Source organism: Urocampus carinirostris, chromosome 2 (genome assembly GCF_059441175.1).
Source record: "Urocampus carinirostris isolate Australia breed hairy pipefish chromosome 2, RoL_Ucar_1.0, whole genome shotgun sequence".
NCBI classification, from domain to species: Eukaryota; Metazoa; Chordata; class Actinopteri; order Syngnathiformes; family Syngnathidae; genus Urocampus; species Urocampus carinirostris.
Window position 1 is genome coordinate 114,527 of NC_142350.1, and position 72,089 is coordinate 186,615.

At 43.4% G+C, this 72,089-nt stretch overlaps 2 pseudogenes; one reads left to right on the forward strand and one right to left on the reverse strand.

Moving 5' to 3' along the window:
* Positions 1–18,419: 18,419 nt before the first annotated feature.
* Positions 18,420–21,113, reverse strand: LOC148370541 (uncharacterized; annotated as a pseudogene).
* Positions 21,114–22,728: 1,615 nt separating this feature from the next.
* On the forward strand, positions 22,729–25,036 carry LOC148370542 (uncharacterized; annotated as a pseudogene).
* The last annotated feature ends 47,053 nt before the right edge of the window (positions 25,037–72,089 follow it).

A 72,089-nucleotide genomic window follows, 5' to 3' on the forward strand; every position in this document is an offset into this window, starting at 1 on the left:
AGTCTCAACAGAACAGCTTGTGTGGCTTTGACACATTGTGTGGGTGTTTCTGCAGCAATTAGGAGGTCGTCCACATATTGGAGTAGCACAGCCCCCTGTGCGAGGGAGCACGGGGCAAACACATCGCTCAAGATTTGATTGAAAATGCCTGGTGAATTTTTGAACCCTTGTGGCAGTCTCGTGTATTGCAATTTGACCCCTCTGTATGTGAAGGCAAACACGTGCCTAATGGCGCGGTCCAATGGCACACAAAAGAATGGATGTGCCCAATCAATCACTGTGGACCACTGCTGGCGGGGGTTCAAGGAAGATAGGATGCGGTGGGGGTCTGGGACAGGCAACACCGGAATGTTTTTGACTTTGGCCATTCTCCAATCGACACCGTTTGCCTTTTGGAAGGGTCCCAGAGGAGTGTTCCACGTAGATACTGATGTCTCCTACACCCCCCGCATTCCATAGTCCTGTCAAAGTGTCCTCCATGCCAGCTTCAGCTTAACTGGGCCAACAATATTTAGGACGGTGAATCGGACTGGATCAACGGAGTGACAGTGGCCCACGTCAAAGGGGCCCTGTGCCCACACCTTTTGCGGCATTTCTTCCGACATTTCCTGAGCCTTCTCATGATCTGTGTGTTCTCGGCCATGATGCCGATTCAGAAAAACCATTTCCAAAAGTGCCTCATCCACCATGTTGGCCATGGTCGATATGATTTTGTCTATGGTGAGTACCACATATCTGAAATGTGTGATTTGTGCCAATCTTGTAATTTCGTCAGACGCAGGACCATGGGCCTCATGACCTGGGGCGATCGCTAATGACACATGTGGCGGCCCCTCATGTGCCATTTTAAACCATCCTTTCTAGTCTGGTGTCAATTGGGTATAGGCTGCTACGCCTTCAGGGCCCACAAAGATGCATGGTGATTCCAACCTCGAATTATTACCTTGAATTTTTTCAAAAGCATCTCTATACACTTCATCTGATTCTCTATCATAATTCAGAGTGCAGTGCAACAGGTCCATTGTGGGGGTGGTATGGGGCCAGGGAAACAATCCAAGGTTTCCACAAAAGGTACGTGCAGTAGATACCTCCCCCAATGGGGTCTCTGGGTCCAGCTTGGCCCAGTAGATTCATTCGGTGTCTTGGACAGGGGGCAAAGGTGCCATTAACCATTGCCCTTCCCCCACTGTTTGTGTACACTCCACAGACTGTCCATCCGGAAAAGTCACTGTGACCCCAGTTGGTCCACACAACACTTGAGCTCGCAGCGTTGACAACATGTCTCTTCCCATTAAATTAATGGGAGCTTGGGTGGCATTGATGTACGAATGCTAAAAGTTCTGACCAGTTTTTGAAATTGTCGTTTGCAATGGCCCCGGGAGAGGCAGCGTCTGAGGTTGTCTACCAACGTTGTGTGTCGTTTTGACAATGCTGTCCTTGGCAGTGGCAAGTTAATGGATGAATGAGTCGCCCCTGTGTCCAACCAACATCTGGAGGGAATGGTCTGCCACTGTCAATAAGCATTGGCTCTGCCTGGCCAGTACTTCCCGAGCTTCTCAGGCCCCCCTATTCACTGGTGTCATACCTGCCTGGGGGGGCACCGCAGCCACGGCCTCTGTATCCACCCCGAAACCGTCCCTGACCTCTCCCAACCCCCACAGGAGTCTGGTACATTTGATCAACTTTATTTTTTGTTTTTTCCTGTTTTGCTTTACCATGCAGCTTTGCCTACCGTAATCTTATCAAAATTTTAGCCAGATTATCAGTTTCACTTTGTTCTTTAACTTGTTTCTCACTATGAGCCCGGCAATAATGCAACAAATGCCTTTTGAATCTTGCTTGTGGGCAAACCAGCAAATCAGCTTATATTAAAGCTTGTACTTCATTTGGCAGTCCACCTACTATCGCCGTTCTCAACATCATTTCCGCCTCTGGGTTGCACCCTGGGTACTGTACTGTCAATCCACAAATCTATACATTGTGCATAATGTTGTTCTGGCACTGTATCTGAATCATACACAAAAATGGTAGGCGCCAAATCAGTTGGGTGAGGAAATGCTTGCCGCAGTTCCCTGAACAAGGGCTCCGCCACCTCCACCAAGGAGACCTTTCTCGCCAAATGTCGGGTGTTTGCTCCTTCCTCGATTCCTTGTAATTTAATCAATGAACAAGAGCCTGATGCTATTTGTCTGAATTTACCTAAAGTGACCCCTTGTCCTGATATTACAGCCAAAAATTCCGTCACCCACTGCCTTGCCCCTTTGTGAAGGGGTGGCATATTTTTTCACAATTGCTGCTACATCACGCAACACCAGCGGTGCAGGACAAAGAGTAGGAACCTTCCCGTGGTGTCCTGCGAAGGGCTCTTTCCCGGGGGAGCCTTACGAATCCAACTCAATCCACTCAGACTCGCTCTCTCTTTCTTTAATGGTCTCTCCTTTTCTCTCTTCCCCCTTTACACTCTTGTCTCTCATTTTCTCTATCCCTCTCTTTCCTACTCTCTCCCCACCTCTCTCACTCTCTTTTCCCCCTTTTTGCGTTTTACTGTCTTTCTGTCTTTCTATCTCTTTCTCTCTCTTCTACTCTCCTCTCTCTGTTCTTCTTAGGGCGGGCGACTTCGAGAGCAACCCTGGCCCCCAGTCCAAATGCCGTTCGCTGCGACTGCACCCCAATCACCTGTACTACCTGCCCACGGGGCTTCCATAAATCATGCACCGGCCTGTCCGAACGTACTAAGGACTTCAGAGGCTTCGTATGCTTGGTTTGCTTGGGTCACACCCCGTCAGGCCTGGCGGCACAGGACAGTCGCAGCCCCCTCTCCCTCCGAGAACTACGGAGCCTCCCACGAGCGAGTCTAGCGCTACTAAGGATTACCTTAGGCGCCTTGAGTAACTCAACAACAACAACACCACCAGCGGTACATACCGCGGACCATGTGCGGTCTCTACCAAGGGTGCCATGTGTCGTGGTTTCTGCTGAACCATCTGCTACGCGTACCGTAGCCTTTTGTTTCCCCCTCGGGGTCTTTGCCCTCCCCCTCATCTTTTTACCCACATCATTAAGCACTTTCTACATATACTTTTGTTCCCGCATCAACTCATCTTCACTTTCTTCTTCCTCATCACTGTCTACTTCTCTGTCTCTTATCTTATCTATTTATCTATTTGTGACTTCCCTTCCTCACGCACCCTCTCACACTGACTCTCAAACCGCTTCTTTTTCAATTCTTGTTTTCCTGTTTTTCTCTCTGTATTTATCTCTTGGCTCCCTATTACTCTGCCTACTGTCCCCGAGACTCCTGGTGTAGTCATCGGGGTGGCTTCCTGAGTTTGGACCACGCCTCGCACTCTCGCTCGTTCCTGATTTATTGGTTGCTTGATCAACTGGACAGTGGCAAGTCCCATTCGCGACTCACTTTCTTCCACATCCATAAGCAAACGTCCTCCTAAAGTCACCACCGGTGCCATAACCTGCTTTTGCAGGTACGGTGGTCGCTCCCCACTGAATACATGTAACCTGTAATCAATCGTATAAAATCCTTTCTAGTCAAATGTAAAAAATCCTTTACCGCCAAACTTCACCATCTGAGGCGTATTTAGGCCAGGTTTGAAAACACCAACCCGAGACAGGTCTGGGAAGGTATTGGGGCCATTACAGACCACAAGAAGAAGTTATTATCCACATCAACTGGTAATTCCACTTTGGCTGAGGATCTTAACTTCTTTCATCCCCGCTTGGACAGGAAAAACGCTGCCCCCCTTACCCTCGACTGACCTCGCTCACGCACGCGTGAGGTGAGATGTGCCTCCCGCCATATTAACATCAGGAAAGCAGCCAGTCCAGATAAAATACTAGAACTGGTGCTGAAAGATTGTTCTGCTGGCTAACATCTTCACCTCCATGTACAACAACTCGCTTTCTTGGTCACTGGTCCCTGCCTCTTTTAAATCAGCACCCACCATTCCCGTCCCAAACCAGTAAAATGTCACTTGCCTTAACGATCTCCAGAACTCTGATGGCAAACTTCAACAACTCAATCAGGAGTGTACTAATGTACGGATGCTTAGTGTGGTTTTTCAACTGTCAAGCAGGCTTTCCAGCGGTTGGTGAAAGCTTCCGGGAAAATTATGGGAAAAACTCTCCCTGAGATCAGCACCACCAAGACCACTCGTTGTCTGAGAAAAGTCCTAAACATCTTGCGGGACCGTAACTATCCTGCTCACCACCTCTTCCACCTTCTGCCCTCAGGGGGCAGACTGGCCAACAGTCTATATCAGGGGTGGCGAGCATGCTTCTCTAGAGCCACATGCGGCTCTTGGCCAATAAGAATGCGGCTCTTTGCCTCATCATATTTTCTTTATACAGTGGAACCTCGGTTCTCGACCATAATCCGTTCCAGAACCCTGTTCGAAAACCGATTTGGTCGATCACCGAAAATCGTTTTTCCCATTAAAAGTAATGTAAAATCGTTTTAATCCGTTCCAACACCCTGAATGTTTACCATGAACGTAAACATGAAGCTAACCCAGGCTAATCGTACGTTCGTGTTAGCGTAATCTTCCGTACGAAAGATTACGCTAACATGAACGTGTAAAAATTAAAAAAATTAGGTTGATAACACGTCATTTAGCACCCGGGTCTCCACAACAAGTGGCTAGCGCTTCATTGGAAAGGGAGCTCCGTTCCAACACCCTGAATGTTTTACGTAAACAAAGCTAACTCAGGCTAATTGTACGTTCGCGTAACCGTAATCTTCCGTACGAAAGATTACACTAACATGAACGTGTAAAAATAAACAAAGGGTAAAGAAAAGAATTAGATAGATAGATAGATACTTTATTCATCCCCGAAGGGAAATTAACATTTCCAGCAGCATAACTGAGCTGAGAACAATACAATAATAAAGCAAAAAAAATACAATATACAAATACCCAGTGTGACGTGCAAATGCCCACTGTAGCGTGTTATGTAGAATAACTAAATAGTGCTACACAGAAGACATATTGCAATAAGATTTGGTAATATGCAATGTAGGTGGTGTGGTTTACTGTGGGCTTTTACTCTGCCGGGTAGAGTTAAAGAGCCTCATGGCATGAGGAAGAAAAGATCTCTTCAGTCTGTCCGTAGTACAAGACAGTGACAGCAGTCTGTCGCTGAAACTGCTCTTCTGTCTGGAGATAATGCTGTGTAGTGGATGCGATCCATGATTGACTGCAGCTTTTCCAGTGCCCGTCTCTCAGCTACTGTTGATAGGCTGTCCAGCTCTTTGCCCACAACAGAGCTCGCTTTCCTAGCCAGTTTATTGAGACGAGAGGCATCCTTCTTTTTGACGCTGCCTCCCCAACACGCTGTCGCATAGAAGAGAGCGCTTGCCACTACTGTCTCATAGAATATTTTCAGGAGCTTTTTGCAGATTTTGAAGGAGGCCAGCCTTCTGAGGAAGTAAAGTCGGCTTTGCCCTTTTCTACATAGAGCTTCTGTGTTGGCAGTCCAGTCCAGTTTGTTGTCCAGCTGCACACCCAGGTATTTGTAGGTCTGGACAAATTCTACACATTCTCCTTTGATGGTTACAGGAGTTCTGGTTCTCCTGAAGTCCACCACCATCTCCCTGGTCTTGGTGGTGTTCAGGTGCAGGTGGTTTGCGTCGCTCCATCGGACAAAGTCCTGAATCAATTTCCTGTACTCCTCCTCCTGCCCATTTCTGATACTTCCCACGATCGCAGTGTCGTCGGCAAACTTTTGCATATGGCAGGACTCAGAGTTGTACTTAAAGTCCGATGTATATAGAGTGAATAGGAACGGAGAGAGCACGGTCCCCTGCGGAGATCCTGTGCTGCTAACCACAGTGTCCGATGTACAGCCCCCCTGTTTCACATACTGGGGTCTGCCTGTCAAGTAGTCAGTAATCCATAAGGTGTGAGCTAACTCCCATCTCTGTCAGTTTCCTACTCAGTAGCAGAGGCTCTATGGTATTGAAGGCACTGGAGAAGTCCAAAAATGTAATCCTCACAGCCCCCTTAGCCCTATCCAGGTGAGAGAGGGATCGGTGTAACATGTATACTATAGCATCCTCCACTCCCACCTTCTCCTGGTAAGCAAATTGCAGTGGGTCGATGGCGTGACGGACCTGTAGCCTCAGGTGGTGCAGCAGCAACCACTCCATGGTTTTCATCACATGTGATGTCAGGGCGACTGGCCTGAAGTCGTTGAGTTCCTCGGGTCTTGATTTCTTTGAGACTGGATGATGCAGGATGTTTTCCACAGCTGAGGGACCCTCCCCTGTTCAAGGCTCAGGTTGAAGATGCGCTGTAGAGGGTCTCCCAGCTCAGACGCACAGGCTTTCAGCAGTCGGGGATATACTCCATCTGGACCAGCTGCTTTGCTGGTTCGCAGCCTTCTCAGCTCTCCACACACCTGGGCTGCAGTTATTTTTAGTGGGGGGATGTCTTCACTGCTAGTGTCCAGAGGGGGAGGGGGAAGGACAGCTGCAGTACTCAGGGGTGAGGATGAGGCGGAGTGGTCAAACCTGTTGAAAAAGTTGTTCAACTGGTTGACTCGCCCCACAACTATATCCACAGTCACACCCTGCTTTATGCTGCAGCATGAATAGGATTTCTTACCTTTGTGGTGCTCAGCAGAAGCCATGCTGTATGTATAGCAAGATCGGAAACTCGCACACCTTCTTCATATTTTGCTATTATTTCTTTCTTAAATGCAATAGTTGTACCGCTACTCTTCTTTTTTCACCTGTAGCAACTTTGCTGCTTGCACCGACCTTTTTCGGAGGCATAATTAGGGGCTAAAGCACTTGGTACACCTATATTAAAAGCGAAAGCAAAACGAAACACGTCCGCACGTGATAACAGTTCTTTACGAGGGGTGGGGGCAATCTACACGATCTACACCCGTACGCGGTTCAGCATCGCACCCTAGCGTACCGGCGTTCGAACCGATTTGTTCGAACTGAGAGGCATTTGAAAACCGAGGTTCCATTGTACTGTGGCTCTTTGCATCGTTTTATGTTTAGTTTTTTTTTCCCTCTTCAAACACACTTGAATCCATCAGTTAATAACAAATAATAAATAATATTTTTAAATTAATTAGGCAGATGTTTTGTTTTTATGCTCCCCGGGACACAACTGACTGCCAATTATCTGCATAGGTTACGTCTAATGCGGATCAGTGCGTGGTGTGGCTCTTTGTCTCTCACGGTTAAAAATTTCGGCTCTTTGTGTAAAACTTGTTCGCCACCCCTGTGGGCTGTAAGTCTATTGAACTCTGTCCCCGCCCCTCTTTGCCTCCCACTCACACACACACTAAGGACATCAATCACACCCACCAACTGACAATAGCTTAACTGGTCGCACTACTGCAGAACTCGAACCATGTCTGCACTTTTACTTTTAATGTGTACAGTGGCTTGCAAAACTATTTGGCCCCCTTGAACTTTGTTACCTTTTGCCACATTTCAGACTTCAAACAGAAAGATATAAAACTGTAATTTCTTGGGAAGCATCAACAATAAGTGGGACACAATCATGAAGTGGAACACACTTTATTGGTTACCTTAAACTTTTTTAACAAATAAATATCAAAAAAGTTATTATTCTGCCCCATTGAGTTAATACTTTGTAGCACCACCTTTTTGCGATTACAGCTGCAAGTCCGTGGGGTATATATCTATCAGTTTCGCACATCGGTAAACTGATTTTTTTATCCCATTCCTCCTTGCAAAACAGCTCAAGCTCAGTGAGGTTGGATGGAAAGTGTTTGTGAACACCAGTTTTCAGTTCTTTCCACAGATTCTCAATTGAATTGAGGTCTGGACTTTGACTTGGTCATTCTAACACATTGATATGTTTTTGGTGAACCATTCCATTGTGGCTTTTAAACAGACCTGTGAGACTATTACAGTACAGGTGCATTTATACAGAGACTTGATTACACACAGGTGGGTTCCATTTATCATTGTTAGTCATTTAGATCAGCGTTGAATCATTTGGAGATCCTCACTGAACTTCTGGACAGAGTTTGCTGCACTTAAAGTAAAGGGGCCGAATAATTTTGCACACCTACTTTTTGTTTTTTTATTTGTTAAAAAAGTTTAAAATATCCAATAAAGTGTGTTCTACTTCATGATTGTGTCCCACTTATTGTTGATGCTTTACAAGAAATTACAGTTTTAGGGGCCGGTCACACAGACATTTGCGGCTGAATCACGGCCAGAAATTTCTGCCTTTCAGGCGGACGCCATTGGACGCGTTAAGATCGCCATTTAGACGAGATACAGCGGTGCTTTACACGCAGTCGGAAATTCGCGCGCAGGCGGCAGCGCGAAATTATTTCACGCTGCTCAAGTCTTCAGAGCGCGGGCACACAGACTTTCACGAGCGTAATGAGGCTGAACCACGGCCAGAAATTTCTGACCGTGAAGCAGATGCTGTTGAGCGCTGTTGGACGTTTTGAGACCGCCATATAGACGAGATAGAGCAGTGCTTTACTCGCGGTCGGAAATTTTCACGTGGTTGGCCGCGTTCAAAACTTTTGAGCTGCTCAAAAGTTTGAGCACGTGTTAAACCGCGTGCCGCACACGTGGTCAACACGAGGAAATGACGCAGAAATGACGCGGAACGACGTGCTCTGGCCGCGGCCAGGGCGTGCTTACACATGGGTAGGACGGGAAATTTCAGCGGGTAATCGTGGGTGGAGCATGGTAATAGCATGTTCTGCGCCTGTATCGCGGTGTTATTACGTGAAATTAGCGTGTTACGCGTGTGACAGTCAAACGCCTTTCTCCGCGTATAAACAGCGCGAATGCCGAGCACACGTCATTTGTTCTCGTGACGTCAAGGGGGTGAACATGGATCCCTGTCAGCGTAGTTTCTCTTCATTTCGAATAAATCGTTCGGTGCATTCGCAGCAAAAGTTTAATTCTGGGACCTTAGCTTAGCCTTTTGGTTGAGAGTAAGAGTCCCGGCTCCTGAGCTTTGTAGCGTATTATGAACTGATCGATAATGGATAATGAATAAAGAAGGTAGAATAATCTCCCCTAAAAGGTCACAAAGTCTAAGGGGGGCAAATAGTTTCGCAAGCAACTGTATATTGGGTTATCTTTGGGTGAAGTGTTTTTATCTATGTTCTTGTCAAGACCGGAGCAAACAGTGGACCCAAATAGTGTTGTGTGAAACGTTACCTATTTTTTTTATAACTTTTTATTTCTGGCACAAATTTTGACATAGGTTTGATTCCACCATCATACATCAGCACAAACACAAAACATATACACTTAACACACCCCTAAATAACACAAGGAACAACAGGAAAAAAATGAAATAAAAAAAATAAATAAATGTTAATACAATACAATAAAAAATGAGGGGGAGGTGTTTAGACATCAAGTAAAATTTGTGTGATAGGCTTCCATCTTTTCTCGAATGGATCGAGTTTCAGTTGAAATCTTGCAGTGATTTTTTCCATAATGTACAGTTCCTCCAGGTGTCCCTCCAGATAAAACGGGACACGAGAAAGCGGCCATGTCACTCAGGTCAGGGTGACACAACACACTCTTTTGTTCAGCAGCAGGGCCCGACAGCTTTCACTGGTTTACCCCTGCTTCATCATACGGGTGCCCAGCCCATCCTTAAGAACGCGTCCACAATCCCACTATCCTTTCACAACACCTCTCCACTCCTTTCTATCACCGACAAGAGCTCTAGCTTCCATTATATTTAGACCTCTTTCCTGCAGTGCACTCATAACACCATCCATCCACGTCAATCGCTGCCTTCCTCTTGGTCTCCTTCCATTGACTTCTGCACTGTAGATCCTCTTCAACATTCGCTCCTCATCCATCCTCTCCATGTGTCCAAACCAACCGAGTACTCTCTTATCAACACGCTTGCTCAGTTCCACGACTACTCCAGTTCTGTCTCTCACAATTTCATTTCTCAGTCTATCCAATCTTGTCACTCTTAACATAGTCCTCAAACACTTCATCTTAAAAACATTCAACTTCCTTCTTAAATCTGCGTTCAGGCTCCAAGTCTCTGCACCATACAACACAGTCGGCACAATCACACTCTCATACAGTCCCCTCTTAACATCCATTCTCATACTCTTGTTGTTCATCACTCTCCTCAGAGCACCCAAAACCTTGCTTCCTTGATTCACTCTGTGCAATACCTCACAATCCATTCCACCAACTGCAGCCACATCACAACCCAAGTACCTAAAGCTTTCAACTTCTTCCAGCACCTGTCCATGCAACCTGATTTCTAACGTCATGCCCACTCCATCACGTGAACACTTCATCATGTTACTCTTCCCAACATTGACACATAACTTACCCCTATCACATACTCTTGCAAACTCCATTACCAACCTTCTCAATGTTTCCTCAGAATTAGCCACAAGCGCTGTGTCATTTGCAAACAACAACTGACTTACCTGCCACACTGTTCCACTGTTGTCCATCATGTCAACCCCTCTGCCAAAAACTTGCATTTACCTCTCTCACCACACCATCCATGTACACATTAAACAGCCATGGTGACATCACACACCCCTGTCTCACACCAGTCAACACGGGGAACCACTCACTTGTCTCACTCCCTACTCTTACACATGCTCTGCTGTTCATATAAAAACTCTTCAATGCTTCCAACAACTTTCCACCCACTCCATACATCACCATCACTTGCCACAACGCCTCTCTATGAACTCTGTCATACGCCTTTTCCAAGTCCATGAAAGCCAAATAAACATCCTTACCTTTTGCAAAATATTTCTCACACACCTGTCATACTGCAAACACCTGATCCACACATCCTCTTCCTTTCCTGAAACCACTCTGCTCCTCCATCTCCACCTCATTCGTGCTTTCTCTCACTCTTAATCAAGACTCTTCCATACAGCTTACCCGGCACAGACAACAAACCGAATTGCTACATTCATACTTATCACCTTTACCCTTATACTATGGCACCACATATGCGCTACACCAATCAACAGTAACCACACCACCTAAAAAGCATACATTCAACAAGCGTACTAACCAGTCAATCATAGCTGTGCCACCTTTTTTCAGGCATTCAGCAGTACAACCAACCAGCCCAGGTGCCTTCCCCCCTTTTATTTCTTTCACTGCCTCTTGCACCTCCCATGTTTCCACAGGCTTCACATTTAAATCACCCAACACGGGCATTCTCTCCATACAATCGATCGCCTCGACTCTCACTTCTCTCCCATCCTCCACATTTAGTAACTCCTCAAAATACTCTGCCCATCTCGTCCTGACTGCACTACCGCTAACCAGCAATCTACCATCCTCATCTTTCACTTTCTCTTCCTTTCCAGACTCACTGTTTCTTACTCTTTTCACTTCTTTCCAGAACACTTTTCTCCTTTCCTCAAAGTTCACTCCTATCTTTCGACACCATTCATCATATGCTTTCCTTTTCGCTGCTTCCACTGCCGCTTTTACCAACCTTTTCTTCACTTTATATCTTTCATACGCATCTTCACTCTTATCTTGCAGCCACTCCTCAAAGGCACGTCTCTTCTGTCACAGCCTCTGATACCGCTTCATTCCACCATTCACTTCCTTTCCTAATACCTCGACCAACTTTTCTCATTCCACACACTTCTTTTGCACTCCTCAACACTGCCTCTTTAAACCACTTCCATTCAATTTCCACACTATCCATTTCTCTTCCACTAACCCATTCATACTCTTCCCTTATCCTCTCTTTAAACTCTCTTTCCTTTTCTGCCCTATTCAACTCTGACATTTTTACCTCTTCCCTCACACTCTTCTTCTAACTAGCCCTCCACGATCCATCTATTCTCAGTATTCATTTCACATAAAAATGATCAGACATACCACTCATTTCACCTCTGTAAACATGCACATCCAACAATCTACTTAACATCCCTTTCTTAACCACTACATAATCCATCAGTGCTCTGTTGACCATCTTGCCACTATCCACTCTGACAAAGGTATACTTATTCACGTCCCTCTTTTTAAACAATGTATTTCCAATCACCAACTCATTTTCCACACATAACTAAATCTATTTCTTCCCACTCTCATTTCTTCCTGGTACTCTATATCTACCAATCACATTTTCAACCGTTTCATCACCCACTCTAGCTTTCAGGTCACCAGTATTACCACTTTCCACCCTTCTTTCGCACTTGCCACACATTCGGACAAGTCCTTCCAGAACTCCTCTCTCTCCTCAGCGCTTCTTTCTAAACCAGGTCCATATGCACTTATAAACATCCATACTTCTACACCCCACTTCATCCTCACCCACATCATTCTGGAAGATATCTCTTTCCACTCCACCAGTTTTTCCTTTGCTTTCTCACTCACAAGCACAGCCACTCCTTCTCTAGCATGTCCACCCGTAACTCCAGACCTTCTACCATACATACCTCCAACCTGTAATTCACCCCTTCCTTTCATCTTTGTTTCACTCAAGGCTAACACATCAAGCTTCCTTTTAGTCATCATCCTTCCGATCTCCTCTTTCTTCCACTCAGTCGCTTTACTTCCACATAACTAGGGTTTGCGAGACCTTTCGGTCTCCCGCCCCCCTTTCTTTGCCTTGCTGTCTCTTAGGGAGTAGAGATAGAGAGGAGAGGATCCCCAGTCCCCTCGCTCCCTCCACTTTAGTCGCCTGTTACGACACACAGTGGACCATGGTCCAACCGCAACTCCCAGCCAATAATTAATTTTATTTCTGTCTGGATACTTCTCCAAAAATTTTATATTACAGGGCAATTCCAGGAAATATGCATGAAGTCTCCGACCCCCCAGAATCCCCCCCCCACAGTTACGCCAACATAGATTTGAGGTACCGTATTTTCCGCACTATAAGGCGCACCTAAAAGACTTTGTTTTCTTTTCAAAAACTGACCAATGCGCAGTAAAGTTGCGAGCGAAAAAGAAAATAGAAACTAAGGAATGGTTGGCATTTCTTGAATCCCAAGACTTTAACCTTCCGAATGATATTTGGAACGATGCATTTGAGTGACATCGTACGGACACCGCATCCGCACGTGTCTACGACACATATTTGCTTCTTTGCAAGCTTTCGGAATGTTAAGGGGCTAATAAGTTTGACTGAACTATCTGACTGTTTTGTCGACGTTCCCATTGTAGCGCCTTATAATCCGGTGCGCCTTATGTATGGAAGATATAGGACCAAAAACTTTTTGGGGGTGCGCCCTATAACCCAGTGCGCCCTATAGTGCGGAAAATACGGTATTTTTATATTTTGGAGTGATCGAGGGAGTACAGAAGAATTGCATTTTTACTTTCCATTCAAACTCCCTCCATGTCGGGTTGTTGGTTATTTTGTGTCCCTCTTTCAATGTTTTTTCCCATTCGTTGTCTTTTATCACTACATTAGTTTCTTGTTCCCATTTTTCCTTAACCACCATGTCATCATTACTGAGATCCATTCTCAGGGCTTTATATAGTTTTGATATAACCCCCTTTATTGATTGTCCTTTTGAATATAATATTAATAATTCCTCAACTTTAGTTGGCTCCTTACATATTTTCCCCCATTCATCATGTTTCTGGAGGTAATGCCTTAGTTGCAAATATTTGTAAAAATCGTTTCTAGTGGGTCAAATTCTTGTTGGAGTTGTTCGAATGATTTCATTGCCTGTCCTTCGAATACTTGGGTAATCAACATCAATCCTTTTTGGGCCCATTTTTGAATTCCTACCTCCATAACCCCAGGTTTAAAGTCTGGGTTTTTCGCTATTTTTTTAGCCCTATTCGCAGATCTTGATATTTTTAAATTTTTTTGTATTGTTGACCAAGTTTTAATAGTTCCCTTAATCCATTCATTCTGGATTTTTGATTTCTTCTACCTCGTGACTGATATGTATGGTAACGATTCCACAGGCATATTTGTACAAGATCGCTGCTCTATGTCCACCCATATCGTATCTTTGTCTGTAGTAATCCACAAAATAAGTGCTTTAATTTGAGCTGCCCAATAGTAATATTTAATATTGGGTAGGTCTAGGCCCCCTTTTTCTTTAGAAGCTAACAGGTATTTTATTCTAGGTTTCTTGTTTTGCCAAAGAAATTTTAAATGTGGATGCCGGGATCAGAATAGGAAGAGATTGAAACAGAAATAATAGTCTTGGTAATATATTCATTCTAATTGTTTCTATGCTTCCGGTAAGGCTTAAGGGCAAAAATTCCCATCTTTCCAAATCTTTCCTTATTTATTTTATCAACATTCCGTAATTTGCATCAAACAGCTATGTGGAATGTGGTGTAATGGTCAACCCCAAGTATTTAAACCCTTTATTTGTCCATTTGAAATCAAATCTTTCAATCACATCTGTTGGACATTTTCCTGATATGATCATTGCTACTGATTTGCTCTCATTATTTAAATACCCAGCTACTTCTCCATATATTTGAAGGCTCTCCAACAGTGGTGGTATTGATAACGAAGGTTCTTTTAGCATTACCAACAAGTCATCTGCAAACAATATTTTATGTTCTGTTCCTCCTTCATCTAATATCCCCCTTTTTTCCTCATTTTGTCTTATTGATTCCGCGAGTGGTTCTATGCTTATTGCAAACAAGAGTGGACTTAAACAGTCCCCTTGCCGGACTCCTCTTTTGATATCGAAGAAATCTGAGCAGTGAACTTTTACTCTAAGACGAGATGTAGGATTTTTATAGATTATTTTCACCCATTCTAGAAATTTTTGAGGGAAGCCAAAAGCTATAAGTGTTTGATGTAAGAAGTTTCATTTCACCCTATCGAAAGACTTTTGTGCATCCAAGCTTAGTAACATCGAGGGTTGGGTCTTAGATTTTGTGCTCGTAATTATGTTTAGTATCCTCCTAATATTGTTTGCACCGTGCCTTCCCTGAATAAACGCTGTTTCATCATTTCTAATTAATTCCGCTATGAATTTCTGCATTCTTTTTGCCAGTATGCTTGTAAGAATTTTTAGATCATTACACAGTAAACTAACTGGTCAATAGCTTTCACACAATATTGGGTCTTTTCCTTCTTTGTGCAAGACTGTTATGATGGCTTCTGACCATGATTTGGGGGGGGATCTCCTTTTGTTAGCGCATAGTTAAATACTCTATGCAGTACCGGTGTTAATTCTTCCTTAGAGCTTTTGTAGAACACCCCCGGGAATCCATCCGTTCCTGGTGATTTATTTATTTTTAAGTTATTTATTGTATCTTGTATTTCCTGTTTTGTAATGGGGCGAATAATTTCTAATGTATCCTCCCCTGTTAGTGTTGGTAAATGTAGTTTTCCTAAAATGTTTTGTGCTGTGTAGTTATCCAATTGCAGCTTTCCCTCCCTCCCATAATATTGATGGAGAAACCTCCCCGTTGTCATTGATTTGAAAAAAATTATACACTGTTTTATTTCCTGTACTACGTTTTTATCTGAGAGGAGAGATACATTCATCCTCCAATACCTAAAATGTGGTTCATTGTGTAATCTTAATTTCAAAGTAATTGGAGCATGGTCACTTATATTGATATTCTCTATACCACACTCCACTACTGTATGCATATGTTGTCTTGAAATGTAAGATAAATCAATTTTGAATAGCTGTCATGAGGGTTTGAATAGAAAGTATAGTATTTAGTTTGGGGTTTCTTCGCTCTCCATGGATCTATCAATCCCAAATCTTTAGTTATGTTATTTAACATCCTCGACCTCTTTGTATTTGTTCCATGTACTGATGGATACTTGTCCACTTTGCCACCTCCTATAAGTAGCATTCCCTTCGCACAGTTTGTTATTACTTTGGCTAATACTTGAAAAAATGTCCCCTTTTCCTCAATTGGTGCATAAACATTCATTATTGATATTTTCCTACCGGCCATTGACCCTATAATCATTATACATCGCCCCAGATTGTCCTTCACTTCTTTTTTGACTTTAAACATCAAGTAAAATTGCTACTCCCCTTCTTTTACCATTAGAGGCGTAAAAAACCTGGTTCACCCATTCTCCTTTTAGCTTCTTATGTTCAGTCTCTGTCAAATGTGTCTCTTGTAATAAGCCTATTGAGCTTTGCAATGTCTTGAGTTGATTCAATATCTTCTTTCTCTTGATGGGGTGGTTTAGCCCATGTACATTATATGAAACAATAATTAGATTGCTCGCTGATTTTTGAAGCATACAAAAACAATACATTGACTACTAACACCTCCATTGACAAAACAAACCAACTGACTTGCAAACATATTAACAAGCACACATAATACCCCACCAAAAAAAAAAAAAAACCCACACCCAAAAAACAAAAACACATGTCTTCCAAGAGTCCAATCGGAGAGTTGTGGCTACCCTCCTGGAAATATGCACTCAGTGCGCGGACAACTTTTGTACAGTTGTCCATAGTTATAACTAACTAAATATTTTAGTGTAGCTCTATACAAAAAAACAAATATTAGTTTAATTTAAAGATAATAATTTTACTTACTTTTAACTTATTGAATACTTAATAGAAAGGGCAGAAATGGTCCTTACTCCTTTACCCAAAATCAGGATTTAGCTTTGTTTTGCTCCATGAGAGCTTGTAAGTCACCTTCTGTGTTAGGGGTGTTCCTTCGCCTTCCTCTCGTTCCGGTCACTGTGGTCCAAATGATCTTTGACAACATCTTTTGAAATGTCTCCGTATTGTCTTCTTCCACTACGATCCCCATTTCTTTTAGCAATGTTGCTGCCTCCGTCAGTGTAGAAAATGTTTTTTATTCCTGAGTCCAAAAACATCTTCAGCTGGGCGGGATATGGTGATTGTGCCTTTACGTTTTTTTCCTTTAGCTTTTTGATGACAATCCTTACTTGTTTCCTCTTTTTTTCGATTTCCGTGGTGTAGTCTTGGTTGAAGTAAACGGTCTTGCCTTTGTACGTTGTCTTCTGTTTCCATGCTTCTTTCATCACGGATTCTTTCACTCTGTAGTCAGCGAACCGTACGATAATTGCCTGTGGCGGTGCTTTACCTTGAGACTTGTTCACCAGTGAGCGGTGTGCCCTCTCAATGTGCAAATCCATATGTCCCGTTGTCGGAATGTTCGACTTCACGAAGTTTGTTATGAAGCCGATTGTGTTGTTCCTCTCGGCACTCTCCAGAATGCCATGTATTCGAATGTTGTTCCGTCGTGATCTTGACTCAAAGTCCTCACACTTTGTTGCTAGTTTAGCGGTTTGTTGGAGCAGGAAGGCTGTGAACTGTTCTAGTCGTATCGTTCGCGCTTCTGTGTTAGCATGTAGCTCCTCCATGCCTTCCACCCTCCGCTCCAGCAACGCAGTGCGCTCCAGAAGCTCTTCAATGTTTTTTTCAAGTCTTGCCATGGCAATCTTGTTCTCGTTGGCTGCTTCGGTATGTTCTCGCCTTAATTTACGGATTTCATGGATGATGGCCGAGTCACGTCCCTCGTGGACCGGTGACATTCCTTCTGCTCCCTCGATCTTATTCTCCTTACACTGCAAAAACTGCCTCTAAAAAAACAAGAAAATATAGCCACTATTGCAGGAAATTTACTTGTTTCAGGCAAAATTATCTGCCAGTGCAGCTAGAAAATCCGACTTATTAAGTAGTCTTGAAACAAGAAAAAAAAAAGAAAAGAAAATAAGATACCCAAAAATGATATTTTAAGCAGTTAATACTTATATTAAGTATACTTGTCAAGGTTTTTTTTGTCTCATTTTAAGATATTTGTGCTTGTTTTGGAGAATTATTGTTTAGAAACAAACTGGGTTTAAGCCAGGATTGCTCAAAAGTAGTTAGCAAGGTTACAACAAGATCAATATTCTTGTATTAAGTTGGAAAAAAATTAGAAAAGGGTCAAAAACAAAATAAATTTGCTTGTATTAAGTATTAAAAATCTTAGCCAAAGAAGTTTTGTTTCAAGAAATTCTCTACGTTTTGATATACTATACAAATGCAAAAATAGTTTTAATGCAAAATTACCAGTTTATTGGCAAGCACAACCTTTGTCATTATCACAAAACACAATTGACATATCAGTAACAGAAATACTAATTTTCTTGATAAGATCTTGAAACGTTTGTTGGCGAACTGTAAATCAAAGTTATCACTTACACATGTATCAGTGAACTGTCAAACAGACAACACATTTTTTGCCAACAGGATATAAAGTGCAAGTTACCAAATTTCCAAGAGAACTGCAAACATTCTTTTTTGTCAGTTGTTTTTTTTTTTTTAAATCAGTGCTTAAACTCAAAACAAGGCAAATAAAACACACACGTAAATTACAGGGAGACTGAGAGGTCAAAGTGTCAGGGGTCACAGATGTTTTATAACAGAAAAAGTTCTCAAAGTGTGTACATGGCTGGGTGTGTGTTCCCTAGGGGAGGCAGCATTATACAAAGTTATGCAAGAAAGGCCATCCAATCACTTCTTGCTCGTTTAAAACCTGGTGTGGCATCTTTGTCATGGATTGAGTCCCCCAGGACCTCAGTTTGTAGAAGTGAAAGAACAGAAGCCACACATTTGGGGTAGGTCATATGTAATTCATAATAGTATGCAATTATGTACAATGCTGCATCCCCTAGGTACCTTTTGGGTAATGGGATTGCTTCGGTTCCAAGGCAGAGAAAGGAGTCTAGATTTTCATCCACCAAAAGGAGTGGTGTGGTGAGTGGCCTTCTGTTCAGGAACGTCTCGGGGTCCTCTGTGGGCTTAACAGAAAAACACAACATCAGTAGGACAGCAATCACATCCCTCCATTCCTCGACTAAACATGACAATTTAGTATGAACAGAATAGTGGACCAACAAAAGGATCAACCATATTTGAGAAAGTTTAGTATGCACTTATGTAAAAGTTTGTGACTTACCAGAAGAACATGGATGAGAGCTTCAGAGGCAGATATCATCTTCTTGGGCACAGCAACATTAGACGGGAACAGAGCTGGCAGCATGGTCAAGAGGTTTATTGCTTGCTCCTCTAAAGAAAAAAAGGAATAAAATAAAATATTTGTCTCTCAGTATACAGAAACAAACAAAGTTACAGATTCTATTGGTATTACGTTGGCTGTCCTTACCAGCTGAAAGTGACATTGGAGGTTTCATTGCCCTCTTGTAAACCCCATAGAAGCATAATCTAGATTTGAATTTGACCCACCGCTCCCTCAGCTCTTGCACGAAGTTGGAGTTGTTCTTGTCTATTATTCGTCTTAGTTCATCAAGATCCTTTGGTGGGGAAGACACACAGAAATGTTGTATGGAAATATCCAACACATAGTAGTTAAAGCATCACTTGAAAATGACAATTATATGTGGAGAGGTATTCTGAAAAACTATGTTCCCCCTTCCCCTCCTCCATTTGTGAAAATAATTCCATTCACACTGATGATAAAACGCTAATAGACAGGTGTGTTGCAAACAACTTGTGAAACCGATGGACTATCAGATATTCTAAAGAAGGAAAAAAATCACATCACAATGCATAAATGCCGTTTTCCCTGTCTACATGCAGAAATAAAACCAGATTGCTCTTTTTTTTCAGATAAAATACATGAAAGGCTTTCCTGCATGTAAGTGGGGTCGAAACAGCTATTTAATGTATCAAAGCAGTATGCATCCAATGTTCAAAAGAACAATTTCACTGTTCAACTGAATCAAAGTGTGAATTGTGATCATACTTACATTGTCAATGTCTCTAAAGCATGGCTATGCCTCCAATATTTTTGCCGGTCTGTCTTGTTCCCTTATTGTGTCCGAATCAATGAAGGCCCTCCTCCCCTCAAACTCAAGGTCAAGAAGTTGTGCCACATCAGCTCTGTTCTGTTTGGTCTTGCTATATAGCTCCTGCAGACTTGTGTAGTGTTTAGCCTGGGCCATTCGGCTGTCCATCCTACATTCTAAAAAGGTCAAAGAAAATATCACAACACAGTTGAGGTCAAAATTATTTGCTTCTTGCTAATGTTATTCGTGCTACTGTTTCTACTGGAACAAAGACAAAATGTCCACTACATCTAATGAAGACATTCATTAATATTACTTGAATAGAAACAGGAAAAGGCAAAAATTACAAGGTCAAGATTTTCACCCCCCTTGTAAAAAAATAGTATTTATGAGTTTTTTGGTTCCTGGCCTTGTTCTTTTCTGCTTTTTCCTGTTTCTGTTCAGCCCACCAGTTGAACATTTCAATAAAAGCTGGAGATTTTGTCTGTGCCCTCCTAAAAGAAGTAGAACGATGTGCAGTGCTGATTTATCTTGTATTTTGTGTAATATCAATGAATGGGTCTACTCCATTGAGAATGCCACAATTTTTTATACAATTACCAAGAGCATCAGCTTGTTTTGCTGGAGTGCTGGTTATGACTTGGGGGTCCCCTTCACTTTCTGGGTTGCTGATGGTGCTACTGCAGCTTGGGGAGACAATGACCGTGGAAGTGCTGGAGTCAAAATCCCCCTCATCTTCTTTCTCTGTGGTGCTAAACTTTTTTCCCCTTGCTGGTGTAGCCCCCTGGGTTTTGCGTGGAGTCCTGATGTTTTGCAACCTTTTGTTCAGTTGCTTAAAGAGTTTGAACTGAAACATGAAATATAAAGACCATGAGTAAACAGAAACATTTAGGACAACACATGGACTAACAAATACAAACAATCCATTTACTTGTGTTGGTTAGGAGTTTGCAAGGGTAAAGATGTTAATACAGAACCATTTTGTTCCAAGATATCAATACGTTTATCAAACTTAGTTACTTGTCTAAAGATAAGATAGACAGCATACTATCTAGATCCCAATTCCCATATTGTCTGAGACTGGAAACAAATTCCCATCAGTCAAATTAAGTGGCTGACTATATCCATTTCATCAATTCATATAATAAACAATGACAACAGAGGATTACAATCACCAAGTCATTGTACTCTTTCACTCATATTGTGATGAAATGATTACATGTTGAAATGCTTGCTTACCCATCGACGTTGTAGATACAGTTTATCGGACAACATTGGGTAATACAAAACATGTCTCCTTGCCATTGACTGCAGGTCTTCTTTGGTAGGGTATTTTATGAAGTCTTCGACGGTCGAGGCCCTCAATGTAGAGACCATGTTAGTCACTGTATTTCTAATGAGCCTACAAGACAGCTCTCTAGAGAGCACACACTCTCCTCCTCGTCCAATTTTTTTCATTTCAAAATAGTGTTTTCTAACATGCTCTAATTCACTATCTGTGTAAATAACATATTGGAGGCTCGGAAGTTGTATGGTTTTGGCTGGACTTTCCTCTTTGTTGGTATCGTCGTTTGTTGGGTGTTGGTTGCTGCTCCTGTGAATAAATCCATGAAAAGAAGACAAATTTACCCTTGCTGAGATGGTGTTTTAAGAAAATCTCAAGGGACAATGAGACAAGTTTGTCATACCTCAGGATGCACAACATTCCAAATGGATTTTCTCCTAAGAAAATGTTCAGGCCCTGGAGAAAGGTCTCGCAGATCATCCCTTGAAAGTGTGTGCAGAGCATCTGCATCAATTTGTGCCACTGTGTGACAAATAGAGACAGAGGAAAATGAATTGAAGAATAATGACAACTGATTAAGAATAATCCAGTGGTTATGTAGTTCTAGCACTGTTACGTTCCTTTACCTAAAACTCTTGTGTCAACATGCTTAGAGGTTAAAAGATGTAGGTCATAATAGAGACAGCAGCACAATATCTCTAAATTTTGTAGTACTGAATAAACGCATATTTCATAAGAAACTATTACAGAAATATTATGAGTAAAGCAAAACGAACTGAGAAAAAGTTGAGCGGGGCAAAGACATACAATACCCGTGGAACCTATCCAGTAAACTTGAGTGTGGATGAGTGTTCAACATTCAGCAAAGATTACTATATTAATGCTGATATGTTTTTATCCAAAAATTTGAAGTCTACATAAAATAAGATAAATCACCCAGTGTTGGTTTAAGACTAGTGCTATACAGTTAAGCTGTGTGTGATGTGCAAGTAGCGTGCTGTTGATATTGCTACAGTAAGAATTGTGTGCATTCAATTGTCAACATCTTGTCCAAATAATTCATAGTCTAAATATCCAGACCCATATCTACCTCTGGCCATCCAGGGTAATTGAATGATGTACCTTGCTGTGGCTAAAGCCAGACCACAACTCAATCTCCTCTAAGATTGAGAATTGGTTAGGAATTTGTGTGGTACACCCCTTGCCTGGCAAATGCCAGACCAAGCCCTTGTCACGCACAACTTTGAACAGGACTGATCAACAGGAGAAAAGCCCGTTTGTAGCTGGGGTAAGGCTAAAGTGCAAAACGGAATCCCTACCCAGGCTATGAGCCACCAATAGTACCATGGATCATGTGACAACCAAACCCAATGTAATTTGTTAAATAGTAAAATATGACAAATGCTTCTGTTTTGTGACCCCTCTACCCAATCACATAACTTGTGCTGTAGTTGATTGATCTTATCAAATGAGATCTTTCTCACTCTCTCTCTACAGAGGAATATAAACAGCATTGTGTCAGAAGTACAACAATTTCAATTTCATCTTGTAGAAACCTTGAAAGAAAGAGTAAAAGACATTTTTGACACTCATGGCCATTCAGACAACATAGAACATCTACGGCATGAGGCTCTGGCAACATTTGATGACTTTCCAGATCCATTCTCCATGTTGACCAAAACATTCATGCAAGACCAAACCATTAAGGAACATTTTACCCCAGTTGAAGCGGAGGAGGTTTTAAAATCCCAAAGACTGTATAAAGTTAAGAGAGGTTCTTCACGGGTTCTTAAACTTAAAAACAAGGTTTTTTTCTATGTTCCCCTCATCAAGAGCCTAGAGCAGCTGTTGTCCAACCCAAGAATACACGGTATGGCCAGTACTCCTCCAGAGAATTGTAACAAAGATGGATTTCTCTGTAACATAGTGGATGGTAGCCTTTTCAAAAGTCATCCGTTATTTTCATCGAAGCCCACTGCTTTACAGTTGATATTGTACTCTGATGAGATAGACTTATGTAACCCTCTTGGACCGCATACTTCTGTGAACAAGTTACTCATGTTTTATTATACACTAGGAAACATAGACCCCAAGTTTAGGTCAAAACTGGCTGCTATACGACTACTTGCTATTGCCAAAGCTAAGGACATTGCACAAGCAGGTGTTGATGTTATTTTAGAACGCATTGAAAAGGATTTAAAAGAATTGTACAATGGTGTCAAAATTGGGACAGGTCAAATTATACATGGTGCAGTAATATCTATATGTGGCGATACGCTTGCTCAGCATGAACTGGCTGGGTTTAAGTCTGGAGTTGGGTTCTCATTCAGTAAATGTAGGCATTTTGAATGTGATTTTGAGACCATGCAGAACAATTTTGATGAAAAGAGTTTTACCATGAGAACGTTAGAAAATCACATGAGACAGTGTACAGAAATAGAGAGGGCCAGAACAGACCACGTTAAAAATGCTCTTAAGACTACCTATGGTATTAACAGGAGGAGTAAACTTACAGATTTTCCAGCATATGACCTTATCCAGCAAACTCCTCAAGATATAATGCACGTTATGCTTGAGGGTGTTGTGCCCCTAGAAATTAAATGTGTATTAAAATTCCTTATTTTGTCAGGAGAGGTTGATCTGGATTATATTAATTCAGGTATAAATTGTTTTAGATATTCACCCAGTGATATAAAAGACAAACCATGTCCAATCAGTGTCAGTACAATGACATCTAATGACAACAAAACTTAAACAGTCTTCTGGGCAGATGCTGATACTTTTGAAGATACTTTGAATAGTATCAAGGACCATAGCCATGTTAAATTAATCTTAGAGTTGATTCAGATAACCCAGATCCTCTTTGCTCTGCTACTATTTAGGGAAACCTTTCACAAACTTAGAGTGATGATAAAGCAGCACCTTAAAACATTCAAGGAGCTGTTCCCTGAGAACAATATAACACCAAAGCAGCATTATATGTTGCATTTCCCTTCACAAATTGAGGCGCTGGGTCCCTTAACAAGGCACATGTGTATGAGATTTGAGTCGAAGCATCAATTTTTTAAAAAGTGGTCTTCAAAATTAAACTACAAAAATGTTTGCAAATCTCTTGTAGGTCACAGTAAAGTGGTAGAAAGTGTTCATAGTCACACAAATGAAATCTTTGCACATGAGAAAGAATTGGGTCCTGTAAACTGGCTAGGAAAGCGAGCTCTGTTGTGGGCAAAGAGCTGGACAGCCTAACAACAGTAGCTGAGAGACGAGCACTGAAAAAGCTGAGGTCAATCATGGACAATCCATCGCATCCACTACACAGCATTATCTCCAGACAGAAGAGCAGTTTCAGCGACAGACTGCTGTCACTGTCTTGTACTACGGACAGACTGAAGAGATCTTTTCTTCCTCATGCCATGAGGCTCTTTAACTCCACCCGGCAGAGTAAAGGCCCACATTAAACCACACCACCTACATTGGATATTACCGAATCTTACTGCAATATGTATTTTGTGTAGCACTATTTAGTTACTCTATATAACACGCTACAGTGGGCATTTGCACGTCACACTGGGTATTTGTATATTGTATTATTTTGGCTTTATTATTGTACTGTTCTCAGCTCAGGGATGCTGCTGGAAATGTGAATTTCCCTTAGGGGATGAATAAAGTATCTATCTATCTATCTATCTATCTATCTATCTATCTATCTATCTATCTATCTATCTATCTATCTATCTATCTATCTATCTATCTATCTATCTATCTATCTATCTATCTATCTATCTATCTATCTATCTATCTATCTATCTATCTATCAGAATTGTCAAACTTGGAATATGTGAATTCAAAGCTAAGAGATTTCTTAAATATTGACCATTTCCAGCATATCATATCTGTTATGTGGATTATTATCAATGGTAACAAGCATATAAATAATAAGACTCTCATCATCACAGATTCAAAGGACAGGCTTCCTATTTTTGGATTAATAATTAAGTCTCATTACGTCCATTGACTTAGGGCATTTTTAATTTCCGCCCACAGAAACGCTGAAACAGCCAAATTTGTCCAAACTTAAAGGAACAGTGAGTGTAAAAAACGTGAAAACCATTGAATGACTTTGGATCGAAGCCTTTTTCAAATATGAGGTTGCAGTGCCTCAGAAATACCTTTACTTGCCTTGGACATAAAGGGACAGTGTGTAATTAATAATGAGTCATTTTAGGTCCATTGACCCAGAGCGTTTTTTTTTTGTTTTTAACTTTTTATTTCTCACACCAATTTTGACAGAGGTTTGATTCCACCATCTTACATCAACACAAAATATATACACTTGACACATAAATAACAGAAGGAACAATAAAGAAGAAAAAATACTATTAATAGAAAAGAAGAATAAATGTTCATACAATACATCCATACAAAAAGAAATATATAAAAAAATAATAAATAAAAATATACACCCCCAAAAAAAAAAAAAAAAAAAAAAAAAACATAATAAATAGGGGGAGGTGTTTAGACATCAAGTAAAATTTGTGTGATAGGCTTCCATCTTTTCTCGAATTGGTCAAGTTTCAGTTGAAGTCTTGCAGTGATTTTTTCCATAATGTAAATTTGCTTTAATTTGTCTCTCCATTGTTTTATGTCAGGAGGTTGTGGTTTCAGCCAGGACACTGTGATCATTTTCTTTGCTACCAGAAGCATTACCCTTAGTATATGTTTCTGTTGACCAGATAGTAATTCTTCTGGCAAAATTCCTATTATGTAAGCCTTTGGGTCCAACCGCAACTCCCAGCCAGTAATTAATTTTATTTCTCTCTGGATACTTCTCCAAAAATTTAATATTACAGGGCAATTCCAGAAAATATGCGTAAAGTCTCCGACCCCCCCACAGTTACGCCAACATAGATTTGAGGTATTTTTATATTTTGAAGTGATAGAGGGTGTATAGAAGAATCGCATTTTTACTTTCCATTCAAACTCCCTCCATGTCGGGCTGTTGGTTATTTTGTGTCCCTCTTTCAATGTTTTTTCCCATTCATTGTCTTTTATCGCTACATTAGTTTCTTGTTCCCATTTTTCCTTAACTGCCATGTCCTCATTACTGAGATCCATTCTCAGGGCTTTATATAGTTTTGATATAACCCCCTTTATTGATTGTCCTTTTGTATATGATATTAATAATTCCTCTACCTTAGTTGGCTCCTTACATATTTTCCCCCATTCCTCGTGTTTCTGGAGGTAATGCCTTAGTTGCAAATATTTGTAAAAATCATTTCTGGGTAGGTCAAATTCTTGTTGGAGTTGTTCGAATGATTTCATTGCCTGTGCTTCCAATACTTGGGTAATCAACATCAGTCCTTTTTGGGCCCATTTTTGAAACCCTACCTCCATAGCCCCAGGTTTAAAGTCTGTGTTTTTCGCTATTTTGGTAGCCCTATTCACAGATCTTGATATTTTTAATTTTTTTTGTATTGTTGACCAAGTTTTAATAGTTCCTTTAATCCATTCATTCTGGATTTTTAGTTTCTTCCACCTCGTGACTGATATGTATGGTAACGATTCCACAGGCATATTTGGACAAGATCGCTGCTCCATGTCCACCCATATCGTATCTTTGTCTGTAGTAATCCACAAGATGAGTGCTTTAATTTGAGCAGCCCAATAGTAATATTTAATATTGGGTAGGTCTAGGCCCCCTTTTTCTTTAGGAGCTAACAGGGTTTGGTATTTTATTCTAGGTTTCTTGTTTTGCCAAAGGAATTTTGTTATCAATTTATTTAACATTTTAAATGTGGATGCCGGAATCAGAATTGGAAGGGATTGAAACAGAAATAATAGTCTTGGTAATATGTTCATTCTAATTGTTTCTATCCTTCCGATAAGACTTAAGGGAAAAAATTTCCCATTTTTCCAAATCTTTCCTTATTTCTTTTATCAACATTCCATAATTTGCATCAAACAGCTGTGTGGAATGTGGTGTAATGGTCACCCCCAAATATTTAAACCCTTTATTTGTCCATTTAAAATCAAATCTTTCAATCACCTCTGTTGGACATTTTCCTGATATCATCATTGCTATTGATTTGCTCTCATTATTTGAATACCCAGCTACTTCTCCATATATTTTAAGGCTCTCCAACAGTGGTGGTATTGATAACGAAGGTTCCTTCAGCATTACCAACAGGTCGTCTGCAAACAATGATATTTTATGTTCTGTTCCTCCTTCATCAAATATCCCCCTTATTTGCTCATTTTGTCTAATTGATTCTGCGAGTGGTTCTATGCTTATTGCAAACAAGAGTGGGCTTAAACAATCCCCTTGCCGGACTCCTCTTTTGATATCAAAGAAATCTGAACAGTGACCATTTACTCTAAGACGAGATTTAGGGTTTTTATAGATTATTTTCACCCATTCAACAAATATTTGAGGGAAGCCAAAAGCTATAAGTGATTGATGTAAGAAGCTCCATTTCACCCCATCGAAAGCTTTTTGTGCATCCAAGCTCAGTAACATCGAGGGTTGGGTCTTAGATTTTGTGCTCGTAATTATGTTTAGTATCCTCCTAATATTGTTTGCACCCTGCCTTCCCGGAATAAACCCTTTGATCATTTCTAATTAATTTCGCAATAAATTTCTGCATTCTTTTTGCCAGTATGCTTGTAAGAAATTTTAGGTCATTACAAAGTAAACTAACTGGTCTATAGCTTTCACACAATATTGGGTCTTTTCCTTCTTTGTGCAAGACTGTTATGATGGCTTCCGACCATGATTTGGGGGGATCTCCTTTTGTTAGAGCATAGTTAAATACTTTATGCAGTACTGGTGTTAATTCTTCCTTAAAGCTTTTGTAGAACACCCCCGGGAATCCATCCGTTCCTGGTGATTTATTTATTTTTAAGTTATTTATTGTATCTTGTATTTCCTGTTTTGTAATGGGGCGAATTATTTCTAATGTATCCCCCCCTGTTAGTGTTGGTAAATGTAGTTTTCCTAAAAAGTTTTGTGCCGTGTAGTTATCTAAGTCATTTTCTGAATCCTTGTATAATTCTTTATAATAATCTGCAAATGCCTCTGCTATACCTTTGGGTTTTACTAAACATTGTTTAGAGATAGGATGTTTTATTTGTGATATAATTCTATCTGTTTGGGCCTTTTTAAGTTGGAAGGCTAGCAGTCGACTGGCTCTATTGCCCATTTCATAGTATCTCTGGTTCACAAAGCGCAGAGCCCCTTCTGCTTTATTTGTCAAAAGTTCATCTAATTTGCTTCTGGTTGTTTTTAATACCTGTAATCTGGATTCATTTGGTGTTTTTTTATGTTCTTCTTCTAGTTCCTTAATCTTATCCTCCAATTCCTTCTGATTCTTTAAGCGTATTCGTTTCAGTCGGGACGATATTTCAATTAATTTCCCCCTTATTACAGCTTTCCCTCCTTCCCATAGTATTGATGGAGAAACCTCATTGTTGTCATTGATTTGGAAATATTCTTTTATACACCGTTTTATTTCCTGTACTACGTTTTTATCTGAGAGGAGAGATACATTCATCCTCCAATACCTAAAATGGGGTTCATTGTCTAAATTTAGTTTTAAAGTAATTGGAGAATGGTCACTTATAGTAACATTCTCTATACCACACTCTACTACTGTATGCATATGTTGTCTTGAAATGTAAAAGTAATCAATTCTCGAATAGCTGCCATGCGGGTTTGAATAGAAAGTATAATCTTTAGTTTGGGGATTCTTCTCTCTCCATGGATCTATCAATCCCAATTCTTTAGTTATGTTATTCAACATCCTCGACCTCTTTGTATTTGTTCCATGTACTGAAGGATACTTGTCCACTTTGCAATTCTGTACAGTGTTAAAGTCACCTCCTATAAGTAACATTCCCTTCGCACAGTTGGTTATTACTTTAGCTAATACTTGAAAAAATGTCCCCTTTTCCTCAGTTGGTGCATAAACATTCATTATTGATATTTCCCAACCGGCCATTGACCCTATAATCATTATATATCGCCCCAGATTGTCCTTCACTTCTTTTTCGACTTTAAACGCCACCCCTTTTCCAAGTAAAATTGCTACTCCCCTCCTTTTACCATAGGATGCGTAGAACACCTGGTTCACCCATTCTCTTTTTAGCTTCTTATGTTCAATCTCTGTCAAATGTGTCTCTTGTAATAAGGCTATTGAGCTCTGCAATGTCTTGAGTTGATTCAATATCTTCTTTCTCTTGATGGGGTGGTTTAGCCCATGTACATTATATGAAACAATATTTAGATTGCTCATGATTTGTATTGAGTCTCACTGATTTTTGAAGCATACAAAAACACTACATTAATTACTAACACCTCCATTGAAAAAACAAACCAAATTACTAACAAACATATTGACAAGCACACATAATTCCCCACCAAAAAGAAAAAAAACACACCCAAAAAACAAAAACCCATGTCTTCCAGGAGTCCAATCGGAGAGTTGTGGCTACCCTCCTGGAAATATGCACTCAACTTTTGTACCGTCGTCCATAGTTATAACTAACTAAATATTTTAGCGTAGCTCTATGCCAATATATATATATACTGACAACTCGCTCGATTTGGCAAATTGAGGGAATTGCCATCTCCGGGGATTCGAGAAGCTCATTTCATATGAAAAAGAAGGAAAGGCAGCCTCTGTGATATAAACCAGAAGATAACATACAAGGACACACAGAGCGACCTCCAGCGCAGCCATTGCTGAGCTCAAAGTTGGTCAAATGCTCCGACCCAGAGCGTTTTTAATATCCGCCCACAGAAATTTTGAAAGAGCCAAATTTGTCTGAACTTAAAGGAACGGTGAGTTAAAAAACGTGAAACCCATTGAATAACTTTGGCTTGAAGCGTTTTTAAAATTTGAGGTTGCAGTGCCTTAGAAATGCACCTGCTTGCCTCGGACATTAAGGGACATTGTGTAATTAATAATAAGTCATTTTAGGTCCGTTGTCTTAGGGCAGTTTTAATTTCCGCCCACAGAAACGTTGAAGGAGCCAAATTTGTCTGAACTTAAAGGAACAGTGAGTGAAAAAACGTAAAATCCATTGAATAACTTTGGCTCGAAACGTTTTTCCGAATTTGAGGTTGCAGTGCCTCAGAAATGCCCCTGCTTGCCTCGGACATAAAGGGACAGTGTGTAAATAATAATAAGTCATTTTAGGTCCATTGACCCAGAGCGTTTTTAATGTCCGCCCACGGAAACGTTGAAAGAGCCAAATTTGTCTGAACTTAAAGATTCAGATTCAGATCTACTTTATTTATCATTCTAGTACACGTGTATACAGAACGAAATGTCGATATCTGACCGGCACAGTTTCCTTGAATGTACAGATATAAATAAAATGTTGTATTGAGTACTAATAATATACTAAATAATTTTGGCTATATACTGTATAGTATTTTATCGTAGTGCAAACAGTGCAAGAGGAGCAGCTAACCAGATGTGCAAAATGGGCAATCAGGTAAACAGTAACAATAACACTGTAGTACGAATAGTGCAGAGGAGAACACTGTGCAAGGAGTGGCTAGCTATAAAGAACTGCCAGTAGTGCAATAAAGTCAAACAAAACTAACAGATGTACGGATTAGCTGCAGTTTAGATTTACTATGTGTTTGATTGACCATTTAACAGTCTAATGGCCAGGGGGACAAGACTATTGTGGAACCTGGTGGTCCTGCACCACACACTGCAGTACCTCTTCCCAGAGGCTAGCAGAGTGAACAGTCCATGATGGGGGTGAGAGGGGTCCCCTGCTAATGTTCTTGGCTTGGGATAGGCAGCACTTCTGGCCAATGTCCTGAGTGGAGGGGAGAGAAGTCCGATGATTTTCTCTGCTGTCCTTGTCACCCTCCTCACACTACCCCAGTCGGAAGCGCTGCAGCTTCCACACCACACAGAGATACAGCTGGTCAGGATACGCTCTATGGTGCCCCTGTAGAATGTGATGAGGGAGGGTGGGGGCAGGTGGGCTCTCTTCATCCTCCGCAGGAGGTACAGGCGCTGCTGTGCCCTCTTCACCAGTGATGCAGTGTTCACGGACCAGGTGAGTTTGTTTGTGATTTGTACCCCTAGGAACTTGATGCTACTGACAGCCTTGTTGTTTATGAGAAGTGGGGCATGGTTGGGCTGGTTTTTCCTGAAGTCGATAATGATCTCTTTAGTTTTGTCAACATTCAGGACCAGGCTGTTGTCCCTACACCAGCCCACCAACTGCTCCACCTCCTCTCTGTAGGCCAAGTCGTTGTCGTCCCTGATGAGGCCCACCACTGTTGTGTTGTCCGCAAAGTTCACGATGTGGTTTGTGGCTGACCTAAGGACGCAGTCGTGTGTCATCAGGGTGAACAGCAAGGGGCTCAGGACACAGCCTTGGGGGGAGCCCGTGCTGAGGGTGATGACATCGGAGATGTTCTGACCAATCTGCACTGACTGGGGTCTGTCAGTGAGGAAGTCCAGCAGCCAGTTCCGCAGGGGGGTGTTGAAACCCAGGAGTCTCATTTTGTCTACCAGGTGTTGTGGGATGATGGTGTTGAATGCTGATCTGAAGTCCAGGAACAGCGTCCGCACATGGGTGTTCTTCTCCTCTAGGTGTGTCAGGCTCAGGTGAAAAGCAGAGGAGATGGCATCCCCGGTGGAGCGATTTGTCCTGTAGGCAAACTGAAAGGGGTCGAGTGAGGAGGGGAGACTGGAGGTGATGTGCTCTTTAACCAGTCTCTCAAAGCACTTCATTATGATGGGAGTCAGTGCAATGGGCCGGTTCTTTGACACTGGGATGATGGTGGCAATCTTGAAGCATGATGGTACCATGGCTTGGTCTAGCGAGGTGTTGAAAATGTCTGCTAGTACAGAAGCCAGCTGATCGGCGCACTCCCTAAACTTTGGCTCGAAACCTTTTTCAAATTTGAGGTTGCAGTGCCTCAGAAATGCCCCTGCTTGCCTCGGACTTAAAGGGACTGTGTGTAAATAATAATAAGTCATTTTAGGTCCATTGACCCAGAGCGTTTTTAATATCTGCCCACAGAAACGTTGAAAGAGCCAAATTTGTCTGAACTCAAAGGTGAGTGAAAAAACGTGAAACCCTTTGAATATCTTTGGCTCAAAGCGTTTTTTAAATTTGAGGTTGCAGTGCATCAGAAATGCCCGTACTTGCCTCGGATATAGAATAGAATAGAATATACCTTTATTGTCATTGTTACAAAATGGGCTTACATATTGTGACAAAGAAATTGGGCATGACACTCCAGTTTTACACATTCACAGTGAGGTATGAGACAAGAAGATAAAGGAACAGAGAATATAAGGTTATAAAACAAGGGGGGTAAGGCTATAGTTATAATTTACATGGTATTTACACAAGAAATGTCGGCATGTGGGATGTTACATACAGTGTTGTCGTGATACCGTTGGCATCGTAAGGGTTGTGCAATATTGCATTTGGTGCAAAGTCATCATAGTGCAAAAAATAGTCAGCCTATGCATTGGTGCAAACATAGACAACATAGTGCAGAAAAAAGGAAATGGTCAGACATTGTGCAAGGTGAGCAGTAAACGTAGTGCCGTCGACATGTGCAAGAACATAGACATGAGTACCATTATATTCGTATGAGGTAGTGTTGGCACAAGTTTTCAGTTTTTTTTGTGCGTTGTCTGTTTTGAGCAGTGAACAAACATAGTGCAGACAGCATGTACGTGAGTACCATTTTACAATCGTGTGAGGTAGTTTTGGGTTGAACTTAAAGGAACAGTGAGTGAAAAAACGTGAAACCCTTTGAATAACATGGCGGCGCGACTACACGCAGCGGCTTTTGTCCCTCCAGTAAATCTTTTTACTTTAAGTGTTCTTTTTTCTCTCATCTTTTCTTTTATAAATACCTGTTCGGCAACTATCACCTTAAGTCGCTAGGAACTTATTAACCTGGGTCAAAGATTAGATTTCGACTCATTTCACGATTACAACACCAACAACAACATCCCAAAGGACATACGAAGACCACCGGGATCTCCCTGGGTTACCTGCCCGCCCATCAAGCGACGGAGACGGCGGAGGGAACGTAAACAAAAACGAGGCTCTCGGGGAGGCCTAGCGAAGAAGCTAAAAAGACGACCACACCGACAAGCGCTTCCGAGTATCTTCCTGACCAACGCCAGATCCATCGTACACAAAATCAGTGAGCTTGAGCTGCGGATAGCTACCAACAACTTCGTACGGAATAGCAACATTTTTGTGATTACGGAGTCATGGCTTGACCCGCGGATCCCCGACGCTGCAGTTCAGCTAGCAGGACGCACGCTACACCGATACGACCGCAACGAAGACTCCGGCAAAAAAAGAGGTGGGGGACTATGCATTTACGTACATAATGCGTGGTGCAATAACAGCAGAATTATTGATGCACACTGCTCGCCCGATCTAGAGTTTCTGGCGGTATCGTGTAGACCATTCTATATACCGCGAGAGCTAACTGTGCTCATTGTGATAGCTGTTTACATTCCTCCGGATGCTAACGCTAGCACAGCGCTAAACCTTCTACTCGCCGCTATAAACATCCAACAGCTTGCACACCCCGACGGAGCTTTCATTATCGCTGGCGACTTTAATAAGGCATGTTTAAGGACTGTTCTTCCAAAATTCTATCAATATGTGAACTGTGCAACAAGGGGTGAAAAAACTTTGGACCGCGTTTACAGCAACCTCAGAAACGCATACAAAGCTTCCCCCCTCCCCCACCTAGTAAATTCGGATCACCTATGCCTATCCCTTACCCCCTCATACACCCCCATCCGAAGGAAAACAAAACCTGTAACGAGGACAATACAAACGTGGCCTGAGGGAGCCCTCTCCAAGCTGCAGGACTGTTTTGATCAAACTTGCTGGGAGGTATTTGAACACCATGACCTCCAGAAATTCACTGACACGGTTTTATCCTACATCCGTTACTGCACGGATGAAGTCACAGTATATAAAAAAATCAAAAACTACCCAAATCAAAAACCCTGGATGTCCAGCGAGGTGCGCACCCTCCTCAAACACCGCAACACCGCCTTCAGGTCTGGAGACAAGGCTCTTTACGGGGTGGCCAGGGCTGACCTGAAGAGAGGCATCAAGGAAGCAAAAGCAGCCTACACAAGGAGGATCGAGCACCTCTTCGCTGGAAATGACCCGAGGAGGATGTGGCAGGGCCTCCAACACATCACCAACTTCAGAGGCCACAACCTGGCAGCTGTTGAGGCTGAGGCTTCACTAGCTGAGGACCTTAATCAGTTCTTCGCTCGCTTTGAAGCTGGTAGGCCACAAACAGCCACATCACACCTACCAACAACCAGCAGCAACTCTCTCACATTTCAGGAGCACGAAGTTAGGCGTGCGCTGAATACCATAAACCCCAGGAAGGCAACTGGCCCGGATGGAGTACCAGGGAGGGTACTCAGGGACTGTTCCAATCCGCTGGCTGGGGTCTTCACCACCATCTTCAACCGGTCCCTGTCACAGGCGACCGTCCCACCTTGCCTCAAAACCTCCACCATCATTCCCATCCCCAAAAAGTCAGCAGTGGAAAGCCTCAACGACTACAGGCCTGTAGCTCTTACGCCTGTGGTCATGAAGTGCTTCGAGAGGTTAGTGTCCCGGCACATCAAAAACTCCCTGCCACTCACACTGGACCCCCACCAGTTTGCCTACAGGGCAAACCGCTCCACTGACGACGCCATAAACACAGCACTTCACACCGTGCTGAAACACCTGGACCACCGGGGGAGCTACGTCAGAATGCTCTTTCTGGACTTCAGCTCAGCCTTCAACACCATTATCCCGGAGATCCTGGTGGAGAAACTTGCACACCTAGGACTCTCTCCCTCCATCTGCCACTGGATAATGGACTTCCTCTCCAACCGCCCACAGTCGGTGAAACTCGGTACCCACGTCTCTCCCACCCTAACACTGAACACTGGCTCCCCCCAAGGTTGTGCACTGAGCCCCCTGCTTTTCACCCTCTACAGCTCCGACTGCTCACCGACCCACCCCACAAACACTATAATTAAGTTCGCTGACGATACCACCTTGATCGGCCTCATCTCTGAAGGGGACGAGGCGGCATACAGGGATGAGGTGGAGTCACTTTCAACGTGGTGTTCGGAAAACCACCTCATATTGAACACCACAAAAACAAAAGAACTGATTCTGGATTTCAGAAGGAATGGCAGGAATCCAGCACCACTCACCATAAAAGGAGACTGTGTAGAGAGAGTCCACTCTTTCAAATTTCTGGGTGTGCACATATCCGACGACCTCTCCTGGTCTGCAAACACCAGAGCGGTGGTAGGGAAGGCCCAGCAGCGACTGCACTTCCTGAGATTGCTCAGGAAAAATAACCTAAAACAGCAGCTGCAGGTGTCCTTCTACAAAGCCACAGTGGAGAGCATCCTAACATACTGCATCACGGTGTGGTATGCTGGGTGCACAGCAGCAGACAGGAAAAAGCTCCAGAGGATCATCAAAACAGCCCAGAGAATCGTCGGCTGCTCTCTGCCCAGTCTGGAGGACATTGCCTGCTCTCGCTACCTCAGCAGAGCAGAAAACATCATCATGGACTTTTCTCACCCCGGCCACCACCTCTTCGACCTGCTGCCTTCCGGCAAGCGCTACAGGTCACACAAAGCAAAAACAAACAGACTCAGAGACAGCTTCTTCCCCACAGCCATTACCACCCTAAACAGACACCGCACAAAAAAACTGAAAACTGTTGCAAAAAACTACCTCACATGAATGTAAAATGGTACTCACGTACATGCTGTCTGCACTATGTTTGTTCACTGCTCAAAACAGACACAGCACAAAAAACCTGAAAACTTGTGCCAACACTACCTCATACGTATATAATGGTACTAATGTCTATGTTCTTGCACATGTCGACTGCACTACGTTTACTGCTCACCTTGCACAATGTCTGACCATTTCCTTTTTTCTGCACTATGTTGTCTATGTTTGCACCAATGCATATGCTGACTATTTGTTGCTCCTCCTTGATCTGCTACCTTATCGTGGTGGAGGAGTTTGTGTGTCCCAATGATCCTAGGAGCTATGTTGTCGGGGGCTTTAAGCCCCTGGTAGGGTCACCCATGGCAAACAGGTCCTAGGTGAGTGGCCAGACAAAACGCAGATCAGAAGACCCCTAATGATGAGAGAAAACTTTGGTCCTCGATTTCCCTCGCCCGGACGCGGGTTACCGGGGCCCCCTTCTGGAGCCAGGCCTGGAGGTGGGGTCCGCTGGCGAGCGCCTGGTGGCCGGACCCTTACCCACGGGGGCCGGCCGGGCACAGCCCGAAGGGACGACGTGGGACCCTCTTCCCATGGGCTCACCACCTGTAGGAGGGGCCAAAGGGGTCGGGTGCGCAGAGAGCTGGGTAGCAGCCAAGGGAGGGGTCCTTGGCGCGACGATCCCCGGCTACAGAAACTGGCTTTTGGGACATGGAACGTTACCTCTCTGGCAGGGAAGGAGCCCGAGTTGGTGCGTGAGGTTGAGAAATTCCGACTAGATATAGTCGGACTCACCTCTACGCACGGCTTGGGCTCTGGTACCAGTCCTCTCGAGAGGGGTTGGACTCTCTTCCACTCTGGAGTTGCCCGTGGTGAGAGGCGCAGAGCCGGTGTGGGCATATTAATTGCTCCACGGCTCGGCGCCTGTACGTTGGGGTTCACCCCGGTAGACGAGAGGGTAGCCTCCCTCCGCCTTCGGGTGGGGGGACGGGTCCTGACTGTTGTTTGTGCTTATGCACCAAATAGCAGTTCGGAGTACCCAACCTTCTTGGGGTCCTTAGAGGGTGTGCTTGAGAGCGCGCCCCCTGGGGACTCCCTCGTACTGCTGGGAGACTTCAACGCTCACGTGGGCAATGACAGTGAGACCTGGAAGGGCGTGATTGGGAAGAACGGCCCCCCTGACCTGAACCCGAGTGGTGTTTCGTTATTGGACTTCTGTGCTCGTCATGGTCTGTCCATAATGAACACCATTTTCAGACATAAGGGTGTCCATATGTGCACTTGGCACCAGGACACCCTAGGCCGTAGTTCGATGATCGACTTTGTCATCGTTTCGTCGGACCTGCGGCCGCATGTTCTGGACACTCGGGTGAAGAGAGGGGCGGAGCTGTCAACTGATCACCACCTGGTGGTGAGTTGGCTTCGATGGTGGGGGAAGATGCCGGCCCGACCCGGCAGACCCAAGCGTGTTGTGAGGGTCTGTTGGGAACGGCTGGCAGAATCTCCTGTCAGAAGAAGTTTCAATTCACACCTCCGGCAGAACTTCGCCCATGTCCCGAGGGAGGCGGGGGACATTGAGTCCGAGTGGACCATGTTCCGCGCCTCCATTGTCGAGGCGGCTGATCGGAGCTGTGGCCGCAAGGTAGTCGGTGCCTGCCGCGGTGGCAACCCTCAGACCCGTTGGTGGTCACCGGCGGTGAGGGATGCCGTCAAGCTGAAGAAGGAGTCTTATCGGGCCTTCCTGGCCTGTGGGACTCTGGAAGCAGCTGGCAGGTATCGGCTGGCCAAGCGGAATGCGGCTTTGGCGGTTGCCGAGGCAAAAACTCGGGCATGGGAGGAGTTTGGCGAGGCCATGGAAGCCGACTTCCGAACGGCTTCGAGGAAATTCTGGTCCACCATCCGACGTCTTAGGGGGAGGAAGCGGTGTGCCATCGACACTGTGTATAGTGCCGATGGGGCGCTGCTGACCTCGACCCGGGACGTTGTGAATCGGTGGGCGGAGTACTTCGAAGACCTCCTCAATTCCACCGGCACGTCTTCCTCTGGGGAAGCAGAGCCTGAGGACTCTGGGTTGGGCTCTCGTATCACTGGGGTTGAAGTCACCGAGGTTGTCAAAAAACTCCTCGGTGGCAGGGCCCCGGGGGTCGATGAGATCCGCCCAGACTTCATTAAGGCTCTGGATGTTGTGGGCGTGTCATGGTTGACGCGCCTCTGCAACATCGCGTGGACATCGGGGACAGTGCCTCTGGACTGGCAGACTGGGGTGGTGGTTCCCGTCTTTAAGAAGGGGGACCGGAGAGTGTGTTCCAACTACAGGGGAATCACACTTCTCAGCCTCCCTGGTAAGGTCTATTCAGGGGTACTGGAGAGGAGGGTCCGCCAGGAAGTCGAATCTCGGATTCAGGAGGAACAGTGTGGTTTTCGTCCTGGCCGTGGAACACTGGACCAGCTCTATACACTCTTCAGGGTCTTTGAGGGTGCATGGGAATTTGCCTGTCCGGTCTACATGTGTTTTGTGGACTTGGAGAAGGCATTCGACCGTGTTCCTCGGGAGGCCCTGTGGGGGGTGCTTCGGGAGTATGGGGTACCGCACAGTCTTATCCGGGCTGTGCGGTCCCTGTATGCCCGGTGCCAGAGTCTGGTCCGCATTGCCGGCAATAAGTCGGATTCGTTCCCGGTGAGGGTTGGGCTCCGCCAGGGCTGCCCTTTGTCACCGATTCTGTTCATAACTTTTATGGACAGAATTTCTAGGCGCAGCCTTGGCGGGGATGGAGTCCGGTTTGGGGGCCTCAGCATTGCGTCACTGCTTTTTGCAGATGACGTGGTGCTGTTGGCTTCCTCAGCCCGTGATCTTCAGCTCTCGCTGGAGCGATTCGCAACCGAGTGTGAAGCGGCCGGGATGGGGATCAGCACCTCCAAGTCCGAGGCCATGGTTCTCAGCCGGAAAAGGGTGGTATGCTCCCTCCGTGTCGGGGAGGAGGTCTTGCCCCAAGTGGAGGAGTTCAAGTATCTTGGGGTCTTGTTCACGAGTGAGGGTAGGATGGAACGGGAGATCGACAGACGGGTCGGTGCAGCGTCTGCCGTCATTCGGACCCTGTACCGGTCTGTCGTGGTGAAGAGGGAGCTGAGCCGAAAGGCAAAGCTCTCGATCTACCAGTCCATCTACGTTCCTACCCTCACCTATGGTCATGAACTTTGGGTCATGACCGAAAGAACTCGATCCCGGATACAAGCGGCCGAAATGAGTTTCCTCCGCAGGGTGGCTGGGTTCTCCCTTAGAGATAGGGTGAGAAGCTCAGTCATCCGGGAGGGACTCGGAGTAGAGCCACTGCTCCTCCGCGTTGAGAGGAGCCAGTTGAGGTGGCTCGGGCATCTAATAAGGATGCCTCCTGGACGCCTCCCTCGGGAGGTGTTCCGGGCATGTCCCACCGGCAGGAGGCCCCGGGGGCGGCCCAGGACACGTTGGAGAGACTATGTCTCTCGGCTGGCTTGGGAACGCCTCGGGGTCCCGTCGGATGAGCTGGAGGAAGTGGCTGGGGATAGGGACGTCTGGGCTTCCCTTTTAACGCTGCTGCCCCCGCGACCCGACCTCGGATAAGCGGAAGACAATGGATGGATGGATGGATGGACTATTTGTTGCACTATGATGACTTTGCACCAAATGCAATATTGCACAACCCTTACGATACCAACGGTATCACGACAACACTGTATGTAACATCCCACATGCCGACATTTCTTGTGTAAATACCATGTAAATTATAACTATAGCCTTATCCCCCTTGTTTTATAACCTTATCTTCTCTGTTCCTTTATCTTCTTGGCTCATACCTCATTGTGAATGTGTAAAACTGGAGTGTCATGCCCAATTTCGTTGTCACAATATGTTAACCCATTTTGTAACAATGACAATAAAGGTATATTCTATTCTATTCTATTCTAATATCTTTGGCTCGAAGCGTTTTTCAAATTTCATGTTGCAGTGCATCAGAAATGCCCCTGCTTGCCTCGGACATTAAGGGACAGTGTGTAATTAATAACAACTTATTTTAGGTCCATTGACCCAGAGCGTTTTTAATATCCTCCCACAGAAATGTTGAAGGAGCCAATTTTGACTGAACTTAAAGGAACAGTGGGTGAAAAAACGTGAAACCCATTGAATAACTTTGGTTTGAAGCGTTTTTCAAATTTGAGGTTGCAGTGCCTCAGAAATGCCCCTGCTTGCCTCGGACATAAAGGGACAGAGTGTAATTAGTAATAAGTCATTTTAGGTCCATCGATACAAAGCGTTTTTATTTTCTGCCAACAGAAACCTTGAAAGAGCCAAATTTGTCTGAACTTAAAGGAACAGTGAGTGAAAAAAACGTGAAAACCACTGAATCACTTTGGCTCAAAGCCTTTTTTAAACTTGAAGTTGCAGTGCCTCAGAAATGCCCCTGCTTGCCTCAGACATAAAGGGACGGTGTGTAAATAATAATAAGTGATTTTAGGTCCATTGACACAGAGCATTTTCAATTTCTGCCCACAGAAACGTTGAAAGAGTCGAATTTGTACGAACGTAAAAGAACAGTGAGTGATAAAACGTGAATCCCCTTGAATAACCTTGGCTCGAAGCGTTTTTCAAATTTGAGGTTGCAGTGCGTCAGAAATGCCCCTGCTTGCCTCGGACATAAAAGGACAGTGTGTAAATAATAATTAGTCATTTTAGGTCTGTTGACTTAGGGCGTTTTTAATTTCTGCCCACAGGAACACTGAAACAGCTAAATTTGTCCAGACTTAAAGGAAAAGTGAGTGATAAAACCGTGAAACCCATTGAATGACTTTAGCTCAAAGCCTTTTTCAAAATTGAGGTTGCAGTCCCTCAGAAATGCCCCTGCTTGCCTCGGACATAAAGGGACAATGTGTGAATAATAATAAGTCATTTTATGTCCATTGACTTAGGGCGTTTTTAATTTCTGCCCAAAGAAACGTTGAAAGAGCCAAATTTGTCCAAACTTAAAGGAACAGTAAGTGAAAAAAAAACGGGAAACCCATTGAATGACTTTGGGTGGAAGCGTTTTTTCCGAATTTGAGGTAGCAGTGCCTCAGAAATGCCCCTTTTTGCCTCGGACATAAAGGGACAGTGTGTGAATAATGATAAGTCATTTTATGTCCATTGACTTAGGGCGTATTTAATTTCCGCCCAAAGAAACGTTGAAAGAGCCAAATTTGTCCAAACTTAAAGGAACAGCAAGTGAAAAAAACGTGAAAACCATTTAATGACTTTGGCTCGAAGCATTTTGAATTTCATCCCTCAGAACCCCTAAAACAGCCAAATTGTGTCAGAACGTAAAGGGACAGTGTGTAAAAAAAAATTGTCATTTTACATCCATTCTCCTCAGAGCGTTTTGAATTTCATCCCTCAGAACCCCTAAAACAGCCAAATTGTGCCAGAACGTAGAGGGACAGTGTGTTAAAAAAGGAAGTCAATTTACATCCATTCCCCTCAGAGGGTTTTAAATTTCCTCCCTCGGAACCCCTAAAACAGCCACGTTTTGCGAGAACTTAAAGGGACAGCCAGAATGTGTTTCCAACGGGAGTGCAGTACAGAAAAAACCCCACAAGATGGAACTTGACCCAAAAGTACAACACCATTAAATAATCGCCAATTCATTTGTATGGGAGGATTTGTATTAAAAAAGTCAATGCTTTGTCAGCCATAAAAAGACAATATTTAAATTGAAAAAAAAAATAAAAGTCTTTTTTATTTACAATGACTGAAGGTTGGTTTTCTTTTTTATTTTCTGCCCGCAGAACCGTTGAAACAGCCACGTTTTGACACAACTTAAAGGAACAGTGAGTGAAAAAAACGTCAAACCGATTTAATGACTTTGGCTCGAAGCGTTTTTCAGAATTTTAGGTTGCAGTGCCTCAGAAATGCCCCTGCTTTCCTCTGACATGAAAAGACAGTGTGTGAATAATAATAAGTCTCTTTACGTCCATTGAGTTAGGGCGTTTTTAATTTCCTCCCACAGAAACGTTTGAATGAGCCAAATTTGTCCAAACTTAAAGGAACAGTGAGTAAAAAAAAAACTTGAAAGCCGTTGAATGACTTTGGCTCAAAGACTTTTTCAAATTTGAGGGTGCAGTGCCTCAGAAATGCCCCTGCTTGCCTCGGACATAAAGCAACAGTGTGTAAATAATAATAAGTCATTTTAGTTCCGTTGACAGAGAGCATTTTTAATCTCTGCCCACAGAAACGTTGAAAGAGCCAAATTTGTCCAAACTTAAAGGAACAGTGCGTGAAAAAAACGTGAAACCCATTGAATGACTTTAGCTCAAAGCCTTTTTCAAATTTGAGGTTGCAGTCCCTCAGAAATGCCCCTGCTTGCCTCGGACATAAAGGGACAATGTGTGAATAATAATAAGTCATTTTATGTCCATTGACTTAGGGCGTTGTTAATTTCCGCCCAAAGAAACGTTGAAAGAGACAAATTTGTCCAAACTTAAAGGAACAGTAAGTGAAAAAAACGTGAAACCCATTGAATGACTTTGGGTGGAAGCGTTTTTTCCGAATTTGAGGTAGCAGTGCCTCAGAAATGCCCCTTTTTGCCTCGGACATAAAGGGACAGTGTGTGAATAATAATAAGTCATTTTATGTCCATTGAGTTAGGGCTTATTTAATTTCCGCCCAAAGAAACGTTGAAAGAGCAAAATTTGTCCAAACTTAAAGGAACAGTAAGTGAAAAAAACGTGAAACCCATTTAATGACTTTGGCTCGAAGCGTTTTTCAAATTTGAGGTTGCAGTGCGTCAGAAATGCCCCTGCTTGCCTCGGACATAAAAGGACAGTGTGTAATTAATAATAAGTCATTTTAGGTCCATTGACCCAGAGCGTTTTTAATTTCCGCCCAAAGAAACGTTGAAAGAGCCAAATTTGTCCAGACTTAAAGGAAAAGTGAGTGAAAAAACCGTGAAACCCATTGACTGACTTTAGCTCGAAGCCTTTTTCAAATTTCAGGTCGCAGTGCCTCAGAAATGCCCCTGCTTGCCTCGGACATAAAGGGACAGTGTGTGAATAATAATAAGTCATTTTAATTCCATTGACTTAGGGCGTTTTTAATTTCCGCCCAAAGAAACGTTGAAAGAGCCAAATTTGTCCAAACTTAAAGGAACAGTGAGTGAAAAAACGTGAAACCCATTTAATATCTTTGGCTCGAAGCATTATGAATTTCATCCCTCAGAACCCCTAAAACAGCCAAATTGTTTCAGAACTTAAAGGAACAATAATTGAAAAAAAAGTGAGACATAAAGTACTGCAAAAAAAATCAGCCTGGAGCCTGAAAAATGAACAACAATGACGTTGTCAAATAGGACACCATTCATTTCAAATGGCTTATTGTATTTCGAACGATAGCCGCAGTACCGCCAAAATCCATGCAGCGACGCTGTGGTTTCGGCATCCAAACGGCCTATTAATTCCCAATTGGGGTTGCAGTAGCCTCCCGCGGCCTCTTCCCATTAAAAGTAATGTTAAATCGTTTTAATCGGTTTCAACACCCTGAATGTTTACCATGAATGTAAACATGAAGCTAACCCAGCCTAATCGTAAGTTCGCGTTAGCGTAATCTTCCGTACGAAAGATTACGCTAACATGAACGTGTAAAAATTAAAAAAAAGGATTATGAATAGGATTTCTTACCTTTGTGGTTGACGGTGGGGAGAGAAAATTCATCAAAAGTTTTTCAACCTTTCCAAAACTTGCGGCAGTTGCTTGCTTATAGCGCTAACTTCCTTAGCCGTATCACTCGATTTCACAGTCTCCTTATTCTCTACTATCGTACTGATAGTAGATTTAGCTATGCTGTATCAACTAGCAAGATCGGAAATTCATATACCTTTCATATTTAGCTATTATGTCTTTCATAAAGGTACAGACAACTTGTCTTTTTTCACCTGTCCTGCTTGCACCGACCTTCTTAGGAGGCATAATTAGGGGCTAAAACACTCGTACGCCGCTCAGCATCGCACCCTAGCGTACCGGCGTTCGAACTCCGATTTTTTGACCGAACAGCGAAGCAAGAATTTCTCTAAATTTTTCCTCGAACACCGATTTGTCCGAATGAGAGGCGTTCGAAAACCGAGGTTCCACTGTAAGTCATTTTACGTCCATTGACACAGAGTGTTTTTAACATGCACCCACAGAAACATTGAAAGAGCCAAATTCGTCCAGACTTAAAGGAACAGTGAGTGAAAAACCGTGAAACCTATTGAATGACTTTGGCTCAAAGCGGTTTTCAAATTTGAGGTTACAGTGCCTCAGAAATGTCCCTGCTTGCCTCGGACATAAAGGGACAGTGTGTAAATAATAATAAGTCTCTTTACGTCCATTGACTTAGGGCGTTTTTAATTTCCGCCCACAGAAACGTTGAATGAGCCAAATTTGTCCAAACTTAAAGGAACAGTGAGTAAAAAAAAAAACGTGAAAGCCATTGAATGACTTTGGCTCAAAGACTTTTTCAAATTTGAGGGTGCAGGGCCTCAGAAATGCCCCTGCTTGCCTCGGACATAAAGGGACAGTGTGTAAATAATAATAAGTCATTTTAGTTCCGTTGACAGAGAGCATTTTTAATCTCTGCCCACAGAAACGTTGAAAGAGCCAAATTTGTCCAAACTTAAAGGAACAGTGAGTGAAAAAAACGTGAAAGCCATTGAAAGACTTTAGCGCAAAGCCTTTTTCAAATTTGAGGGTGCAGTGCCTCTGAAATGCACCTGCTTGCCTCGGACATAAAGGGACAGTGTGTGAATAATATAAGTCATTTTATGTCCATTGACTTAGGGCGTTTTTAATTTCCGCCCAAAGAAACGTTGAAAGAGCCAAATTTGTCCAAACTTAAAGGAACAGTAAGTGAAAAAAACGTGAAACCCATTGAATGACTTTGGGTCGAAGCATTTTGAATTTCATCCCTCAGAAACCCTAAAACAGCCAAATTGTGTCAGAACTTAAAGGGACAGTTTGTTGAAAAAGGGAGTCAATTTACATCCATTCCCCTCAGAGGGTTTTAAATTTCCTCCCTCGGAACCCCTAAACAGCCACGTTTTGCGAGAACTTAAAGGGACAGCCAGAATGTGTTTCCAACGGGAGTGCAGTACTGAAAAAAACCCACAAGACGGCACTCGACCCAAAAGTACAACACCATTAAATAATCGCCAATTCATTTGTATGGGAGTATTTGTATTAAAAAAATCAATGCTTTGTCAGCCATAAAAAGACAATATTTAAATTGAAAAAAAAAATAAAAGTCTTTTTTATTTACAATGACTGAGAGGTTGGTTTTCTTTTTTATTTTCTGCCAGCAGAACCGTTGATGCAGCCAAGTTTTGTCACAACTTAAAGGAACAGTGAGTGAAAAAACCGTCAAACCGATTTAATGACTTTGGCTCGAAGCGTTTTTCAGAATTTTAGGTTGCAGTGCCTCAGAAATGCCCCTGCTTTCCTCTGACATGAAGAGACAGTGTGTGAATAATAATAAGTCTCTTTACGTCCATTAAGTTAGGGCGTTTTTAATTCCGCCCACAGAAACGTTGAAAGAGCCAAATTTGTCCGAACTTAAAGGAACAGTGAGTGAAAAAACATTAAACCCCTTGAATAACTTTGGCTTGAAGCGTTTTTCAAATTTGAGGTTGCAGTGCGTCAGAAATGCCCCTGCTTGCCTAGGACATAAAAGGACAGTGTAATTAATAATAAGTCATTTTAGGTCCATTGACCCAGAGCGTTTTTGATTTCTGCCAACAGAAACGTTGAAAGAGGGAAATACATTGGAGTCAACGGAAGGCCCATTCATTCCTATGGGCAATGCATTTCCAATGGCAGCTGCAGTACCGCATAAATCCGCTAAGGGGCCCCGAAGTTGAGGGCCCGGTTTTTCCCTCAAGTACCGATTTTATACCCCCAACTCCAGCCGATAGCCAGAATGTGTTTCCATCGGGGTGCGGTGCTGAAAAAAATCCCACAAAATGGCACTCGACCCCAAAGTACAACACCGTTAAATAGGTTCCAATTCATTTGTATATGAGGATTTGTATCAAAAAAGTCAATGCTTTGTCAGCCATAAAGAGACAATGTTTAAATTGAAAAAAAAAGAAGAAAGAAAAGTCTTTTTTATTTACGTTGACTAGAAGGTTGTTGTTTTTTTTTTTTAATTCTGCCCGCACAACCGTTGAAACAAGTTTTGTCACAACTTAAGTGAGTGAAAAAAACGTGAAACCCATTGAATGACTTTGGTTTCAAGCGTTTTTCAAATTTGAGGTTGCAGTGCCTCAGAAATGCCCGTGCTTGCCTCAGACACAAAGGGACAGTGTGTAATTAATGATAAGTTATTTTAGGTCCAGTGACACAGAGCGTTTTTAATATCCACCCACAGAAACATTGAAAGAGACAAATTTGTCTGAACTTAAAGGAACAGTGAGTGAAAAAAAATGTGAAAGCCATTGAATGACTTTGGCTCAAAGCCTTTTTTCAAATTTGAGGTTGCAGTGCCTCAGAAAATCCCCTGCTTGCCTCGGACATAAAGGGACAGTTTGTAAATAATAATACGTCTCTTTACGTCCATTGACTTAGGGCGTTTTTAATTTCTGCCCAAAGAAACGCTGAAAAAGCCAAATTTGTCCAAACTTAAAGGATCAGTGAGTGTAAAAAACGTGAAAACCATTGAACGACTTTGGATGAAAGCCTATTTCAAATATGAGGTTGCAGTGCCTCACAAATGCCCCTGCTTGCCTCGGACATAAAGGGACAGTGTGTAAATAATAAAAAGTCATTTTACGTCCATTGGTACTGAGCATTTTTAATTTCTGCCCACAGAAACGTTGAAGGAGTAGAATTTGTCCGAATTTAAAGCAACGGTGAGTGAAAAAAACGTGAAACCCTTTGAATAACTTTGGCTCGAAGCGTTTTTAAAATTTGTGGTAACAGTGCCTCAGAAATGCCCCTGCTTGCTTCGGACTTAAAGGGACAGTGTTTAATTTACAATAAGTCATTTTAGTTCTGTTGACTTAGGGCGTTTTTACTTTCCGCCCACAGAAACGTTACAAGAGCCAAATTTTTCCAAACTTAAAGGAACAGTGTTTGAAAAAAAAATATGAAAGCCATTGAATGACTTTGGCTCAAAGCCTTTTTCAAATTTGAGAATGCAGTGCCTCAGAAATTCCCCTGCTTGCCTCGGACATTAAGGGACAATGTGTAAAAAATAATAAGTCATTTGAGGTCCATTGACAAAGAACTTTTAAATTTCTGCCAATAGAAACGTTGAAAAAGCCAAATTCAGATTCAGATTCAGATTCAGATCTACTTTATTGTCATTCTAGTACACGTGTATACAGAACGAAATGTCGATGCATCTGACCCCCACAGTTTCCTTGAATGTACATATATAAATAAAGTTGTATTGTATTTTGGCTACGTATAGTATTTTACCATAGTGCCGATAGTGCAAGAAGAGTAGCTAACCAGATGTGCAAAATGGGCAGTCAGGTTAACAAGTCAGGTACACAGTAACATTAACACTGTAACAATAACGCTGTAATTACCATAGTGCAGAGAGCAATGTGCAATGAGTGGCAAGCTATAAAAAACTGCCAGTAGTGCAAAAAGTCAGATTAGCAGCCGTTTAGATTTAAGTTAACTATATGTTAGATTGACCATTTAACAGTCTAATGGCCAGGGGGACTAGACTATTGCGGAGCCTGGTGGTCCTGCACCGCACACTGCAGAACCTCTTCCCAGAGGCTAGCAGAGTGAACAGTCCATGATGGGGGTGAGACGGGTCCCTGGTAATGTTCTTAGCATGGGATAGGCAGCGCTTCTGGCCAATGTCCTGAATGGAGGGAAGTGTAGTCCCGATTATTTTCTCTGCTGTCCTCGTTACCCTCCTCACACTACCCCAGTCGGTAGCGCTGCAGCCTCCACACCACACAGAGATACAGCTGGTCAGGATACTCTCTATGGTGCCCCTGTAGAATGTGATGAGGGAGGGTGGGGGCAGGTGGGCTCTCCTCATCCTCCGCAGGAAGTACAGGCGCTGCTGTGCCCTCTTAACCAGTGATGCAGTGTTCACGGACCAGGTGAGTTTGTTAGTAATGTGCACCCCTAGGAACTTGATACTGCTGACAACCTCCACAGCCTTGTTGTTGATGCAAAGTGGGGCATGGTTGGGCTGGTTTTTTCTAAAGTCGACAATGATCTCTTTAGTTTTGTCAACATTCAGGACCAGGCTGTTGTCCCTGCACCAGCCCACCAACTGCTCCACCTCCTCTCTGTAGGCCAAGTCGTTGTCATCCTTGATGAGGCCCACCACTGTTGTGTTGTCAGCATACTTCACGATGTGGTTTGTGGCGGACCTAGGGACGCAGTCGTGTGTCATCAAGGTGAACAGCAAGGGGCTTAGGACGCAGCCTTGGGAACAGCATCCGCACATGGGTGTTCTTCTCCTCTAGATGTGTCAGGCTCAGGTGAAGCGCAGAGGAGATGGCATCCCTGGTGGAGCGGTTTGTCCTGTAGGCAAACTGAAAGGGGTCGAATGAGGAGGGGAGACTGGAGGTGATGTGCTCTTTAACCAGTCTCTCAAAGCACTTCATTATGATAGGAGTCAGTGCAACGGGCCGGTAATCGTTGAATGATAAGATCTGGGGTTTCTTTGGCACTGGGATGATGTTGGCAAATTTGAAGCATGATGGTACTTTGGCTTGGTCTAGCGAGGTGATGAAAATGTCTGTTAGTACACAAGCCAGCTGATCGGCGCACTCCCTAAGTACCCGCCCCGGAATGTTGTCCGGGCCTGGAGCCTTCCTTGTGTTGACCCTTCTCAGGGTCTTCCTCACGTCAGATGAGTCCAGGTGGAGTGCTCTTTCGTCCTGATTTGGAACCGCTTTCGCTGCAGTGGTGCCGTTTTGTGCCTCGAACCTTCCAAAGAATTTGTTGAGGTCATTCAGAAATCTGTCTGAACTTAAAGGAACAGTGAGTGAAAAAAAGATGAAACCCATTGATTGATTTTGGTTGAAAGCCTTTTTCAAATTTGAGGTTGCAGTGCCTCAGAAATGCCCCTGCTTGCCTCGGACATAAAGGGACAGTGTGTAAATAATAATAAGTCATGTTAGGTCCAGTGACACGGAGCGTTTATAATTTCTGCCCACAGAAACGTTGAAAAAGCCAAAACTTTCCGAACTTAAAGGAACAGTGAGAGAAAAAAAACTGAAAGCATTGAATGACTTTGGCTAGAAGCGTTTTTAAAATTTGAGGTTGCAGTGCCTCAGAAATGCCCCTGCTTGCCCCGGACATAAAGGGACAGTGTGTGAATAAAAAATAAGTCCTTTTATGGCCATTGACTTAGGGCGTTTTTAATGTCTGCCCACAGAAACGCTGAAACAGCCAAATTTGTCCAAACTTAAAGGAACAGTGAGTGTAAAAAACGTGAAAACCATTGAATGACTTTGGATCGAAGCCTTTTTCAACTATGAGGTTGCAGTGCCTCAGAAATACCCTTACTTGCCTTGGACATAAAGGGACAGTGTGTAAAAAATAATAAGTCATTTTAGGTCCATTGACCCAGAGCGTTTTTAATATCTGCCCACAGAAATTTTGAAAGAGCCAAATTTGTCTGAACTTAAAGGAACGGTGAGTGAAAAAACGTGAAACCCATTGAATAACTTTGGCTTGAAGCGTTTTTAAAATTTGAGGTTGCAGTGCCTCAGAAATGCCCCTGCTTGCCTCAAACATAAAGGGACAGTGTATAATTAATAATAAGTCATTTCAGGTCCGTTGACTTAGGGCGTTTTTAATTTCCGCCCACAGAAACGTTGAAGGAGCCAAATTTGTCTGAACTTAAAGGAATAGTGAGTGAAAAAACGTAAAATCCATTGAATAACTAGTACACAAGCCAGCTGATCGGCGCACTCCCTAAACTTTGGCTCGAAGCGTTTTTCAAATTTGAGGTTGCAGTGCTTCAGAAATGCCCCTGCTTGCCTCGGACATAAAGGGACAGTGTGTAAATAATAATAAGTCATTTTAGGTCATTTGACCCAGAGCGTTTTTAATGTCCGCACACGGAAACGTTAAAAGAGCCAAATTTGTTTGAACTTAAAGATTCAGATTCAGATTCAGATCTACTTAATTGTCATTATAGTACACGTGTATACAGAACGAAATGTCGATATATCTGACCGGCAGTTTCCTTGAATGTACAGATATAAATAAAATGTTGTATTGAGTACTAATAATATACTAAATAATAATGGCTATATATAGTATTTTATAGTAGTGCAAACAGTGCAAGAGGAGCAGCTAACCAGATGTGCAAAATGGGCAGTCAGGTAAACAAGTCAGGTAAACAGTAACAATAACACTGTAGTACGAATAGTGCAGAGGAGATTAGATGTGCAAGGAGTGGCTAGCTATAAAGAACTGCCAGTAGTGCAATAAAGTCAAACAAAACCAACAGATGTACAGATTAGCTGCAGTTTAGATTTACTATGTGTTTGATTGACCATTTAACAGTCTAATGGCCAGGGGGACAAGACTATTGTGGAACCTGGTGGTCCTGCACCACACACTGCAGTACCTATTCCCAGAGGCTAGCAGAGTGAACATGATGGGGTAGAGAGGGGTCCCTGCTAATGTTCTTGGCTTGGGATAGGCAGCGCTTCTGGCCAATGTCCTGAGTGGAGGGGAGAGAAGTCCCGATGATTTTCTCTGCTGTCCTTGTCACCTTCCTCACACTACCCCAGTCGGAAGAGCTGCAGCATCCACACCACACAGAGATACAGCTGGTCAGGATACGCTCTATGGTGCCCCTGTAGAATGTGATGAGGGAGGGTGGGGGCAGGTGGGCTCTCCTCATCCTCCGCAGGAGGTACAGGCGCTCCTGTGCCCTCTTCACCAGTGATGCAATGTTCACGGACCAGGTGAGTTTGTTTGTGATGTGCACCCCTAGAAACTTGATGCTACTGACAACCTCCACAGCGTTGTTGTTGATGAGAAGTGGGGCATCGTTGGGCTGGTTTTTCCTGAAGTCGATAATGATCTCTTTAGTTTTGTCAACATTCAGGACCAGGCTGTTGTCCCTGCACCAGCCCAACTGCTCCACCTCCTCTCTGTAGGCCAAGTCGTTGTCGTCCATGATGAGGCCCACCACTGTTGTGTTGTCCGCAAACTTCACGATGTGGTTTGTGGCTGACCTAGGGATGCAGTCGTGTGTCATCAGGGTGACGAGCAAGGGGCTCAGGACACAGCCTTGGGGGGAGCCCGTGCTGAGGATGATGACATTGGAGATGTTCTGACCAATCTGCACTGACTGGGGTCTGTCAGTAAGGAAGTCCAGCAGCCAGTTCCGCAGGGGGGTGAAACCCAGGAGTCTCATTTTGTCTACCAGGTGATGTGAGATGATGGTGTTGAATGCTGAACTGAAGTCCAGGAACAGCATCCGCACATGGGTGTTCTTCTCCTCTAGGTGTGTCAGGCTCAGGTGAAAAGCAGAGGAGATGGCATCCCCGGTGGAGCGATTTGTCCTGTAGGCAAACTGAAAGGGGTCGAGGGGGGAGGGGAGAGTGGAGGTGATGTGCTTTTTAACCAGTCTCTCAAAGCACTTCATTATGATGGGAGTCAGTGCAACGGGCCAGTAATCGTTCAATGATAAGATCTGGGGGTTCTTTGGCACTGGGAAGATGGTGGCAATCTTGAAGCATGATGGTACCATGGCTTGGTCTAGCGAGGTGTAGAAAATGTCTGTTAGTACACAAGCCAGCTGATCGGCGCACTCCCTAAACTTTGGCTCGAAGCGTTTTTCAAATTTGAGGTTGCAGTGCCTCAGAAATGCCCCTGCTTGCCTCGGACTTAAAGGGACTGTGTGTAAATAATAATAAGTCATTTTATGTCCATTGACCCAGAGCGTTTTTAATATCCACCCACAGAATCGTTGAAAGAGCCAAATTTGTCTGAACTTAAAGGAACAGTGAGTAAAAAAACGTGAAACCCTTTGAATATCTTTGGCTCGAAGCGTTTTTCAAATTTGAGGTTGCAGTGCCTCAGAAATGCCCCTGCTTGCCTCGGACATTAAGGGACAGTTTGTAATTAATAATAACTTATTTTAGGTCCATTGAACCAAAGCGTTTTTAATATCCTCCCACAGAAATGTTGAAGGAACCAAATTTGACTGAACTTAAAGGAACAGTGAGTGAAAAAAACGTGAAACCCATTGAATGACTTTGGCTCGAAGTGTTTTTTCCGAATTTGAGGTAGCAGTGCCTCAAAAAATGCCCTTGCTTGCCTTGGACATAAAGGGACAGTGTGTGAATAATTATAAATTATTTTACGTCCATTGACTTAGAGCGTTTTTAATTTTCGCCCAGAGAAACGCTGAAACAGCCAAATTTGTCCAAACTTAAAGGATCAGTGAGTGAAAAAAATATGAAAACCAGTGAATGATATTGGATCAAAGCCTTTTTCAAATATGAGTTGGCAGTGCCTCAGAAATGCCCCGGCTTGCCTCAGACTTAAAGGAACAGTGTGTAAATAATAATAAGTCATTTTAAGTCCATTGACCCAGAGCGTTTTTAATATCTGCCCACAGAAACGTTGAAAGAGCCAAATTTGTCTGAACTTAAAGGAACAGTGAGTAAAAAAACGTGAAACCCTTTGAATATCTTTGGCTCGAAGCGTTTTTCAAATTTGAGGTTGCAGTGCCTCAGAAATGCCCCTGCTTGCCTCGGACATAAAGGGTCAGTGTGTAATTAGTAATAAGTCATTTTAAGTCCATCGATACAAAGCGTTTTTATTTTCTGCCAACAGAAACGTTGAAAGAGCTAAATTTGTCTGAACTTAAAGGAAGAGTGAGCATAAAAAACGTGAAAACCATTGAATGACTTTGGTTCAAAGCCTTTTTCAAATTTGAAGTTGCAGTGCCTCAGACATGCCCCTACATGACTCAGACATAAAGGGACGGTGTGTAAATAATAATAAGTGATTTTACGTCCATTGACACAGAGCGTTTTTAATTTTCGCCCACAGAAACGCTGAAAGAGTCTAATTTGTCCAAACTTAAAGGAACAGTGAGTAAAAAAAAAATTGAAAGCCATTGAATAACTTTTGCTCAAAGCCATTTTCAAATTATAGGTTGCAGTGCCTCAATGCCCGTGCTTGCCTCGGATATAAAGGGACAGGTTGTAAATAATAAGTCATTTTAGGTCCGTTGACTTAGGGCGTTTTTAATTTCCGCCCACAGGAACGATGAAACAGCCAAATTTGTCCAAACTTAAAAAAACAGTGAGTGAAAAAAACGTGAAACCCATTTAATGACTTTGGCTCGAAGCCTTTTGAATTCCATCCCTCAGAACCCCTAAAACAGCCAAATTGTGTCAGAATATTAAGGGACAGTGTGTAAACAAAAGGAGTCATTTTACATCCATTCCCCTCAGAGCGTTTTGAATTTCATCCCTCAGAACCCCTAAAACATCCAAAATTTGTCAGAATGAAAGGGACAGTGTGTAAAAAACGGAAGTCAATTTGCATCCATTCCCCTCAGAGCGTTTTAAATTTCCTCCCTCGGAACCCCTAAAACAGCCACGTTTTGCGGGAACTTAAAGGGACAGCCAGAATTTGTTTCCAACGGGAGTGCAGTACTGAAAAAAACCCACAAGATGGCAATCGACCCAAAAGTACTACACCGTTAAATAATCGCCAATTTAGTTGTATGGGAGTATTTGTATTAAAAAAGTAAATGCTTTGTCAGCCATAAAAAGACAATATTTAAATTGAAAAAAAAATAAAGGCTTTTTTATTTACAATGACTGAAGGTTGGTTTTCTTTTTTATTTTCTGCCCGCAGAACCGTTGAAACAGCCACGTTTTGACACAACTTAAAGGAACAGTGAGTAAAAAAACGTCAAACCGATTTAATGACTTTGGCTCGAAGCGTTTTTCAGAATTTTAGGTTGCAGTGCCTCAGAAATGCCCCTGCTTTCCTCTGACATGAAGAGACAGTGTGTGAATAATAATAAGTCTCTTTACGTCCCATGAGTTAGGGCGTTTTTAATTTCCGCCCACAGAAACGCTGAAACAGCCAAATTTGTCCAAGCTTAAAGGAACAGTGAGTGAAAAAAACGTGAAAAACCTTTAATGGCTTTGGCTCGAAGCGTTATGAATTTCATCCCTCAGAACCCCTAAAACAGCCAAATTGTTTCAGAACTTAAAAGAACAATAATTGAAAAAAAAAGTGAGACATAAAGTACTGCAAAAAAATCAGCCTGGAGCCTGAAAAATGAACAACAATGACGTTGTCAAATTTTTAATCTCTGCCCACAGAAACGTTGAAAGAGCCAAATTTGTCCAAACTTAAAGGAACAGTGCGTGAAAAAAACGTGAAACCCATTGAATGACTTTAGCTCAAAGCCTTTTTCAAATTTGAGGTTGCAGTCCCTCAGAAATGCCCCTGCTTGCCTCGGACATAAAGGGACAATGTGTGAATAATAATAAGTCATTTTATGTCCATTGACTTAGGGCGTTGTTAATTTCCGCCCAAAGAAACGTTGAAAGAGACAAATTTGTCCAAACTTAAAGGAACAGTAAGTGAAAAAAACGTGAAACCCATTGAATGACTTTGGGTGGAAGCGTTTTTTCCGAATTTGAGGTAGCAGTGCCTCAGAAATGCCCCTTTTTGCCTCGGACATAAAGGGACAGTGTGTGAATAATAATAAGTCATTTTATGTCCATTGAGTTAGGGCTTATTTAATTTCCGCCCAAAGAAACGTTGAAAGAGCAAAATTTGTCCAAACTTAAAGGAACAGTAAGTGAAAAAAACGTGAAACCCATTTAATGACTTTGGCTCGAAGCGTTTTTCAAATTTGAGGTTGCAATGCGTCAGAAATGCCCCTGCTTGCCTCGGACATAAAAGGACAGTGTGTAATTAATAATAAGTCATTTTAGGTCCATTGACCCAGAGCGTTTTTAATTTCCGCCCAAAGAAACGTTGAAAGAGCCAAATTTGTCCAGACTTAAAGGAAAAGTGAGTGAAAAAACCGTGAAACCCATTGACTGACTTTAGCTCGAAGCCTTTTTCAAATTTCAGGTCACAGTGCCTCAGAAATGCCCCTGCTTGCCTCGGACATAAAGGGACAGTGTGTGAATAATAATAAGTCATTTTAATTCCATTGACTTAGGGCGTTTTTAATTTCCGCCCAAAGAAACGTTGAAAGAGCCAAATTTGTCCAAACTTAAAGGAACAGTGAGTGAAAAAACGTGAAACCCATTTAATATCTTTGGCTCGAAGCATTATGAATTTCATCCCTCAGAACCCCTAAAACAGCCAAATTGTTTCAGAACTTAAAGGAACAATAATTGAAAAAAAAGTGAGACATAAAGTACTGCAAAAAAAATCAGCCTGGAGCCTGAAAAATGAACAACAATGACGTTGTCAAATAGGACACCATTCATTTCAAATGGCTTATTGTATTTCGAACGATAGCCGCAGTGCTGCCAAAATCCATGCAGCTGTGGTTTCTGTATCCAAACGGCCTATTAATTCCCAATGGGGGTTGCAGTAGCTTCCCGCAGCCACTTCCCATTAAAAGTAATGTAAAATCGTTTTAATCCTTTCCAACACCCTGAATGTTTACCATGAACGTAAACATGAAGCTAACCCAGGCTAATCGTACGTTACATGAACGTGTAAAATAAAAAAAAGGATTATGAATAGGATTTCTTACCTTTGTGGTTGACGGTGGGGAGATAAAAATCATCAAAAGTTTTTCAACCTCTTCCAAAACTTGCGGCAATTGCTTGCTTATAGCGCTAACTTCCTTAGCCGCATCACTCGATTTCACAGTCCTTATTCTTTACTATCGTACTGATAGTAGATTTAGCCATGCTGTGTCAACTAGCAAGATCGGAATTTCATATACTTTTCATATTTAGCTATTATGTCTTTCATAAAGGCACAGACAACTTGTCTTTTTTCACCTGTCCTGCTTGCACCGACCTTCTTCGGAGGCATAATTAGGGGCTAAAACACTGGTACGCCGCTCAGCATCGCACCCTAGCGTACTGGCGTTCGAACTCCGATTTTTTGACCGAACAGCGAAGCAAGAATTTCTCGAAATTTTTGGTCGAACACCGATTTGTCCGAATGAGAGGTGTTCGAAAACCGAGGTTCCACTGTAAGTCAGTTTACGTCCATTGACACAGTGTTTTTAATATCCACCCACAGAAACGTTGAAAGAGCCAAATTCGTCCGAACTTAAAGGAACAGTGGGTGAAAAAAAGGTGAAACCTATTGAATGACTGGCTCAAATCGTTTTTCAAATTTGAGGTTGCAGTGCCTCAGAAATGTCCCTGCTTGCCTCGGACATAAAGGGACAGTGTGTGAATAATAATAAGTCTCTTTACGTCCATTGACTTAGGGCGTTTTTAATTTGCGCCCACAGAAACGCTGAAACAGCCAAGTTTGTCCAAACTTAAAGGAACAGTGATTAAAAAATGGGGAAAACCATTTAATGACTTCGGCTCGAAGCGTTTTTTTCCGAATTTGAGGTTGCAGTGCCTAAGAAAAACCCATGCTTGCCTTGGACAAAAAAGGACAGTGTGTGAATAATAATATGTCATTTTACGTCCATTGACTTAGGGCGTTTTTAATTTCCTCCCACAGAAACGTTGAATGAGCCAAATTTGTCCAAACTTAAAGGAAGAGTGAGTAAAAAAATAAACGTGAAAGCCATTGAATGACTTTGGCTCAAAGACTTTTTCAAATATGAGGGTGCAGTGCCTCAGAAATGCCCCTGCTTGCCTCGGACATAAAGGGACAGTGTGTAAATAATAATAAGTCATTTTATTTCCGTTGACAGAGAGCATTTTTAATCTCTGCCCACAGAAACGTTGAAAGAGCCAAATTTGTCCAAACTTAAAGGAACAGTGAGTGAAAAAAAACGTGATACCCATTTAATGACTTTGGCTCGAAGCATTTTTCAAATTTGAGGTTGCAGTTTCTCAGAAATGCCCCTGCTTGCCTCAGACATAAAGGGACAGTGTGTGAATAATAATAAGTCTTTTTATGTCCGTTGACTTATGGCGTTTTTAATTTACGCCCACAGAAACGTTGAAAGAGCCAAATTTGTTTGATTTTAAAGAAACAGTGAGTGAAAAAATGTGAAACCCATTGAATAAGTTCTGTTTGAAGCGTTTTCCGAATTCGAGGTTGCAGTGCCTTAGAAATGCCCCTGCTTGCTTTGGACATAAAGGGACAGTGTTGAATAATAATAACTCTCTTTACGTCCATTGACTTAGGGCGTTTTTAATTTCCACCCACAGAAACGCTGAAACAGCTAAATTTGTCTAAACTTAAAGGAACAGTGAGTGAAAAAAAATGTAAAAACCATTGAATGACTTTGGATCGAAGCCTTTTTCAAATATGAGGTTGCAGTGCCTCAGAAATACCCCTGCTTGCCTTGGACATAAAGGGACAGTGTGTAAATATTAATAAGTCATTTTAGCTTTAAACTCAACGCTCACGAATGGCGACAACGGCGACATCTTATGACGATATCTACAAAGACTTCAGCTAAGTCAAATGATTCAGCAAATCTATAATTTGGTCTTTTAAATATTAGATCGCTTGCTCCTAAAGCTTTACTTGTTGATAACATTATTCGTGATTATAAACTTAACTGTATCGGTCTTTGTGAAACTTGGTTACGCCCGGATGAGTATTTAGCGCTAAATTATGCTTCACCCCCAGACTACACGAGCAGCCATGTAGCACGCACGTTGAAAAAGGGTGACGGTGTCGCGCTCATTTCTGAAAAAAAAATGCTCAAATTTAATCCTCATACCTCTAATAATTACAAGGCGTTTGAGGCTCTTGTGATGCGGTCCTCTCTATTGTCAATTTATGTAATAACTATCTATCGCGCACCTAGGCCATACACAACTTTCTTAGATAATTTTGCTGAACTTTTGTCTGAACTAGTTACCTATGCAGACAAAATTATAATTATGGGGGACTTTAACATTCATATGAACTCCCCACTCAGTTCACTTACTATTGCGTTTCGGTCTCTAATTGATGCATTTGTTTTTTATCAACTGGTTGATTTGCCAACACATTAAGATGGAAACACGCTAGAATTGGTTCTGACTCGAGGAGTTTTAACCTCAAACATTATGGTGTTACCGTGTACTACCGTTATCTCGGATCATTATTTAGTTACATTTGAGGTGCTAGCTAAATGTAGTGCTAAAAAAGCTGAAGGATTTAGCGGACGCAATATAAGCACTGGCACAGTTTCTGAGCTCTTTGAACTCCTTCCTGGAGCAGTTGCGTCCTTTCCTTCATACACTGGCTCGATTGACTCACTCATGAATGAGTTCAATACTACCCTGACTAGTGTCCTGGATTCAATAGCGCCCATAAAGCTTAAATCACGTCCTAAAAGTCAAGTCAAGTCAAATTTATTTATATAGCCCTTAATCACAAAAATTTCTCAAAGGACTGCACAGGATTACAGTTACAAAATTACACATTTACCTGATCTTAAACCAGCATGCGGGCAAGGAAAAACTCAAAAACCTCAGTGTGAGGAGAAAAGAGAAACCTTGAGAAAGGACCTCACATGTGGTAATCCCCCTTCCAGGATTGACCAGGGTGAATTACAATTAGCATTACTGTACACATAATAGTGAACATTAGGTAAGATGTTGAAAATGTCCGGAAAGTGCATGACATCAACGACGCCCCCAGCCTGCAAACCAGTCCAGAAAGTCTATGACGGCCATGACGCTGCCTCCCGTCTCTGCCAGCTGGTAAATGTAGGGGTTGACATGCTGCAGGTCAGACGCCGGTCCGCTGACCCATCCCAAATCATCCTTCTCCTTCGTATCAGCCAGGCAGGCGTCGGAAAAAGACAGGACAAAACAGAATATGAGGTGGGCATCAATCATATGCTTTGGAATAGTAGTGTGTCTTAAGCCTCGATTTAAAAACTTCCGTTGAGGTTGCAGATCTTATCTCCAGAGGCAGGGCGTTCCATAACACCGGGGCCTGGATGGAGAACGCTCTTGAGCCCGCAGACTTCTTGGCTCTCGGAGTCACGAGTAGACCGGCATTTTCCGAGCGCAGACTCCGTGCAGGAACATAGGGGGAAATCAAATCGGAGAGATAAGAGGGTGCAAGCCCATGCAAACATTTATATGATAATAAGAGAACCTTAAAGTCACATCTTAAGTGGACTGGGAGCCAGTGCAAGTTGGCCAATATAGGAGTAATATGCTCAAACTTTTTGGTCCTAGTCAAAAGTCTAGCTGCCGCATTCTGAACCAGCTGCAAACTTTTAATGCTAGACATCGGGAGACCAGAAAGCAATACATTACAGTAATCAAGCCGAGAAGTAATATACGCATGAATTAAAATCTCTGCATCTGATTGGGACAGCATCGAACGAATCTTCGCAATATTACGGAGGTGGTAGAAAGCTATTCTGGTAATATTTTTCACGTGTAACTGAAACGACAGATTAGGATCAAATATAACACCTAGATTTTTGACCGAGTCACTATGGGTGATATTACATTTGTCTAGGTTCAGGGTAGTGTTTGAAAACAACTGACGACAGTGAGCTGGACCAATAATCAACATTTCAGTTTTTTCTGGGTTAAGGCGTAAAAAATTATTTGACATCCATCTTTGAATCTCAGTAAGGCAAGCCTCCAGATTTCTAAAACTTAAATGTCCAGTTTTTTCCAGTGGCACATACAGTTGAGTGTCATCTGCATAGCAATGGAAGCTAATATTATACTTGCGGATAATGTCACCAATCGGGATCATATAAATACTAAAAAGAAGGGGGCCAAGTACAGAGCCTTGAGGAACACCACAAGGGACATTAGATTGTTTAGAGGTCAGATTGCCATAGTTAACACATTGCATCCTGTCTGACAGGTAGGACCTAAACCACGAGTGTACAGTTCCTGAGATACCAATGCGTTCTAGACGAACCAATAATATGTTGTGGTCGACCGTATCAAAAGCAGCGCTGAGATCCAGCAGCAGTAACATTGATGAGGCACCAGAATCTATTGTTAAAAGGAGATCATTGGTTACTTTAGCAAGGGCTGTCTCAATAGAATGATTTCCCCTAAATGCTGACTGGACAGTTTCAAAAAGGTTATTTTCTGACATGAAGTCATTTAGCTGCTGTGCAACGACCTTTTCAAGTAATTTCGCAAAAAATGGCAGATTTGACACTGGCCTATAATTACCTAGGCTTTCTGGGTCACGGTTAGGTCGCTTAAGCGTGGGTTAATGACGGCAGACTTGAAGGCTACAGGAACAATACCCGAGGATAGCGATATATTTTAATATTTAAAACTGATGGTCCTAAGATCCCAAACAGATCCTTCACCAGTGAAGCTGGAAACGGATCAAGCAGGCACGTAGTTTGTTTGGCCCTACTGACCATCTGTGTTAGATTATCAAGGGACAAATCATTGAAACTGGAGAATGTTTCTGAACAACCGCTGACACAGTCCATACCTAACACCTCCATATCTTTGATATAGGAGGAGGAAACAGAGCGTTCTTTTAAATTTTCATTCCTGATTAGTTGAATCTTTTTATTAAAAAATTCCATAATGTCTTCAGCAGAATAAGTGCAACCATTTGGGTTAAGTTGTTGTCTGGTAAGTTTCGCCACTGTGTCAAACAAAAATTTCGGATTATTCTTATGTTCAACAATAATCTTAGAGAAATACGACGCTTTAGCTGAGGCAAGAGCTACTTTATATTTCAGCAAACTGTCACACCAGGCCAGTCGAAAAACCTCCAGCTTAGTAGTGCGCCATTTTCGTTCAACTTTTCTGCAACTTTGTTTGAAACCTAGTTTCTTCAGTAAACCAAGGTGTATTCTTCTTGGGTCGGAATTTATACTTTAGGGGCGCCACAGAATCAAGAACATTAACCAAAGCAGTATTGAAGTTGTTTGTAAGTGAGTCAACAGACCCAGTGTACGAAGGGAAGGCTGCAGTTACCGTAGGTAATAATTCTTTTAAGGCTAACACCGTTTTAGGGCTGATATTGCGACTGCTAAAGCCTAAATTTTCCTTATCACAGTAAACATTAAACAGCACCTCACATTTAACAAAATAGTGATCAGAGATGGCATTAGGATACAGTAACACTGTAACATTTGAGGCTACTACGCCACGGGTCAGGACGAGATCTAGAGTTTTCCCATCTTTATGAGTGGGCACATCAACTATTTGATTGAAACCAAATGTATCAATCAGTGACTTAAATGCAATTGCAAGTGAATTTGATGTGGAGTTTATGTGAACATTAAAATCACCAATAATTACAACATTGTCCGCATAAGTTACTAAGTCTGTTAACAGTTCCGAAAATTCTTCCAAAAAATTTGAGTATGGTCCAGGTGGGCGATACACAACAACTAAATAAATTGGTGTTGACATTAAGGACCTCATAACAAGTGCTTCAAACGTTTTTAAACTAGTAGGGGTATTAGAAGTAAATTTCAACCTATCTTCCGATATAAGAGCAACACCTCCACCTTTTTTGCATGGTCGTGCCAAGTGCAAACTCACAAAGTTAGGGGGAGAAGCCTCATTTAACACTACAAACTCATTTGGTTTTAACCAGGTCTCACAAAGGCCAATAAGGTTAAGATTGTGTTCATTAATTCATTTCATTTCATTTCATTTCATTTCAAGATCATTGACAAGTAAAGCTTTGGAGACAAGTAAAGCTTTGGAGGCTAGTGATCTAATATTAAGAAGGCCAAGCTTCAGCACTGTGGACTGAGCTGAAACCTTTCGCGAATTTTGAACCTTAATGGCAACCTTAGTGGTAACCACCACAGGATTAGACTGCCGGTCCCGGGTCTTGTGCCTTGCATGACGGCAGACGCGGCCCGAATTCCATACCACAGGAGAATTGTTGACAGGTGGAGTAGCAGGATGACTATTGGTAGAAAAAAATGTTATTTCTTCTCCCTCCTCACCTAACAAGGGAGAAACAGAGGTAAGAAGCACAGAAGAAGATGCTATAGAAGAGTATAAATCAGGCTGTATGGTGCAGTCAGTAGAACGCTCTAAACTACAAAAACTATGTGAATTGCATGAATCTAGCATAGCGCTAGTTAGCTCTAGCGTTACAGACTCCACACCCATGGTTACAGGTTCGCTAATCACCTGTGACCTGGCCTGCACTAGTGTACCCTGTCATGGAAGGCTTAAACAGTAATCTATATTTTTAGAAAGAGTGAGAGCACCTTCCCAGTTAGGGTGAAGGCCGTCTCTCCTCAGCAGGTCAGGTCGGCCCCAGAAAGCAGGCCAGTTATCCACAAACCTAAATCCCTTCTGATTGCAAAAACTTGCCAGCCACCGGTTTAGCGAGACTAGTCTGCTAAACCTCTCATCATTGCCTCTCGCAGGCAAGGGGCCAGAGACAATTACTCGATGCCGACTCATCTTTCTGGCGAGATTACAGGTCCTAGCAATAATTTTCTTTGTAATCTCAGATTGTCTCATTCTAGTATCATTAGAGCCGACGTGAATGACTATATCGGTGTAGCTAGCCCTGTCCTGGTGTCTATGTTTGCTCGTCAGCTCCCTCAAATTAGCCTCAATGTCGGGTGCTCTGGCCCCAGAAATACACATAACCGTGGCTGGGGTGCTAAGCTTTATGTTACGGGTGATGGAGTCACCTATAACTAGGATGCGGGAGCCAGTAGACCGGGGTGGAGTGGGACTAGCTAGGGGGCTGAACTTGTTATGCGTCTGAATTGGCTCACCGCGATTAGCATGCCGTTTAGGGCTAATGCTAACCGGACTAGTAGGTTCGTTACAACCCACGCTAGCAGTGGTGTCCGAGGCACCTAACATTTTCCGTTTAAACTGCTCTAGCTCACGGACACGTCCCTCTAGAAGGGCTACCTGCCTACGGACACGGGAGCAACCTTTACAGCAACCCATACTCACTTGTAAGCGTCGGATGCCAAAGAGCGTCTTAGCAGCCGTGGGAGGGGATGCCCTTCAACAACGATCAGCAGCAGCTTCCGACTGTAAAACAATTGTGCGCGGCACTTACCTTGCGCCAATCGTCCGAGATGCTTACCCGAAACTTTTCAACTGTTCAAGATAAAAAGTCTCAATCCATAATTCTGCTATAGTAGGAATCTCAAACAATCTCGTAGACGCGACGACGTGAGCAACACAAAATAAAAGACACACGCCTTGGTTTACTGATGAAACTAGAACCCTTAAACAAGAATGCAGGAAATTGGAAAGAAAATGGCGCGCTACCAAGCTTGAGGTTTTCCATCAAACCTGGTGTGACAGCTTGTTAAAGTATAAAGCGGCCCTTGCCTCTGCAAAATCGGCCTACCTTTCGAAGGTGATTGCGTTTCAAAAGAACAATCCCAAAGTCCTTTTTGACACTGTAGCATCGCTTACAAGGCAACAGACTATCACAGATAGTTTGACGCACTCTGCTCATGACTTAATGGTCTTCTTTACTAAGATGATTCAATGCATACAGGAAGAAATTGCTAAAGACATTATTAATACCACACATATTAAAGGGCTGAAATCTACAGATGCACGACAGGGTGGCTGTCCAGGGAAATTGTCCAGTTTTAGTGAACTATCATTTGATGATCTCAAACAGGTGGTGAATGTGGCCAAACTGACAACTTGCCAGTTCGACCCGCTCCCATGTTCACTTATTAAAAGTCTTTTTGGCGTCCTTGGACCTTCAGTTCTAAATATTATAAACATATCACTCTCCTCTGGTGTAGTTCCAGCAGTTTTTAAGTCCGCCATTATTAAACCCACACTGAGACGACCCAACCTTGATCCAGAAATCTTAAGTAATTATAGACCTGTGTCAAACCTACCTTTCCTTTCTAAAGAACTTGAAAAAGTAGTGGCACAGCAGCTGAATAATTTCATATCCGAGAATAACCTTTTTGAAGCTATGCAATCAGGATTTAGGGCTAACCACTCTACTAAGACAGCTCTGATCAAGGTAACAAATGATCTCCTGCAGATTTAATGACTGCCCTCCGGTGGCGTTTTTGCGGCAATGCAGCTACCATTGGAATAACATCCAGCCGCTCGAAATGAACCGCCGCAGATTTAATGAGTGCCCTCCGGTGGCGTTTTTGAGGCAATGCAGCTACCATTGGAAGTACATCCAGCCGTTCGAAATGAACTGCTGCCGATTTAATGAGTGCACTCCGGTGGCGTTTTTGGGGCAATGCAGCTAACATTGGAAATACATCCAGCCATTTGAAATGAACGGCCACCGATTTAATGAGTTCACTCCGGTGGCGTATTTGCGGCAATGCAGCTACCATTGGAAATACATCCAGCCGTTCGAAATGAACGGCCGCCGATATAGTGAGTGCCCTGCGGTGGCGTTTTTGGGGCAATGTAGCTACCATTAGAAATACATCCAGCTTTTGGAAATGAACGGCAGCCGATTTGATAAGTGTCTCCGGTGGCGTTTTTGCGGGCAATGCAGCTACCATTGGAAATACATCGAGCTGTTGAAAATGAACGGCTCCCGATTTAATGAGTGAACTCCGGTGGCATTTTTGGGGCAATGCAGCTACCATTGGAAATACAATGAGCCTTTGGAAATGAACGGCCGCCAAATTAATGAGTTTCCTCCGGTGGAGTTTTGGCGGCAATGCAGCTACCATTGGCTATACATTGAGCTGTTGAAAATGAACGGCTCCCGATTAAATGAGTGAACTCCGGTGGCATTTTTGGGGCAATGCAGCTACCATTGGAAATACAATGAGCCGTTGGAAAAGAACGGCCGCCAATTTAATGAGTGCCCTCCGGTTGCATTTTTGCGTCAATGCAGCTACCTTTGGAAACACATCCAGCCATTCGAAATGAACGGCCGCCGATTTAATGAGTGCCCTCCAGTGGCGTTTTTGCAGCAATGCAGCTACCATTGGAAACACATCCAGCCATTCGAAATGAACGGCCGCCGATTTAATGAGTGCCCTCCGGTGGCGTTTTTGCTGCAATGCAGCTACCATTGGAAATACATCCAGCCGTTGGAAATGAACGCCCGCCGATTTAGTTAGTGCCCTCCGGTCGCGGTTTTGGGGCAATGAAGGTACCATTGGAAATACGTCAAGCTGTTCGAAATGAACAGCCGCCGATTTAATGAGTGCCCTCTGGTGGCATTCTTGCGGCAATGCAGCTACCATTGGAAATACATTGAGCCGTTGGAAATGAACAGCTGCCGATTTAATGTGTGCCCTCCGGTGGCGTTTTTGCGGCAATGCAGCTACCATTGGAAATACATTGGGCCTTTGGAAATGAATGGCCGCCGACTAAATGAGTGCCCTCCGGTGGCGTTTTTGCGGCAATGCATCTACCATTGGAAATACATTGAGCCGTTGGAAATGAACGGCTGCCGATTTAATGAGTGCCCTCCGGTGGCGTTTTTGCTGCAATGCAGTTACCATTGAAAATACATCCAGCCGTTGGAAATGAATGCCCGCCGATTTAATTAGTGCCCTCCGGTCGCGTTTTTGCGGCAATGCAGCTACCATTGGTAATACATTGAACCAATGGAATCTAACTGCTGCCAATTCAATGAGTGCCCTCCCTTTGCATTTTTGCAGCGATCCAGCTACCATTGGAAATACATCCAGCCATTCGAAATGAACGGCCGCCGATTTAATGATTGCCCTCCGGTGGCGTTTTTGGGGCAATGCAGCTACCATTGGAAATACATCTAGCGGTTGGAAATGAACGCCCGCCGATTTAATGAGTGCCGTCCGGTGGCATTTTTGCGGCGATGCAGCTACCTTTGGAAACACATCCAGCCATTCGAAATGAACGACCGCCACATTTAATGAGTGCCCTCCAGTGGCGTTTTTGCGGCAATGCAGCTACCATTGGAAATACATCCAGCCGTCGAAATGAACGGCTGCCGATTTAATGAGCCCTCCGTTGGCGTTTTTGCGGAAATGCAGCTACCATTGGAAATACATCCAGCCGTTCGAAATAAACAGCCGCTAATTTAATGAGCGACCTCCGGTGGCATTTTTGCGGCAATGCAGCTACATTTGCACAATACACAAAGAGGTAAGTATTAGTTTCAGGAGCGAGCAGCAGCAAGTCAACTGCAGGAGAGAGTTGGAAAGGTGAGAGGAGAGAGAGTGGGAAAGGTGAGATGGCACAACATTCATTTGGACAGGTAACTTAAAATTAGTTTTACCTGGTTATATCAGTATCAGAAATTATTTTCCCCCCATTTTATTAAAACTCCACTTATTGAAACATGAATATTTTGTTTGTTTGTTTGTTTGTACATGATTCAATTGTTTGTTTGTTTGTACATGATTCAAATTGAATCTTTTCTTCCGGCGCCGTCACGAATGGCAGCCACTCCAGCAGCTCCCGTGTTATTTTCGATTGTTTTGTTCTCGATTGTTCTCAGCTCAGGGATGCTGCTGGAAATGTGAATTTCCCTTCGGGGATGAACAAAGTATCTATCTATCTATCTATCTATCTACCATTGGAAATACATCCAGCCGTTCGAAATGAACCGCCACATTTAATGAGTGCCCTCCGGTGGCGTTTTTGAGGCAATGCAACTACCATTGGAAATACGTCAAGCCGTTCGAAATGAACAGCCGCCGATTAAATGAGTGCCCTCCGGTGGCGTTTTTGCGGCAATGCAGCTACCATTGGAAATACATCCAGCCATTCGAAATGAACGGCCGCCGATTTAATGATTGCCCTCCGGTGGCGTTTTTGGGGCAATGAAGCTACCATTGGAAATACGTCAAGCTGTTCAAAATGAACAGCCGCCGATTTAATGAGTGCCCTCCGGTGGCGTTCTTGCGGCAATGCAGCTACCATTGGAAATACATCTAGCCGTTGGAAATGAACGCCCGCCGATTTAATGAGTGCCCTCCGGTGGCATTTTTGCGGCGATGCAGCTACCTTTGGAAACACATCCAGCCATTCGAAATGAACGACCGCCACATTTAATGAGTGCCCTCCATTGGCGTTTTTGCGGCAATGCAGCTACCATTGGAAATACATCCAGCCGTCGAAATGAACGGCTGCCGATTTAATGAGCCCTCCGTTGGCGTTTTTGCGGAAATGCAGCTACCATTATTATTATTATTATTATTATTGGAAATACATCCAGCCGTTCGAAATAAACAGCCGCTGATTTAATTAGCGACCTCCGGTGGCATTTTTGCGCCAATGCAGCTACCATTGGAAATACATCCAGCCGTTCGAAATGAACCGCCACATTTAATGAGTGCCCTCCGGTGGCGTTTTTGCGGCAATGCAGCTACCATTGGAAATACATCCAGCCGTCGAAATGAACGGCTGCCGATTTAATGAGTGCCCTCCGGTGGCGTTTTTGCTGCAATGCAGCTACCATTGAAAGACATCCAGCGGTTGGAAATGAATGCCCGCCGATTTAATTAGTGCCCTCCGGTCGCGTTTTTGCGGCAATGCAGCCACCATTGGAAATACATGCAGCCGATTCAATGATTGGCCGCGGATTTAATGAGTGCTCTCCGGTGGGGTTTTTGCGGCAATGCAGCTACCATTGGTAATACATTGAACCAATGGAAATTAACTGCTGCCAATTCAATGAGTGCCCTCCGGTTGCATTTTTGCAGCGATGCAGCTACCATTGGAAATACATCCGGCCTTTGGAAATGAATGGCCACCAATTTAATGACTGCCCTCCGGTGGCGTTTTTGCGGCAATGCAGCTACCATTGGAAATACATCCAGCTATTAGAAATTAACAGCCGCCGATTTAATGAGTTTCCTCCGGTTGCGTTTATGCAGCAATGCAGCTGCCATTGGAAATACATCCAGCCATTCAAAATGAACGGCCGCCCATTTAATGAGTGCCCTCTGGTGGCGTTTTTGCGGCAATGCAGCTACCATTGGAAATACATCCAGCCGTCGAAATGAACGGCTGCTGATTTAATGAGCCCTCCGTTGGCATTTTTGCGGAAATGCAGCTACCATTGGAAATACATCCAGCTGTTCGAAATAAACAGCCGCTGATTTAATGAGCGCCCTCCGGTGGCATTTTTGCGGCAATGCAGCTACCATTGGAAATACATCCAGCCGTTCGAAATGAACCGCCACATTTAATGAGTGCCCTCCGGTGGCGTTTTTGAGGCAATGCAGCTACCATTGGAAATACGTCAAGCCGTTCGAAATGAACAGCCGCCGATTAAATGAGTGCCCTCCGGTGGCGTTTTTGCGGCAATGCAGCTACCATTGGAAATACATCCAGCCATTCGAAATGAACGGCCGCCGATTTAATGATTGCCCTCCGGTGGCGTTTTTGGGGCAATGAAGCTACCATTGGAAATACGTCAAGCTGTTCGAAATGAACAGCCGCCGATTTAATGAGTTCCCTCCGGTGGCGTTCTTGCGGCAATGCAGCTACCATTGGAAATACATCTAGCCGTTGGAAATGAACGCCCGCCGATTTAATGAGTGCCCTCCGGTGGCGCTTTTGCTGCAATGCAGCTACCATTGAAAGACATCCAGCGGTTGGAAATGAATGCCCGCCGATTTAATTAGTGCCCTCTTGTCGCGTTTTTGCGGCAATGCAGCCATCATTGGAAATACATGCAGCCGATTCAATGATTGGCCGCGGATTTAATGAGTGCTCTCCGGTGGGGTTTTTGCGGCAATGCAGCTACCATTGGTAATACATTGAACCAATGGAAATTAACTGCTGCCAATTCAATGAGTGCCCTCCGGTTGCATTTTTGCAGCGATGCAGCTACCATTGGAAATACATCCAGCCGTTGGAAACGAATGGCCACCAATTTAATGACTGCCCTCCGGTGGCGTTTTTGCGGCAATGCAGCTACCATTGGAAATACATCCAGCTATTAGAAATTAACAGCCGCCGATTTAATGAGTTTCCTCCGGTTGCGTTTATGCAGCAATGCAGCTGCCATTGGAAATACATCCAGCCATTCAAAATGAACGGCTGCCCATTTAATGAGTGCCCTCTGGTGGCGTTTTTGCGGCAATGCAGCTACCATTGGAAATACATCCAGCCGTCGAAATGAACGGCTGCTGATTTAATGAGCCCTCCGTTGGCATTTTTGCGGAAATGCAGCTACCATTGGAAATACATCCAGCTGTTCGAAATAAACAGCCGCTGATTTAATGAGCGCCCTCCGGTGGCATTTTTGCGGCAATGCAGCTACCATTGGAAATACATCCAGCCGTTCGAAATGAACCGCCACATTTAATGAGTGCCCTCCGGTGGCGTTTTTGAGGCAATGCAGCTACCATTGGAAATACGTCAAGCCGTTCGAAATGAACAGCCGCCGATTAAATGAGTGCCCTCCGGTGGCGTTTTTGCGGCAATGCAGCTACCATTGGAAATACATCCAGCCATTCGAAATGAACGGCCGCCGATTTAATGATTGCCCTCCGGTGGCGTTTTTGGGGCAATGAAGCTACCATTGGAAATACGTCAAGCTGTTCGAAATGAACAGCCGCCGATTTAATGAGTGCCCTCCGGTGGCGTTCTTGCGGCAATGCAGCTACCATTGGAAATACATCTAGCCGTTGGAAATGAACGCCCGCCGATTTAATGAGTGCCCTCCGGTGGCATTTTTGCGGCGATGCAGCTACCTTAGGAAACACATCCAGCCATTCGAAATGAACGACCGCCACATTTAATGAGTGCCCTCCAGTGGCGTTTTTGCGGCAATGCAGCTACCATTGGAAATACATCCAGCCGTCGAAATGAACGGCTGCCGATTTAATGAGCCCTCCGTTGGCGTTTTTGCGGAAATGCAGCTACCATTGGAAATACATCCAGCCGTTCGAAATAAACAGCCGCTGATTTAATGAGCGACCTCCGGTGGCATTTTTGCGCCAATGCAGCTACTATTGGAAATACATCCAGCCGTTCGAAATGAACCGCCACATTTAATGAGTGCCCTCCGGTGGCGTTTTTGAGACAATGCAGCTACCATTGGAAATACGTCAAGCCGTTCGAAATGAACAGCCGCCGATTAAATGAGTGCCCTCCGGTGGCGTTTTTGCGGCAATGCAGGTACCATTGGAAATACATCCAGCCATTCGAAATGAACAGCCGCCGATTTAATGATTGCCCTCCGGTGGCGTTTTTGGGGCAATGAAGCTACCATTGGAAATACGTCAAGCTGTTCGAAATGAACAGCCGCCGATTTAATGAGTGCCCTCCGGTGGCGTTCTTGCGGCCATGCAGCTACCATTGGAAATACATCTAGCCGTTGGAAATGAACGCCCGCCGATTTAATGAGTGCCCTCCGGTGGCATTTTTGCGGCGATGCAGCTACCTTTGGAAACACATCCAGCCATTCGAAATGAACGACCGCCACATTTAATGAGTGCCCTCCAGTGGCGTTTTTGCGGCAATGCAGCTTCCATTGGAAACACATCAAGCCATTCGAAATGAACGGCCGCCGATTTAATGAGTGCCCTCCGGTGGCGTTTTTAATGCAATGCAGCTACCATTGGAAATACATCCAGTCGTTGGAAATGAACGCCCGCCGATTTAATTAGTGCCCTCCGGCCGCGTTTTTGCGTCAATGCAGCTACCATTGCAAATACATCCAGCTGTTCAAAATCAACTGCCGCCGATTTAACGAGTGGCCTCCGGTGGCGTTTTTGGGGCAATGAAGCTACCATTGGAAATATGTCAAGCTGTTTGAAATGAACATTGGGCCTTTTGGAAATGAACGGCCGCCGATTAAATGAGTGCCCTCCGGTGGCGTTTTTGCGGCAATGCATCTGCCATTGGAAATACATTGAGCCGTTGGAAATGAAAGGCTGCCGATTTAATGTGTGCCCTCGGTGGCGTTTTTGCGGCAATGCAGCTACCATTGGAAATACATCCAGCCATTCGAAATGAACGGCCGCCGATTTAATGAGTGCCCTCCGGCGGCGTTTTTGCTGCAATGCAGCTACCATTGAAAATACATCCAGCCGTTGGAAATGAATGCCTGCCGATTTAATTAGTGCCCTCCGGTTGCGTTTATGCGGCAATGCAGCTACCATTGAAAATACATCCAGCCGTTGGAAATGAATGCCCGCGGATTTAATGTGTGCTCTCCGGTGGCGTTTTTGCGGCAGTGCAGCTACCATTGGAAATACATTGATTCAATGGAAATTAACTGCTGCCAATTCAATGAGTGCCCTCCGGTTGCATTTTGCAGCGATGCAGCTACCATTGGAAATACATCCAGCCGTTGGAAATGAACGGCCGCTGATTTAATGACTGCCCTCCGGTGGCGTTTTTGCGGCAATGCAGCTAACATTGGAAATACATTGAGCCGTTGGAAATGAACGGCCGCAGATTAAATGAGTGCCCTCCGGTGGTGTTTTTGCGGCAATGCAGCTACCATTGGAAATACATCCAGCCGTCGAAATGAACGGCTGCTGATTTAATGAGCCCTCCGTTGGCGTTTTTGCGGAAATGCAGCTACCATTGGAAATACATCCAGCTGTTCGAAATAAACAGCCGCTGATTTAATGAGCGCCCTCCGGTGGCATTTTTGCGGCAATGCAGCTACCATTGGAAATACATCCAGCCGTTCGAAATGAACCGCCACATTTAATGAGTGCCCTCCGGTGGCATTTTTGAGGCAATGCAGCTACCATTGGAAATACGTCAAGCCGTTCGAAATGAACAGCCGCCGATTAAATGAGTGCCCTCCGGTGGCGTTTTTGCGGCAATGCAGCTACCATTGGAAATACATCCAGCTGTTCGAAATAAACAGCCGCTGATTTAATGAGCGCCCTCCGGTGGCATTTTTGCGGCAATGCAGCTACCATTGGAAATACATCCAGCCGTTCGAAATGAACCGCCACATTTAATGAGTGCCCTCCGTTGGCGTTTTTGAGGCAATGCAGCTACCATTGGAAACACGTCAAGCCGTTCGAAATGAACAGCCGCCGATTAAATGAGGTTCCTCCGGTGGCGTTTTTGCGGCAATGCAGCTACCATTGGAAATACATCCAGCCATTCGAAATGAACGGCCGCCGATTTAATGACTGCCCTCCGGTGGCGTTTTTGGGGCAATGAAGCTACCATTGGAAATACGACAAGCTGTTCGAAATGAACAGCCGCCGATTTAATGAGTGCCCTCCGGTGGCGTTCTTGCGGCAATGCAGCTACCATTGGAAATACATCTAGCCGTTGGAAATGAACGCCCGCCGA